The sequence below is a fragment of the Malus domestica genome, chromosome 03 (assembly GCF_042453785.1).
Source record: "Malus domestica chromosome 03, GDT2T_hap1".
Classification (NCBI taxonomy): domain Eukaryota; kingdom Viridiplantae; phylum Streptophyta; class Magnoliopsida; order Rosales; family Rosaceae; genus Malus; species Malus domestica.
This window is the reverse complement of record NC_091663.1, coordinates 27,160,310-27,232,249: the sequence shown is the minus strand read 5'-3', so window position 1 is coordinate 27,232,249 and position 71,940 is coordinate 27,160,310. Positions and strand designations below refer to the sequence as shown.

General features: G+C 38.9%; 5 protein-coding genes, 1 long non-coding RNA gene, 1 other non-coding gene and 1 pseudogene across 9 annotated transcripts; 2 read left to right on the top strand and 6 right to left on the bottom strand.

Moving 5' to 3' along the window:
• LOC114824010 (purple acid phosphatase 18-like) overlaps positions 1-7,980 on the bottom strand; it is an 11,540-nt pseudogene extending 3,560 nt beyond the window's left edge.
• Positions 7,981-36,606: 28,626 nt separating this feature from the next.
• On the top strand, positions 36,607-37,503 carry LOC139194776 (uncharacterized). Its single transcript, XM_070819688.1, has one exon. It carries the CDS (start codon positions 36,607-36,609, stop codon positions 37,501-37,503), a length of 897 nt encoding a protein of 298 aa, XP_070675789.1.
• A 4,129-nt stretch (positions 37,504-41,632) lies between these two features.
• On the top strand, positions 41,633-42,348 carry LOC139194254 (uncharacterized). The gene is made up of 2 exons (XR_011579014.1): positions 41,633-41,890; positions 41,990-42,348. It is a non-coding gene; the product is annotated as an uncharacterized lncRNA (long non-coding RNA).
• A 3,581-nt stretch (positions 42,349-45,929) lies between these two features.
• On the bottom strand, positions 45,930-51,611 carry LOC103415794 (probable phosphoribosylformylglycinamidine synthase, chloroplastic/mitochondrial). 3 transcript variants are annotated; one of them, XM_070818428.1, is made up of 4 exons: positions 51,415-51,600; positions 51,257-51,317; positions 46,919-51,141; positions 45,930-46,191 (listed from the first exon to the last, which is right to left on the bottom strand). In XM_070818428.1, exons 2-3 carry the CDS (start codon positions 51,296-51,298, stop codon positions 46,948-46,950), a joined length of 4,236 nt encoding a protein of 1,411 aa, XP_070674529.1. In that variant the 5' UTR covers positions 51,299-51,317; positions 51,415-51,600; the 3' UTR covers positions 45,930-46,191; positions 46,919-46,947. The 3 variants fall into 3 exon arrangements, with proteins under 3 accessions (XP_070674529.1, XP_028955996.2, XP_070674528.1); XM_029100163.2 differs by having other exon boundaries at positions 45,930-46,186; XM_070818427.1 differs by lacking the exon at positions 45,930-46,191 and having other exon boundaries at positions 46,722-51,141; positions 51,410-51,611.
• A 529-nt stretch (positions 51,612-52,140) lies between these two features.
• LOC114824008 (U11/U12 small nuclear ribonucleoprotein 35 kDa protein) lies at positions 52,141-54,711 on the bottom strand. The gene is made up of 8 exons (XM_029100162.2): positions 54,525-54,711; positions 54,317-54,414; positions 54,110-54,161; positions 53,844-53,914; positions 53,362-53,452; positions 53,202-53,277; positions 53,028-53,106; positions 52,141-52,854 (listed from the first exon to the last, which is right to left on the bottom strand). Exons 1-8 carry the CDS (start codon positions 54,679-54,681, stop codon positions 52,468-52,470), a joined length of 1,011 nt encoding a protein of 336 aa, XP_028955995.1. The 5' UTR covers positions 54,682-54,711; the 3' UTR covers positions 52,141-52,467.
• A 5,958-nt stretch (positions 54,712-60,669) lies between these two features.
• On the bottom strand, positions 60,670-61,437 carry LOC103428875 (cysteine proteinase inhibitor B). Its single transcript, XM_008367012.4, has one exon. The coding sequence runs from the start codon at positions 61,250-61,252 to the stop codon at positions 60,881-60,883; it is 372 nt and encodes a 123-aa protein (XP_008365234.1). The 5' UTR covers positions 61,253-61,437; the 3' UTR covers positions 60,670-60,880.
• A 461-nt stretch (positions 61,438-61,898) lies between these two features.
• LOC114824262 (U6 spliceosomal RNA) lies at positions 61,899-62,001 on the bottom strand. The gene has a single exon (XR_003772401.1). It is a non-coding gene; the product is annotated as a U6 spliceosomal RNA (small nuclear RNA).
• Positions 62,002-66,170: 4,169 nt separating this feature from the next.
• LOC103428945 (TMV resistance protein N-like) lies at positions 66,171-71,666 on the bottom strand. Its single transcript, XM_029100161.2, has 5 exons — positions 71,043-71,666; positions 68,685-69,774; positions 68,230-68,565; positions 66,926-68,137; positions 66,171-66,826 (listed from the first exon to the last, which is right to left on the bottom strand). The coding sequence occupies exons 1-5, from the start codon at positions 71,528-71,530 to the stop codon at positions 66,311-66,313; spliced, it is 3,642 nt and encodes a 1,213-aa protein (XP_028955994.2). The 5' UTR covers positions 71,531-71,666; the 3' UTR covers positions 66,171-66,310.
• Positions 71,667-71,940: the final 274 nt, after the last annotated feature.

Below are 71,940 nucleotides of genomic sequence, written 5' to 3'. Positions count from 1 at the left end.
TTAGGCTTAATTGACTAGAGGCATTAGCAAGCATGACCCTAGGCAAAGGCATCAGAATTGGCTGAATATGGGGATGTAGAGGTTATATGGTGCTGGTTAAAGTAGCCGTAGGAACAAAATGTGCTGTGCAGCTCAGGGCGCAACACAAAATGATTCGGTCATAGGTTCAGTACCTAGTGTTTGAATGAAAAATAACAGAAAAATCGAGTGGACAATGGTCAGTCGAATGATTGATCAGATGGAGATAGGTTGCTTTGGTCAGAATGAGTTTGATTCTTATTGGGACTCGATTTCGCCTACGGTTGAACATGACAGTTTGGAATAAGACCTGTTAATCTTAAACTACCACAAAACTCACAACAACAAACAAAAACTAGCATTACACTCAGCAAACCAACACAATGACCCCTCTCGAGTTCGATAAATTTCCAACCATGCTATGTTAATCTGACACAAACGGGCTCTACACATCGTTTAAATAGCAACAAAATTTCACAAATTTTTTCTTTTTCTGCAATTCAATCAATTAACTAAGCATAAACTAGTAATAATCAAGTTACTAAACAACAACAACAACAACAACAACAACAAAGCCTTTTCCCACTAAGTGGGGTCGACTATATGAATCCTAGAACGCCATTGCGCTCGGTTTTGTGTCATGTCCTCCGTTAGATCCAAGTACTCTAAGTCTTTTCTTAGAGTCTCTTCCAAAGTTTTCCTAGGTCTTCCTCTACCCCTTCGGCCCTGAACCTTTGTCCCGTAGTCACATCTTCGAACCGGAGCGTCAGTAGGCCTTCTTTGCACATGTCCAAATCACCTGAACCGATTTTCTCTCATCTTTCCTTCAATTTCGGCTACTCCTACTTTACCTCGGATATCCTCATTCCCAATCTTATCCTTTCTCGTGTGCCCACACATCCCACGAAGCATCCTCATCTCCGCTACACCCATTTTGTGTACGTGTTGATGCTTCACCGCCCAACATTCTGTGCCATACAACATCGATGGCCTTATTGCCGTCCTATAAAATTTTCCCTTGAGCTTCAGTAGCCTACGACGGTCACACAACACGCCGGATGCACTCTTACACTTCATCCATCTAGCTTGTATTCTATGGTTGAGATCTCCATCTAATTCTCCGTTCTCTTGCAAGATAAATCCTAGGTAGCGAAAACGGTCGCTTTTTGTGATCTTCGCTAGATTGCTCCGGTCATTAGTGTGGATAAGTATATAAATGGATAGAGATAGGAAAGCAAACACAAGATGTACGTGGTTCACCCAGATTGGCTACGTCCACGGAATAGAGGAGTTCTCATTAATTGTGAAGGGTTTACACAAGTACATAGGTTCAAGCTCTCCTTTAGTGAGTACAAGTGAATGATTTAGTACAAATGACATTAGGAAATATTGTGGGAGAATGATCTCGTAATCACGAAACTTCTAAGTATCGGAGTGTGGTATCGTCTTGACTTGCCTTATCTGTCTCATAGGTAGATGTGGCATCTTCTCTGGAAGTACTCTTCCTCCATCTAGGGATGGTATCTTTAACTGGTGGAGATGCACAAGGTAATGTATCAATTTCACTTGAAGCTTACTTGTAGTTTCAGGCTTGGTCAAGCGTGATACAAACCATGTAGTAGGAGTCCCCCAAGTCGCCGAGCTAGGGGATCTGCTGAAAGAGGTGATAGACAAGGTAAGCAATCAGAGCTTCGGCTGATTGTTCACATTCTCCCTATCTTGCAGGCAGCATGAAGGATAAAGAGAAGAAAAATGAGAATAGATGATATGGGATACTTTTGCTTTTGAAGAAGTAACTTTCCACAGGCTTATTCTTGAACTGAGCTGGAGGGTTTTCTGGTTTCCTCCAGAGTATAAGGCCGACTGAAGAATTTGAGGGTCAAAACAAGTCCATCAAATCTAGAGTACGTTTGACCCTGCTGATATGGGATACTTTTGCTTTTGACAGAGTAGTGGATGTATCGGCACGTGTGCTGTCCATCAAATCTAGAGTACGTTTGACCCTGCTGATATGGGATACTTTTGCTTTTGACAGAGTAGTGGATGTATCAGCATGTGTGCTGTTACGCTTGTCTCCACATGCTTCCTTGTATCCTTCTCACTTGGCGTATCTGTTCCTCAGGCAGATGCGGTATCTTCCCTGGAAGCATAAGATGTTGAAGATGAGTACTCGAGAGCAATGCCAGGTAAGTAATCAGGTAAGGGGTTCTAGGCAGTCAGTTCCTGGCTGGAAGCTTGATTCCAAGTGCTGACTGATTGCTCTCTTTCTCCTTATCTTACAGGTAAGAACAAGGCCAAAGGAAAAGACAGGGAAAAAGCATGATATGAGATACTCTTGCTTTTAACCCTGATGATATGAGATATTCTTGCTCTAGTATAGCTTATTTGCAGAGGTATTATCGGGGGGAAAGAAAGCTGAATATTTTGAAAGGCTTCGTTGGGAGTGCCCTCTCAAATATGAGGAAGGGTTGAGCATTTTTGCAGGTTTGCCTGTCCGTTGGGGATGGAGGTCGACATATATAGGAGTCTCCCTAACAACAAGTAGTAATGCTATTCCTTTACCCTGCTTGGTCATAGCACGGTAGTGGGAGCTGTCAGCTTCACATGTTTTAACTCTGTCAGAGCACTTTGAAAAAGTGGTCTATGGTATCTGGAAAGCTGATGTTGCGTGTGAAGATTACAGACAAGCTTTATCCAAGGAGATCCGGCTCATGAAGTTGGGAAAGTGGTGCCTCTTCGGTTTTCGAACAAGCAATCCTATCGAGGATCTGACTCTCGAGATTCGGAGAACGATACCTCTTCGATTTTTGAGAAAGCAATCATGCTGGGGGTCTCGCTCTCGAGATTCGGAGAGCGGTGTCTCTTCGATTTTTGAGAAAGTAATCATGTTGGGAGTCTGGCTCTCGAGATTCCGAGGGCGGTGCCTCTTCGATTTTGGAGCAAGCAATCTTGTTGGGAGTGTTTTCTCGAATATGAGTAAAGGTTGGGCATGTGTTGCTAATCTACCTTGCCACGAAGCACAGAGGTTAACACACAGAGACTTTCCAATTATCCAGCAATGGTACTGTTCCTTTACCCTCTCTTCGATTTTTGAGAAAGTAGTCATGTTGGGAGTCTGGCTCTCGAGATTCGAAGGACGATGCCTCTTCGATTTTGGAGCAAGCAATCTTGTTGGGAGTGTTTTCTCGAATGTGAGTAAAGGTTGGGCATGTTTGCTAGTCTACCTTGCCACGGAGCACAGAGGTTGACACACAAGGACTTTCCAATTATCCAGCAGTGGTACTGTTCCTTTACCCTTGTGGGTAATAATATGGTAGCTAGACCTTCAAAATTTATGTGTCTAAACTTTGTTAATGCTGTTTCTTTGCTATTCTTTTACCCTTCTTGGTTAGAGCAATGTGGTGAGAGCTGCAAGCTTCACGTGTCTCAACTTTGGCAGAGAACTTTGGCAAAGTTATCTGTGGTACCCATGAGCTACTGTTGCGTGTGGGAAGTGGACGATTGAACAGTAAGATTCATGTGCTTTCTACTTCACCAGAAGTCTTCGACTGAATGCCCATAATTTCCGCAAAGCTGAGTGTGCGTGTGACAGGTGCTGACAAGGCTGGAAAAGTAGGTGCCTCTTCGATTTCTGAGATCGGCCCTCGTGGTCTCTAAGCAGCCTAGCTTTTGAGAAAGCAAGCGCCTCTTCGATTTCTGAGATCGGCCTTCGTGGTCTTTGAGCAGCCCAGCTTTTGAGAAAGCAAACGCCTCTTCGATTTCTGAGATCGACCATCGTGGTCTCTGAGCAGCCCAACTTTTGAGAAAGCAAACGCCTCTTCGATTTCTGAGCAGACGCCTCTTCGATTTCTGAAGCTCCGTCGAGTGCAGATTTTTATAGGGGCTGACATTAAGTTCCAAAGCACACTTGAATCTCCACCAGTAGAAGCTCCATTCTTGCACTTCTAAGATCTTGATTTGTCCGACCTCTTATCTCTTCAACACATTTGAAAATGTCTGGCCCCTCCGACCGTCGTTTTGACTTGAACCTTGTTGAAGAGGCAGCCCCGCCTTCTCCAGACAACATATGACGCCCATCCTTCGTCTCCCCTACTGGTCCTCTTACCGTTGGGGATTTCGTGATGAAGAATGATATGACCGCTGAGGTGGTGGCCAGGAACCTTCTCACTCCCAAAGATAACAGACTACTTTCCAAACGGTCTGATGAGTTAGCTGTTAAGGATTCTCTGGCTCTCAGTGTTCAGTGTGTAGGTTCTGTGTCTAATATGGCCCAACGCCTATTTGCTCGAACTCGCCAAGTTGAATCATTAGCGGCTGAAGTGATGAGTCTCAAACAGGAGATTAGAGGGCTCAAGCATGAGAATAAACAGTTGCACCGGCTCGCACATGACTATGCTACAAACATGAAGATGAAGCTTGACCAGATGAAGGAATCTGATGGTCAGGTTTTACTTGATCATAAGAGATTTATGAGTTTGTTCCAAAGGCATTTATTGCCTTCGTCTTCTGGGGCTGTACCGCGTAATGAAGCTCCAAATGATCAACCTCTGATGCCTCCTCCATCTAGGGTTCTGTCCAGTACTGAGGCTCCGAATGATCCCCCTCCGGTGCCTTTTCTTTCTGGGGCTCTACCGACTGCTGAGACTTCTCCTAAGCAACCTTTGTGAAGGCTCCCTCTTGTTTGTTTATTTTGACTCATGTATATGTACATATTTGTAACTTATCGGGGATATCAAAAAATAAGCTTTGCTTCATTTCAACGTATTGTGTTAAATACACCAAAGCCTTATTCGCTAAGTTCTTTGAATTTTCTTTTGTTGAAGCTTGTATGTTGAAGCTTTGTGAGTGGAGCATGTAGGTTGAGGTAGTGTTCCCTTAATTTCCCGAGTGAGGAAAACTTCTCGGTTGGAGACTTGGAAAATTCAAGTCACTGAGTGGGATCGGCTATATGAATCTTAAAACGCCATTGTGCTCGGTCCTGTGCCATGTCCTTCGTTAGATCCAAGTACTCTAAGTCTTTTCTTAGAGTCTCTTCCAGTTTTCCTAGGTCTTCCTCTACCCCTTCGGCCTTGAACATCTGTCCCATAGTCGCATCTTCTAATCGGAGCGTCAGTAGGCCTTCTTTGCACATGTCCAAACATTATAACCGATTTTCTCTCATCTTTCCTTCAATTTCGGCTACTCCTACTTTACCCCGGATATCCTCATTCCTAATCTTATCCTTTCTCGTGTGCCCACATATCCAACGAAGCATCCTCATCTCCGCTACACCCATTTTGTGTACGTGTTGATGCTTCACAGCCCAACATTCTGTGCCATACAGCATCGCCGGCCTTATTGCCGTCCTATAAAATTTTCCCTTGAGCTTCAATGGCATACGACGGTCACACAACACGCCGGATGCACTCTTCCACTTCATCCATCCAGCTTGTATTCTATGGTTGAGATCTCCATCTAATTCTCCGTTCTTTTGCAAGATAGATCCTAGGTAACGAAAACGGTCGCTCTTTGGTATTTCTTGATCTTCGATCCTCACCCCTAACTCGTTTTGGCCTCCATTTGCACTGAACTTGCACTCCATATATTCTGTCTTTGATCGGCTTAGGCGAAGACCTTTAGATTCCAACACTTTTCTCCAAAGGTTTAGCTTTGCATTTACCCCTTCCTGAGTTTCATCTATCAACACTATAACGTCCGCGAAAAGCATACCCCAAGGAATATCATCTTGAATATGTCCTGTTAACTCATCCATTACCAACGCAAAAAGGTAAGGACTTAAGGATGAGCCTTGATGTAATCCTACAGTTATGGGAAAGCTTTCGGTTTGTCCTTCATGAGTTCTTACGGCAGTCTTTGCTCCTTCATACATATCATTTATAGCTTGGATATATGCTACTCGTACTCCTTTCTTCTCTAAAATCCTCCAAAGAATGTCTCTTGGGACCCTATCATACGCTTTTTCCAAATCTATAAAGACCATGTGTAAATCCTTTTTCTCATCTCTATATCTTTCCATCAATCTTCGTAAGAGATAGATTGCCTCCATGGTTGAGCGCCCTGGCATGAACCCGAATTGGTTGTCCAAAACCCGTGTCTCTTGCCTCAATCTATGCTCAATGACTCTCTCCCAGAGCTTCATTGTATGACTCATTAGCTTAATACCCTTATAGTTCATGCAATTTTGTACGTCGCCCTTATTCTTGTAGATAGGCACCAAAGTGCTCGTTCGCCACTCATTTGGCATCTTCTTCGTTTTCAAAATCCTATTGAAAAGGTCAGTGAGCCATGTTATACCTGTCTCTCCCAAAACTTTCCACACTTCGATTGGTATATCGTCTGGGCCTACTGCTTTTCTATGCTTCATCTTCTTCAAAGCTACAACCACTTCTTCCTTCCGGATTCGACGATAAAAAGAGTAGTTTCTACACTCTTTTGAGTTACTCAACTCCCCTAAAGAAGCACTCCTTTCATGTCCTTCATTGAAAAGATTATGAAAATAACCTCTCCATCTGTCTTTAACCGCGTTCTCTGTAGCAAAAACCTTTCCATCCTCATCCTTGATGCACCTCACTTGGTTTAGGTCCCTTGTCTTCTTTTCCCTTGCTCTAGCTAGTTTATAGATATCCAACTCTCCTTCTTTGGTATCTAGTCGTTTATACATATCGTCGTAAGCCGCTAACTTAGCTTCTCTGACAGCTTTCTTCGCCTCTTGCTTCGCTTTTCTATACCTTTCACCATTTTCATCGGTCCTATCCTTGTATAAAGCTTTACAACATTCCTTCTTAGCCTTCACCTTTGTTTGTACCTCCTCATTCCACCACTAAGATTCCTTTTGGTGTGGGGCAAAGCCCTTGGACTCTCCTAATACCTCTTTTGCTACTTTTCGGATACAACTAGCCATGGAATCCCACATTTGGCTAGCTTCCCCCTCTCTATCCCACACACACTGGGTGATTACTTTCTCTTTGAAAATGACTTGTTTTTCTTCTTTTAGATTCCACCGTCTAGTCCTTGGGCACTTCCAAGTCTTGTTCTTTTGTCTCACTCTTTTGATATGTACATCCATCACCAACAAGCGATGTTGATTAGCCAAGCTCTCTCCTGGTATAACTTTGCAATCCTTACAAGTTATACGATCCCCTTTCCTCATTAGAAGAAAATCTATTTATGTTTTTGACGACCCACTCTTGTAGGTGATCACATGTTCTTCTCTCTTCTTAAAGAAAGTGTTGGCTAAGAAGAGATCATATGTCATTGCAAAATCCAAGATAGCTTCCCCATCCTCGTTTCTCTCCCCAAAACCATGGCCACCATGAAAACCTCCATAGTTGACTGTCTCCCTGCCCACGTGTCCATTTAAATCTCCTCCTATAAATAACTTCTCCGTCTGAGCAATTCCTTGCACCAAGTCTCCAAGTTCTTCCCAAAATTTCTCCTTCGAACTCGTATCCAACCCTACTTGAGGTGCGTACGCACTAATCACATTGATAAGTTCTTGTCCTATTACAATCTTGATTGCCATGATTCTATCTCCTACCCTCTTGACATCTACAACATCTTGTGTCAAGGTCTTGTCCACGATGATGCCAACACCGTTTCTCGTTCTATTTGTGCCCGAATACCAAAGTTTAAACCCTGAGTTTTCTAGATCCTTTGCCTTACGACCAACAGAAAAAGTTTCCGGCTTTCGATAGAAAATCTAGTTGGGATCCAATTTTTTATCCCCAGAAACTCTTGACATTCCCAGAAAGTGAAAGAGACGGAGCAGCGAGAAGATGAGAAGGCGAGGATGAACTCACCTGCTGGGGAAGCGAATATGGTTTTCGACTGCATGGGAAATGGAGGGCCTTGCGAGGCGGCGGTCGGACGTATTCTTGGGCGGCGATGACGGTGGCGGAGATTAAGAAGAGGACCGTGATTATCAGCTTTGGGTCCATTGATTCCTGCTTTGCCTGCAATCATTTTTGGTGGGAATTGGTGTTGGATATCCCTTTCGTGTGTCACTGTGTTCTTTTTGGATTGTCGTTGTGGAATGACCAAACTACCCATGTCCCTTTCATTAACTTCTATTTCTAATTTTCTAGGGAAAATTGTTGTTTGTATATTTTATTTTTCACACTTCAAAAAAGCGGCATGGCCGCTACGACGAGGCCGGGCGCCCGATTTGAGCATATAAAATTGGTGAAGCCTTTACGGGACGGTTAGGCCATTTGCAACCGATGACTAGTTAGAGGGTTCGTTTTAGTTATTTGGCTCTCCAAGATCCTTCAAGATATTAATTTTTTAATGAATAGTACATGACCATATTTTCCTCCGTCTTCAATTGAGGGCCAGAATGCTCGTTTTAGCCTTGTCACAAAAAATCGTCTCTGACCGAAGGCTAGAAGGCCATAAGGCCAAACATAATTTATTATTTAAAAACTACAACTTAAAATAAAATGAAACAAATTTTGTGAAATAGAAGTTATAGGAAAAAATGGAATTTTAAAAAAATATGAAACAAATTTTGTAAAATAAAAGTTATAGGAAAAAATAGAAGTTATATGAAAAATTTTGTAAATAAAAAATAATAATAAAACTGTAAAAAAAAAATAGCCGTTGCATTTGAATTATTTCTTAAGAAATGCTGTCGGTTATAACCGACAGGAATACATTTATATTATTTAGTATAAATGTATTACTGTCGGTTCTAACCAACATTAATACATTTATATTAAGTAATAGAATGTATTTTTGTCGGCTATAATCGACAAAAATAACAAAACATTAAAAAAAAAATGGCCAGCCCCGGGCTAACTGGTTGGCTGCATGCAGCCAGCCCTCCAGCCCTCTCCGATTCCGTGGGGCCCTTCCAGATTCCAGAGCCCTCTGGCCTAGCCCTCGGTTGGAGACGGTTTTCGGGCTATTTTCGGCCCTCTAACCCTCTGGACCCTTCGGTTGGAGATGGCATTTGGCAGTCGTCTAGGCGAGTCTAAAAGAATATAAAAGGCTGTTTAGTAAATTACTTATTTATATAACTTTAGCAATCAACCAAAAATTCATGAAATTATTATTTTAACAATTACAAGTGAACGGGTTAAAATCATGAAATTTGGTCTCCTAGCTTACCCATTTCGTTTTATCTATCAATCAATTATAATTAGGGATGGGCAACGGTTATGGCGAATATGTAACCGCGGTTATTTACCTATAACCGTTTATATTCATACCCGCATAACTATTTACTCGTCCGTTAATTGCTTAAGCGGTTATACCCATACTCATAACCATTTATAAACGGTTAACCATACCCATTTAACCGTAACCGTTTAATACATGTTTACCCATTTACCCTTTTTAACCCGTTTGTCTTTTTTTTTTTTTTACCATCACCCATTTTTTCACCCTTCTACATGTTTTTTAATAACTTGAAAATTAAATTTTTTTTGATAATTAAACACCGTTATAGGCACATTTATCATACATTTCATTATTTTAATTTTTTAAATCCTTATATCATTCCAATAATTGAAATAAGGGAACTTTAACGAAAAGCACCCGGTACTGTTCACTTTAACGAAAAACCACATTTTTACACTAAAAAGTCAATCCTGATACTATTCACTCTACCCTTTATTTTGTCCTTATCATTAAAACTCAAAGTTTTCAAACCCTTTTCATTAGTTTTCCTTTGAAATAATTGCCGGCAAAGACACAACGGCGTGCACTCTTACGTGGGTTATTTATATGCTCTGCAAGCACCCTCATATGCAAGAAAAGGTTGCAACGAAAGTTCGAGAAGTAGCAAATTTGAAAGATGATTCAAGCATCGTTGAACTTGCAGATAGTCTTAATGAAGATGCCCTTAATAAAATGCAGTATCTCTTAGCAGCTTTGACTGAGACACAGAGGCTCTACCCTGCAATTCCACTGGTAATTTGACTAACATCTTAACTAAATCTAATGCATGCATACTGCAAGGGAAATGATTTCAGTGCGCTCCTGTTTAGTTTTTCTCACTTAAATTTCTTTTGATTTATTCAATTGAAGGATATAAATACTCCACGGATTATCGTTTATTACTTTTTAATTAATTAAAACACCGCTATATAAACCACACTATAGTCAACAACATTGATCTAAGTTTTGTCCGATAGAAAACATGGTTTGTGTTAATTTTACATATATAAAATAAATGGGTAAACAGTTACCCATTTATAACAGCGGTTAATACCCATAACTACCAATTTAAATTTCACGGGTAAACGGTTATACCCATAACCGTTTATTTATCCAAACGGTTACCCAATAAACGTTTACCCATAACCGTAACCGTGAATTTTAAATGGACGGGTAACCGCGGGTATTTTGCCCATCCCTAATTATAATACCTTAATTTAGGGAATTGTTATTGACACTTCAAAAATCTTATTTTACACTCCTCACAAGTGTATTTTACTTTCTAAATATAAAAAGTTTGGAGTACAATATGAGAATTTTGGAGTGTCAATAACAATTCATATAATTTATATATCCTTCTATTTTGTATTTATGTTTCTAAATATATATATATATATATATATATATATATATTTTAACACACATATTTCACCATTTAGATAATAACACATGATATATCATCCCATATATAGGTCACATCAAAAAATCTCTCCATCAAATGCAAGATGGAGCTTGGATTCGGTATCACATTTATTATCATATATAAGAACATGACCCTCATTAAATTAAAGAGAAACTAAAGAAAAAAGTTTTAAAATTAAAAATTTTAATCAAAAGTATTTTAATAACTTTATTTAATGTTAAGATAGAAAGAACAAATGTCACATTCTACACATCACACGCCACACGCACAGTAACGCGCATGCTTTTACACATACTGACATGCACGCTTTCTTTCTATCTCATCATGCACGCGGCTTTTTTTTTTTCTTTCCCACTGTCAGACTTATGTCTCTCTTTTGTCACCTCTCTCCCTCTCTCTCTCTCACTCCTCTTATCCTTTTCACCCATGCCAACCTCTCTCCATCCTCTAGCCTTTTAACCCGATTCTCTATTCTTTTTTCATTTTGATGTAGGACAATATTTGGATGAATTTTTATGAAGAAAAGTAAAGAAATTGGCAGGAAAGGACTCATGAAAGAAAAACTTCACTCAAATATCAAATATGGCTTTAAAAGAAGAAGAAGAATATTTGGTTGATATTTTTGGGTTGCTTGAGAATGGACCTAGGGAAGACAAGAACACAGATTTAGTGTCTGATCTTCGTTTTGGCTCATGACACGTTTTTGAAAAGAGCACGACGTCTTAATTCAAACACACTGCTTTGCTATGATATATGGTGATTTTAGCCATCCGAGACCGTTTAGGGACCTTCAAAACCGCATTTTAAATTGCAGGCATTAATTACCAAATGCCATCATCAGTTGCAGCTGCCTTTTCTTTTGCTTTCCATGGTTCTGTTTTCACAGATCTCATGATTTCATCAAATTAGTTATGCATTTGTAATGTTACAGTTGAGTAGCATAGACATAAATGTTAATTTAGAACTTAATGGTATTTAAGCAGGGAATAATAATGAATAATGTTTTAAAAGGTGAAGGTAAAGCCAAGACATTTTATGCATAGTTTTGCTTAGGCAATAGTCTCAAGGTATGAGGCAATACCCTCACAGTACCTAAAATTATTATTGTAGTTAATATATATAAAATATAATACTTTGTAAAACAATCAAGCAACCATACCAAGCAAGCAAATATTTGACATATTATTACTTCTCTAATTCACATTACATAGTCATAATAAACTAATAAAAACGTCAGAAACATAAAATTAGCATGAATTTTATAAAAACCTGCCCAAAATGGTGGATGGGCTGTTTAAAAAAAAAAAAAAAAAATTCAAACGCCCACGTCACCTAGCTGCCTAAGGCGATAGCCTAGGCATTTAGGTTAGTCTCCCGCCAGGCAAAGGCGTTTCCTTCATAGCCCTGCCCCCAAAAACTGCCTAGGCAATGCTTAAAACTAGTTTTTTTAAAACACTGATAATGAATAAGAATGCTCAACTGATCCCATGGCATGGTCTCCCTAGACACCTTTTCCGGCAAAGTGCCTAAAAGCTGGGCTGGAAACCAAAATCTTCTCTGAAAAATTGTGCCAAATTGGGCTTGAGTTGCCCCTCGTATAATCATTCTGGATGTGTCTGGCGGGTTAGACATTAGGCTGATTTTGTGAGAGAAGTATCCTTTCAGCTATATTTTTAAAGAAAACTAATGAAAATGATTTTAAAACTTTGAGTTTTAATCAACAGGACAAAAATGTGTTGTAAGTGAATAGTACCATAAGTGACTTTTTAGAGTAAAAATATCATTTTTCGTTAAAATGAACAGTACTGGGAGTGTTTCGTTAAAATTCCCATATTTTTATGTACTCAGTAAGAACAATTGAAGGCACATATATGAACTTCTAGTTTATATAGGCTTACTTCAAGAATTAGCATACAAGTCGTTTTATTTTATTTGGTCATGAACAAGCTCATCGAGGGTACTTGCGGAGGTATGGTGTGTATTTATGTAGCTTTGTTCTAGGTTGTCATAGAAACAGAAAGAAAGAATGAAAGTGGTGAGCCAGTTTGGGTTCCAGACATATTACATAGGACAGTAAAGATGATTCAATTATGCAGAAACATTTTCTTAACTGGTGTTTACAATGCACTAGCAATCAAATGCATTTGCATGTTTATGCTTTTTACTCTGACAACCTTTGTATATTCTGGTTCAGGGTTCTTGTGTGAAAATGGGAGTGTTGTGAAATCACTGTGATCAAAGTGATAGAACCAAGAAATCGCAGAAAACTTCTGTAATGCAAAGCTTGAAAGCTTACATAAACTAGGGAGAATTCTTATTAAATGAAAAACAACTAACATGGCTATTAAATAGCCTTACACTTGAACTGAAAGAAAGAGCAACTGCCCACGATTTTACAGGTCCTATAATCGTGGTAAAGACTACGTCAAAACAGAAAAATACATGTTTGTCCCTCAAGTATAGGGATTATTGGACTCCTACATGATTACAGACATTCAGTTTACTCCTGGAAACTTGCAAACACCCAGCGAATCTCACATCTTCAGAAACACATCAACCTTCAGAATGTGTAGTTGTTAGATACATGAGGCTTCCCACAATCGGTTTATAAACAGTGCTATTAACTTTGACTCATCCTTCATCCTTTGTGAGTTTAAAACCATGAACCACATGATTGAGTACTGAGTTACATTGATCCATGTTGAATCTCTCCAAGACCTCTTGAGCATACTTTCGTTGATTGATAAAGATCCCATTAGAACCTTGTATTACTTCAATACCAAGGAAATATCTCATTTTTCCAAGGTTAATCATGTTGAACTCAACCATCATAGACTTCTTAAATTATTTAAACATTGTTTCATCATTGCCAGTAAAAATGAGATCATCGATATAAAGACACACTATCAAAATTGTTTAAACCTTGTATTACCTTCTTCCGCTGTCTTAATGAATAAGGTATGCTCATAAGGGCACTTGTTGAATCTCTCCTTGATGAAATATGACTTTATACGACTATACCAAGCTCGGGGGGCTTGTTTAAGTCCATATAAAGCCTTTTTGAGTCGATACACCTTTGACTCATGCCCTTTATGTCCATATCCAGGTGGTTGATCAACAAACACCTCTTTATTGATCTTTCCATGCAGAACTGTGGACTTGACATCAAGTTTGTAGATCACCCAATTCTTTTAAGCAGCAAGGGAAATGATAATTCGAATAATGTCTAGACGAGCCACTGGTGCAAATACCTCTGCATAATCGATCCCATATTGTTGACAGTAACCCTTAGCAACTAGTCGTGCCTTGTACTTGTCAATTTCCCCATTCTCATTGAGCTTTGTTTTAAACACCCACTTCACTCTAATGGTTTCCCTCTTGGTGGTAGCTCCATTAATTCCCACATTGTTCTTCTCGATGGATTGTATCTCTTGATCCCTAGGTTGTCTCAATTTTTCAGACTTCACAACAACTTTAAAGGTCATGGGATCTGGATGAATTAATAATGCCAAGTGAGCCATGCTAGCACTCTCCTCATCAGATAGGCCTTGACCTGTTTCATAATCTCTCATCCAAATTGGTGATCTTTGAGTTCGTCCCATACGAGGTGAGATCTCATCACTTTGAATGTCTTCTTCAACCAATGAGCCACCATGATCAGATTCGGACTCAGTCTCTGCCACAACTTCATCAGTTCTAGACTCGGGGTCACTTTCCTCCTTTAGTGTGCTATTTTCTTCATCAGTATCCCACTCGAGATATGCCACTATAGCTTCTTTGTGACTGTCATCCCAACTCCATTATTGATCATTTTCAAACACAACATCTCAGCTTATAATTATTTTCTGTAGAACAGGATCAAACAATTGATAAGTCTTAGATTCGTCACTTACCCCAAGTAATATGCACTTACAACTCTTGGCATCGAGCTTCACCCTTATGTTGTTAGGTACGTGAACATGAGTAATGCAACCAAAAATCCTAAAATGATCCACAGATGGTTTGTGTCCATTCCAAGCCTCCTCAGGTGTCTTGTTTTTCACGGCAAGGGTAGGGTATTGATTCAACACATGCACTATCCAATTTACTGCTTCATACTAGAAAGTTTTGGGAATTTGTTTTGCTAATAACATGCTTTGCACCATGTTCAGGATGGTGCGATTTTTCCTTTCTGTAACACCGTTCTGTTGGGGAGTATAGGCTACAATTAGTTTGCCTATGAATCCCATTCTCAAGGCAGAAATTTGTGAACTCATGCGAGGTGAACTCTCCTCCTCGATGTGTCCTTAGACTTCTTATAAATACCCCATTTTCTTTTTTCTACCTGTGCTTTGTAGGATTTAAATGTACCAAATGCTTTTAACTTCTCTACTAAAAAATAGACCCATGTTTTTTTGTTGAAATCATCTATAAAGGGGATGAGATACCTTGTTCCAAGTAGGGTTAATTGGTCTGCATATGTCAGCATGCACTAACTAAAGTACCTTGGAGGCTCTCCATAAGCTTTCTTTGGGAAATGGATCTCGATGTTGTCTTCCTACCAAGCAATCTTCACACACCATTTAAGAGGCTGTGAACTGATGCAATCCTTCCACCATTTGCTTCTGTTGAAGCACTTTAAGCCCATTCCAACTGAGATGCCCATAACGACAGTGCCAAAATTGTGCTTGATCTGTGGTGAGGGAGGAAAAACACTTTTGTTCTTTTGGTGGATAGTGAACCAACACTGCAAACATTCCATTATGACTCATCTTGGTCTCCATGATTAAACCTTTCTCAGAGTGAAAGATCTTGCACCTTCTATGTTGGCTGAGTACTGTAAGTCCTTTCTCTTGCAACTGACTAATGCTTAACAAATTATTTTTCAAATTTGGCATATAGAAAACACCTGTGATCACATGTATAATGCCATTCACCTCCATTCGCACATTTCCCTTGCCTTGCACAGTCAAACTCGAATTGTTTCCCAACTTCACTGATTCTTTAAAACTGCTATCAAGCTCACAAAACATATCTTTCTTGCCACACATATGATTGTTGCACCCAGAGTCAAGAAACCATATGTTCTCCATTGTTGCCTCCTTGAACTCCACAAGTGCCATCAACATCATCTCTTCATTTGTTTCCACATAGTTTACTTTCTCTTCTTTAGGTTTCGTAGGACACTCCTACTGAAAGTGCCCTAGTTCATGGCAGTTATAGCATTCTAGGGTTGACTTGTCGAACCCTAGCCTACCATGTCCTCTTCCTTTTCCTCGATAAGTTCCTCAACCTCGTTCTCCTTGCTGGACTCCATGAGTAACTTGGAGTGCTTGTTCATCCACCACATGTCACCTTATCCTTTTTTTGTGTACCAAAAGGCTACTCTAGAGTTCGTCTATAGATAGCGTGTCCAGATCATTAGATTCCTCAATCGAACAGACAACTCGTATTTCGAAGTCATGGACATCAAAATTTTCTCGATGATCACCACATCATCCATCTTTTCCCCGTGAGTTCTCATCTTGTTGGCTATGACAAGTGTTCTCCCAAAATAGTCATTGACTATTTCCCCATTCTTCATGTGTAGCGCCTCGATCTCCTTACGAAGAGCATGTAGTTGAGCATGTTTTACATGTGCAGTTCCTTGATATTTCTATTTCAAAGAGTCCCACATATCCTTCGCAGTATCCTTTTTCAGAATGGTCTCTAATATTGATCGATCTATGGCTTGGAACAAAAATTTCTTGGCCTTCAAATCCTTTAACTTCAGTTCATCTAAAGTCTTCTTCTGCGTTTCATTGGAATCTGATCCCCCTGCTGCAGCAGTGATCCCAATCTCTACCAAGTTCCAATACTCTTTGGAACGAAAAAAGTTCTCCATTAGCATACTCCAATGGTTGTAATGTCCATCAAACCTTGGAATGGCTGGTTGCACGAAACTATTCTCAAACACCATGTCTTTGTTTCTTCACTCTAGCACCTAGGTTGTAAGATTTTGATCAAGCCCAACAACGAGGCTCTGATACCAGATGTTAGAACCAAGAAATCACTTTTAACTTCTGTAATGCAAAGCTTGAAAGCTTACATAAACGAGGGAGAATTCTTATTCAATGAAAAACAACTAACATGGCTATCAAATAGGCTTCCACTTGAACTGAAAGAAAGAGCAACTGCCCACGATTTTACAGGTCATATAATCATGGTAAAGACTACGTCAAAATAGAAAAATACATGCTTATCCCTTAAGTATAGGGATTATTGGACTCCTATGTGATTAACAACACTAAAAACTAGGAACCCTAGTAATAAACCCTATCAGTAATGGCTAGAAATCCCAACAACTTCAACACGAAAATAGGTTGCACTGCTGAAGCGAATCCCTCTTGGAGATGGTAATAAATACCGTTCTCCATCTTTTTTTTCCCTTTCCTATCATATTTCGCAATGTTTTATTGAGATCAATGGTATTGGGAAATTGATCAAGTTTTGATGGCATCTGCTAGTGTTTAGACTTTTCCAGGACACAGGTACCAGTTATATTTTTGTTTACCAGGTCAGGTTGAATGCTGATGAGTCGATATTATACCATATATTTTACGTTATGCTTAGTATTAATTTATTGGTTTTTTGTGAGAATTTTGATATTTTGAATTATATTTCCAATGTAGGATATTCGACTTCTTCTAGAGAAAAAAGTGATCAAACAGACAAATTTTGGAGTGATTTCCAATTTAAGAATGTTCGTGAGTCTCTAAGCTTGATAGTGTCAAAGTTTCATATTGTCTTACCAAGCTGTTTGATCGTGGTGAAGAAAAGAAGGCCCAACAAAACAGTAAAATTTCTAGAAATAATTAGAATTTCTAAATTAAAATTTAGAACTTGATGCGTGGCCCTCATTTTTTATTGTATTTTTCTTTCATTTCCTTCCGACAACATCATACAACCTTTAAGATTTTCTTTATTTTTTATTATATTGTTCTTTCTGCTTCACGTGGGCACCAACAACTTTCACTCATCCTTTTATTTTTTATATTCTTTCCTCTCTTCCCACTTTCTCCAAGCATATATATACGGGTGGACAAAGGTAAAGATACCTTGTAGAGACTCGTGATTCTGAGAGAATATTGAAGGTAGAGAGAGAGGGAAATTGTAGAGAGAGAGTAATTGAAGTTGTGTATTTTCCATATATCCAAATGAATGAGTACACATGTATAAATACATTACAATATTGGCTGAGTCACCATAAAAACTAACAAACTCTAACAGATTCTATGAGTTAACAATCCTGTCTTAACAGCTAAGCAAAGATTTAATATGGTGGACCTTTTTTATCCTTAACACACCCCCTTAAGCTAAAGTTAGGTGATCTAATTGCAAGCTTGTAAGTCAAATCTGCAAACCTATCAGCAAGTAAGGATTTGGTGAAGATATCTGCAACCTGATGTAAAGAAGCAACATGGTGCACAATGTCATGTCCAGAGAGAACCTTTTCACGGATGTAGTGACAGTCAATCTTTACATGTTTAGTTCTAGTATGGAAGACAGGATTGAATGCTAGGGCAATAACACTTTTATTATCATAGAAAATAGTAGGAGTTTTTAGCAAAGGAAATGAAATATCTTGCAGGATTTTACACACCCAAGTAATTTCAGCAGTTATGTTTGCTAGGGATCTATATTCGGCTTCTGTAGATGACCTAGCAACTATGTTTTGTTTCTTTGCACTCCAAGATATGAGATTTGGACCAAGAAAAACACAAACCCACTGATGAACCTTCTGTCAACAGGACAACCTGCCCAATTTGCATTAGACCAAGCAGTTAAGTATTGAGATCCCTTAGTAAACCATAACCCAGAATCAATTGAACCCTTTAGGTATCGAAAGATCCTTTTAACTACCTACAGATGAATTGTCCTTGGTGCATGCATGTATTAGCAGACCTGATTAACTGCAAATGCTAAATCAGGTCTGGTCCATGTCAAATATTGGGGAGCACTAACAGTGGATCTGTAGAAAGTAGGATCAGAGAGCAATGTGCCTGAGTTATCAAGCTTTGTAGAACTAACAGGTTTAGAACATGGTTTAACACCAACCATATCAATTTTGGAAAGAATATCCAATGCATACTTGAATTGATTCAGAAATAATCCCTTTGCAGTTCTATGAATTTTCAATGCCCAAAAAATAATGAATGTCCAAATCTTTGACATGAAACATAGTCTGTAGTTGAGAAATAATTGATTGACACACTAAGCTAGAGCTGCCAGTGATTATTATGTCATCAACGTAAACCAAGATAAAAATAATGAAGGAATCTTGTTTGATGAAGATGTTAGTATCAAAGAAGGATGGAGAGAACCCCAAGGATAAGATGGCAGAATAGAAAGCATCGTACCAGGACCTTGGTGCTTGTTTGAGGCCATAGAGAGACCTCTTAAGCTTACAAACATGATTTGGCTGAGTGAAATCTACAAAGCTAAGGGGCTGAACCATAAAGACAGCCTCTTTTAATGAACCATGTAGGAATGCATTACTCACTTCGAGTTGATGAACAAACTAGTTATAGTGATAGCTATAGATAGGAGTATCCTTATAGTTGTAGGCTTTGCAACTAGGCTAAATGTCTCAGAAAAGTCAATGCCTTCTTGTTGGTGAAACCCCTTAGCTATTAACCTCAGAAAAGTCAACAGTAGCTGGAAGTTGATATTTTGTTACAGTAAAAACCTTAGGTTTGTGAATCTCTGATTTTGCCCTTGTATTCATAGGATGAGCATTTACAGGAATAGAGACTTACCGAGCTCATATGTAGATGTAGAGATCTCTGGACTAAGAGTGGTTGCTGAGGGAAGATGTGATGATGAAGTAGCTGAAATACTTGCTGGTGAAGTAACTGGCACGGTTGATGGTGAGATAACTGGAATAGTGACAGTAACCTGGAGCATTTATTGGTGAAGTACTCGTTGATGAATGCACTGTGGGTGAATGATTGAAAAGAAACCATTCTTGAAAGGAAAAATATTCTCATTAAAAGTCGCATGTCTTGAAATATAAACCATGTTAGTCACAGGATTAAGACACCTATAACCACTGTGATTAAGGCTGTAACCCAAAAACACACATTGCTTATTTTTGACATCTAGTTTGTTAGAGGAATAAGGTTGTAACCAGGTGTTTGTACCATACTTGACCAATCCCGAAACTATAGAGCACTGGTCAACGTTATACCGTCAAGGACTCAGAAGAATTTCCCTACAACCAGGAGGCCAATCACAGCACGACACGTGTAGACATCAGAAGCCAAACATAGCGCGACAAGTGTCAACATTATAAGCCAATCACAACACGACACGTGTCAATGTCAGAACAAAGCTAGAAACTTTCTTCTATAAAAGGAGATCATTCTCCCACAATATTTCCTAATGTCATTTGTACTAAATCATTCACTAGTACTCACTAAAGAAGAACTTGAACCTATATACTTGTGTAAACCCTTCACAATTAATGAGAACTCCTATACTCCGTAGACGTAGCCAATTTGGGTGAACACGTACATCATATGTTTGTTTCCTTGTTTCTATCCATTTACATACTTATCCACACTAGTGACCGGAGCAATCTAGCAAAGGTCACAAACTTGACACTTTTTGTTGTACCAAAGTCCTCATTGATTTTGTGCATCAACATTTGGCGCTGTCTGTGGGAACGATACTTATTCCCATTCTCTTCAGCTTTGTCAAGCTGGTTTCCACCATTTGTACACTCTCTTTTGACCAGACATCCCTCTCCAACATGGGGAGCGAAGGAAGCCATGACACACATAATGACACGCTTCTTGTACCTAGTGTGAAGCAACGAAAGAAGGAAGGTAAAAAGCTCGATCTTCAAGCTAAAGTCGATGAGCTGGAGGCTCAGAATAACAAGATAGCAATAAAGAATGAGATCCTCCAAGAACAATATGAGAAGCTCTTCGAGACGTTCCATGAAACTAAGCGTACTCAAACACGCTAGCTTGTTGCCCATGTGGACATCAACCATCATCCGGGTGCCCTCCAACACGGAGGGTCACCTTCCTTCGACATGGGTATCCCTGATGATGAGTGAGCTAATCATCAAAATATTGATCAACATGAGACTTCTCTCAACCAGCTGATTCGACCTAAAGCATGAGAAGTGGAGGAAGACACCTCATTGCAAAAAGGTTGGAAGGATCGAAAGTCGTTTATTGTGATTACCGAGACTTCTTAAAGCAACTTCGAGAGAATCCCCTCCACATAAGCTCAAAGATTAATGACCCAAGGGTTTTTGAAAGACTCAATCCCCTCCCACTACCCAGGCCAGCTACCCATCTAAGGAAAAAACGACAGGTCCCAGAGGAACATGAAGGTACATGAGACTTGGAGGTATTCCGACAGACCGCCCTAGAAGTCAGTACGGTAAGTCCAAGGAAAAATCACACGCTCTTGCTCAAACTTTCCTACTTCCGAGAGATGATGGAGACTTACGGAAGAAAATTCCAGTTGTACATGACTCCACTCAAGACCCCATTGTCCTACGGCTAATTGAGGAAGTAAACAAGTTGAAGGTCGAACGTCAAGCTGAAGTACCTGACTAGAACCAACCCAGGCCTAGCCCTTTCACAAGGAGGATCCTCGACACCATCTTCAAGCGAAGACAAAACAAAATCTTGGTATACAACTCTATACTGGAATGGATGACTCGATTGAACACCTTAACCTCTTTGAGTCCACCATGGCATATCAGATGCACACCGATGAAGAGCGATGTTTTCTTTTCCCTTCCACCCTCTCTAGCGGAGCTCTAAACTGGTATTATCGTTTTCCACCCGAGACAGTAGACTCATTTGAGGAACTAAGGAAACTGTTTGTCTCTCAACACATCTTCCAGACTGATCGCTTACATTCTGCAGATGACTTGTACACTATTCGCCAGAAACCGGACGAGTCACTACGAGAGTATGCCGATCGCTTCAGCCATGAGTATTCTCGCTGCGCTAAGGTAGATGACAAGACCGCCCTCAAAGCCTTCACGGTAGGCCTACGTGATTGTTTCTTCAAGTACATGATCAATGCCAACACTTGGAAGACTTACTTTTAGGTGATGGCACATGTTTACAACCACGCCTCGGCCGAAGTAAGAACATACCAAGGGAACCCTCATATGATTAACCCCTATCAACAAGTGGGAATGGGAAGTCAAGTTCTACCAAGTGAAGAGATCTTGGCCATTCAGACACCCATTGCATCATCTCCTGCCTCATTTAACTACTCGCTAAGTCACCAAATGTATTTGTCTCTTGGTAAGAGGAAGGATTTACTCTCAGCAAGCCCATTACAACAAGAGGGATAAAAGTTCGTATCAAGACAACCAGGGGTGAACGTATCGTCGACTATTATGACCATGGGGCCAAGCCTCACTCTTTCAAAGTGAAGGACTAGGTACTGAAGGAATGCTATTATAAGAAGGCATACATATTACAAATGTTTTGACTCTCAACCGCTTGAGATATTTTGTCACACAAGCCATTCGGCAAACATTTAAAGAAGAGGGAATTCAGACAACTTATTCTGAGTCTTTTGCATTCCTAGCACTGGAACACTTGGTCTACGCTGACCTACCCTTATACTCTAACTCAAAGCTTCAACATGCGTACTTTGACACAAAATATGTGATATTAAGTGTTACAACCAACATGGTTCATATATCGAAAGCATGGATCCTTTCATGCATAGCAAAACATTCATAAGCATCATTCATGTAAATCAACATAAACATCATACATTCCAACACATTCATACATAAACATCATACATTCCAACACATCTATACATAAGCCAACTATGCTTCAAAAGGGTTCAACATAACTTTGTGTCATTCGACACTTGCTACAATGTGCCTCGACACCTTGCCCTTATTCTTACCAACCAGGTGATGAAATGTGAAGAAGGAACTCATCTTCATGCCACCAACCAGGTGATGAAATGTACAACCCGTACTCTCCTTCATGCCACCAACTAGGTGATAAAATGTACAACCCGTACTCTAATATCATTTGGCAACTTGCCACTTATGCCACCAACCAGGTGAAGAAGGAACTCATCTTCGTGCCAATAACCAAGTGATGAAATGTACAACCCGTACTCTTCTTCATGCCACCAACCAGCTGATGAAATGTACAACCTGTACTCTAATATCATTTGGCAACTTGCCACTCATGCCACCAACCAGGTGAAGAATGAACTCATTTTCATGCCACCAACCAGGTGATGAAATGTACAACCCGTACTCTAATATCATTTGACAACTTTCCACTCATGCCACCAACCAGGTGAAGAAGGAACTCATCTTCGTGCCACCAACCAGGTGATGAAATGTGATGAAAGGTGATGAAGGAACTCACCTTCGTACCACCAACCAAGTGATGAAAGCAACTCACCATTTATTCCACTAACCAGAAAACGAGTGATACAACTTATACATGTGAACTCCTAGCATTCACAAATAATCAAAAACCTTCAAGCTTTACAACTCAACTAGGGGAGCACTTATGCCTAACAAGAGTTATAGTCACCAACAAAGTCTTATTGCAAGCCAACAACGGCTTCAGTGTATGGTATACGAAGATTAAGCTCTTCAACTCTCTTACATCTACTTCAGACATTTCTTCTTTGTAACAATGCAAACACTACAACTCGTAGAAAGCTTCACACACTCTTGATCAAAACTGGTCGAAGCAAATTCAATTTATATGGTTCATCCAAACCTTCGACTATTACAAGGTGTAGCTTACATCACAATCTCTTGCTCAACAATGTGGAAGCAAAATTTGTATATTTTGTCTCTCCCACATTTTCAAATTTCTAGTTTTCCCAAAAAAAAAACAAAAAGTTTTACACACTCTTGATCAAGACAGTATGAAGCAAAACCAATTTATGGTGTCAACAAAAGCTTCATCAAAGGAGTTTAACCACAATTCTCAAAAGCTTCACACACTCTTGATCAAGACAGTGTGAAGCAAAACCAATTTATGGTGCCAACAAGAGCTTCACACACTCTTGATCAAGACAGTGTGAAGCAAAACCAATTTATAGTGTCAACAAAAGCTTCATCAAAAGAGTTCAACCACAATTCTCAAAAGCTTCACACACTCTTGATCAAGACAGTGTGAAGCAAAACCAATTTATGGTGCCAACAAGAGCTTTATCAAAGGAGTACAACCATAATTCTCAAAAGCTTCACACACTCTTGATCAAGACAATGTGAAGCAAAACCAATTTATGGTGCCAACAAGAGCTTCATCAATGGAGGGCCAACAAAAGCTTTATCAATGGAGGGCAACTACAATTCTCAAAAGCTTCACACACTCTTAATCAAGACAATGTGAAGCAAAACCAATTTATAGTGCCAACAAAAGCTTCATCAAAGGAGTTCAACCACAATTCTCAAAAGCTTCACACACTTTTGATCAAGACAGTGTGAAGCAAAACTAATTTATGGTGCCAACAAAAGCTTCATCAAATCAAAGGAGTTCAACCACAATTCTTAAAAGCTTCACACACTCTTGATCAAGACAGTGTGAAGCAAAACCAATTTATGGTGCCAACAAAAGCTTCATCAATGGAGGGCAACTACAATTCTCAAAAGCTTCACACACTCTTAATCAAGACAATGTGAAGCAAAACCAATTTATGGTGTCAACAACAGCTTCAACTCCAAAGCTTCACCTACAAAAGCTTCAACTCCAAAAGCTTCACCTACAAAGCTTCAACACCAAAACTTCACCTACAAAGCTTCAACACAAAAGCTTCATCTACAAAGCTTCAACTCCAAAGCTTCACCTACAAAGCTTCAACACAAAAGCTTCACCTACAAAGCTTCAACACAAAAGCTTCACCTACAAAAGCTTCAACACAAAAGCTTCACCTACAAAAGCTTCAACACAAAAGCTTCACCTACAAAGCTTCAACTCCAAAGCTTTACCTACAAAGCTTCAACTCCAAAGCCTCACCTACAAAAGCTTAAACTCCAAAGCTTCACCTACAAAACTTCAACACAAAAGCTTCACCTACAAATATTCAACACAAAAGCCTCACCTACAAAAGCTTCAACTCCAAAGCTTCACCTACAAAAGCTTCAACTCCAAAGCTTCACTACAAAGCTTCACCTACAAATCTTCAACTACAAATGCCAAAAGCTTCACCTACAAATCTTCAACTACAAATGCCAAAAGCTTCACACATTATTGATCTAGATAGTGTGAAGCAAAATCAATTCATAGTACCCAACAAAGCTTCAACCTCAAAGCTTCACCTACAAAGCTTCAACACCAAAGCTTTACCTATAAAGCTTCACCTATAAAGCTTAAATATAGATATATTTTTTCGGAAATTCAAAAATTCAAAAATTCGAAAAGAAAAAAAAAAGGCCTAGGCCTCTTCTTCTTTAGGCCTAACAACTTTCATAACAAATATATATGAAGGAGTTTTGGGCTACCACTTAGAAAGGAAAATGGTGAAGTTTTATTACTTTGGAAACTTGGCTACTAGCAAGACACCTCTTTCGTCAACTCCCTCTGTCGGAGACTTAGGGGACTCCTACCATATGCTACTATACCTCGGTACTTGGAAGGTTTACGACTACTCAATGACTTGGATCTTTCAAGTCTCCAACCGAGAAGTTTTTCTCACTCGGGAAATTAAGAGAGCACTACTTCAACCTACATGCTTCACTCACAAAGCTTCAACATATAAGCTTCAACAAAAGAAAAAATTCAAAGAACTTAGTGAAGAAGGCTTTGATGTATTTAACACAATACATTGAAATGAAGCAAAGCTTATTTATTGATATCTCCAATAAGTTATAAATATGTACATATACATGAATCAAAATAAACAAACAAGAAGGAGCCTTCATAAAGGTTGCTCAGGAGAAGTTTCAGCAGTCGGCAGAGCCCCAGAAAGAGAAAACACCAGAGGATGATCATTCGAAGCCTCAATACTGGGCAGAACCCTAGAAGGAGGAGGCACCGGAGGTTGATCATTTGAAGCTTCATTACGCAGTACAGCCCCAGAAGACGAAGGCAATAAATGCCTTTGGAACAAACCCACAAACCTCTGATGATCAAGTAAAATCTAACCATCAGATTCCTGTAGTTGGTCAAGCTTCCTCTTCATGTTTGTAGCATAGTCATGTGCGAGCCTGTGCAATTGTTTATTCTCATGCTTAAGCCCTCTAATCTCATGTTTGAGACTTATCACTTCAGCCGCCAATGATTCAACTTGGCAGGTTCGAGCAAATAGGCGTTGGGCCATATTAGTCATAGAACCTACACACTGAACACTGAGAGCCAGAGAATCCTTAACAGCCAACTCATCAGATCGTTTGGAAAGTAGTCTATTATCTTTGGGAGTGAGAAGGTTCCTGACCACCACTGCAGCGATCATATCATTCTTCATCATAGAGTCCCCAACGGTAAAATGACCAGTAGGGGATAAGAAGGATGGGCGCCATATGTTGTCTTGAAGAGGCATGGTTGCCTCTTCACCAAAGTTCAAGTCAAAACAACTATCGGATGGGCCATACATTTTCAGAAATGATGAAGAAGAAATAAGGTCTAATAAATCTCTGAAGTACGAAAATAAGGGGAAAATTCCTACAAGCAATAACTCTCTGAACGTACTTCTTGCACATAATTGGTGCCCCTATAAAAGAAAAGGCAGCAGGGCCGTTTGTTCAAAAATCGAAGAGGCACCACTCTCCGGATTTCAAGAAGCAGATTTTCATGAGTAAAATATGTCGACAATCCTCACACGCAACATCAGCTCCTCAGGTACCACATATAACTTTGCCAAAGATCTCTGACAAAGTTTAGACACATAAATTTTGAAGGTCCAGCTACCCTACCATTACCCACAAGGGTAAAGGAACAGCACCACTGCTTAATAGTTGGAAAGTCTCTATGTGTGTCAACCTCTGTACTCCGTGGCAAGGCAGACTGGCGAAAATGCCCAATCTTTACTCATATCGAGAAAACAATCCCAACAGGATTACTTGCTTAAAAATCGAAGTGGCACCGCTCTCCGAATCTCAAAAGCCAGACTCACAACATGATTGTTTTCTCAAAAATCGAAGAAGCACCGTTCTCCGAATCTCGAGAGCCAGACTCCCAACAGGATTACTTGATCAAAAATAAAAAAGGCATTGCTCTCTGAATCTCGAGAGCCAAACTCCCAACACGATCGTTTTCTCAAACATCGAAGAGGCACCGTTCTTCGAATCTCGAGAGACAGATCCCCGACAAGATTGCTTGTTCAAAAATCGAAGAGGCATCGCTCTCCGAACTTCAAGAGCCAAATTTCCTTGGATAAAACTTATCTGCAATCTTCACACGCAATATCAGCTTTCCAGATACAATAGACCATTTTTTCAAAGTGCTATGACAAAGTTAAAACACGTGAATCTTGCAGCTCCCACTACATTGTTATGACCGAGAAAGGTAAAAGAACAGCATTACTACTCGTTGTTGGGACAATTCCTATATATGTCGACCTTCATCCTCCACAGCCAGGCAGACCTGCAAATAAAAAAAATGCTCAACTTTTCTTCACATCCGAGAGGGCACTCTCAGCAGAGTCTCTTGAAATACTCAGCTTCTTTTCCCCCCGATAATACCTCTGCAAACAAGCCACACCAGAGCAAGAGTATCTCATATCATCAGGGTTAAAAGCAAGAGTATCCCATATCATGCTTTTTCCCTGTCGTTTCCTTTGCCCTTGCTCTTACCTACATGACAAGGAAAAAGAACGCAATCAGTCGGAACCTGAAATCAAACTTCCGATCTGGAACTGATTGCCTGGAATCTTTGCATGGTTGTTTGCCTAACATTGCTCTCGAGTACTCATCCTCAACTGTTGTCAAGGTCACGAATTCTTTCGGCAAATACCTCAGAACATTTGATGCAATATTGGCTATTTACACTGAAGCTACCAAGCATGGATGAGTCGTTGAGAAGTAGTGCTCTGAAGGACCATTCAAATGCAAAGGTTACGCACCACTTCTGCGATGCAAAAGATTGAAGCAGAAGGTTCAACGATGAGCTGGAACAGATCACTATAGCACGACGCCCTCCTTGCAGAACCACATAATCTAGACGGAAGAGTCTAAGTCAAATCCAAACTCGACATCGTTGCCCTACCTGAATAACTCGATAAGCTTCAACAACCTTTCGCTGACGCCGTTGCCAAATAGCAAAGCCTCGCCATGCCACATCCATTACTTTGTCAACAACAAAAGTATCTCATATCATCAGGATCGAACGTACTCTAGATTTGATGGACTTGTTTTGACCCTCAAATTCTTGAGTCGGCCTTATACTCTGGAAGAAACCAGAAAACCCTCCAGCTCAGTTCAAGAATAAGCCTGTGGAAAGTTACTTCTTCAAAAGTAAAAGTATCTCATAGCATATCTTATCTTTTTTTCTTCTCTTTATCCTTCTTGCTGCCTGCAAGATAGGGAGAATGAGAACAATCAGTCGAAACTCGAAATCAAACTTTTGATCTGGGACTGATTGCTTGGAACTCTGATTACTTACCTTGTATGTTACCTCTTTCGGCAAATCTCCTAGCTCGGTGACTTGGGGGACTCCTACTACATGGTTTGTATTGCGTTTAACCAAGCCTGAAACTACAAGTAAGCTTCAAGTGAAATTGATACATTACCTTGTGCATCTCTACCAGTTAAAGATACCACCCCTGGATGGAAGAAAAATACTTCCAGAGAAGATGTCACATCTACCTATGAGATAGATAAGGCAAGTGAAAACAATACCACACTTCGGTACTTAGAAGTTTCATGATTACTCAGCTGCTTGGATCTTGCAAGTCCCCAACTCCGGAGCTTCCCTCACTCCAGAACTTAGGGGAGCACTATTTGTACTGTTTGTACCATACTTAGGGCCTCTGTATTTAGATCTCGTATAAATACTCAGGGGACTCAAATGTAATTATGTAACAAAGGAAGGGGCAAATATGTAATAAGTGAGGAGCCATTATTCTATAAAAGGGACTCCTCACCCTCACAATTGGAGAGGCCATTTCTTAAGCTTCCTCACATCCCTTAAGCTCTAAGCTTTCTCAAAGCTCTCACTCTCATATTCAGAGCTCTCTTTCCCTCACAATACTCTCAGACAAATACAATATCAGTGTGGACGTAGCCCAAATATTAGGGTGAACCAGGATGCATCTTGTGTTATTTACGTTTCTTGCAGATTCACGGTTAGATTTACGTTGTTCCAAGACCTCCGGTTTTGTGCATCAATATGTACCATACTTGACCAATCCCGAAACTATCAAGCACTGGTCAACGTTATACCGTCAAGGACCCAGAAGAGTTTTCCTCCAACCAGGATGCCAATCACAGCACGACACGTGTCGACATCATAAGCTAATCATAGTGCGACACGTGTCAACATCATAAGCCAATCACAACACGACACGTGTCAATGTAAGAACAAAGCTAGAAACTCTCTTCTATAAAAGGAGATCAGTCTCTTATAATATTTCCTAATGTCATTTGTACTAAATCATTCACTAGTACTCACAAAATGAGAGCTTGAACCTATGTACTTGTGTAGACCCTTCACAATTAATGAGAACTCCTCTACTTCGTAGACGTAACCAATCTGGGTGAACCATGTATATCTTGTGTTTGTTTCCCTGTCTCTATCCATTTACATACTTATCCACACTAGTGACCAAAGCAATCTAGCGAAGGTCACAAACTTGACACTTTCTGTTGTACCAAAGTCCTCGCTGATTTTGTGCATCAACACCAGGGATAACAAGAACCCAAAAGGCTTGAGAGTATGATACCTAAGAGTGGCATTGAAGAGCAATTCCTAAGGACTAAAGTTGGAATTCTGTGGTGGCAATCTTTTGATCAGGTAAACAGAAGTTTGAAAGGCCTCTACCCAGAATCGAGGAGGCAAACCACTTTGAGAAAGTAAGGTTCTACCCATTTCAACAACATGCCTATGCTTCCTCTTTGCACACCCATTCTGCTCAGGGGTATGAGGATAACTCAATTAATGAGTAATACCTTGATTATTAAGAAATTCCGAAACATTTTACTTAAAAACTTACCCTTTGAATCGAATCTAAGACATTGAATCTTGCATTCAAATAAAGTTTGGACTTTGGAAACAAAAGTCTTGAACACTTAATACACATTAGATTTATAGAACATAGGATAAAGCCAACTGTATTTGGCATAATCATTTACCAAAATAAGGTAGAATCTGTATCCAGTACATGAAAGTGGGAGTGAAAGACCCCATACATCAGCATTAAGTAAATGAAATGGCCTAGTGGATGTACACGACAAAGATGAAAATGGAAGTCTAGAGGCCTTCCCCAATTGGCAATCAGAACAGATAGAAGATTTACTAACAGAACCAATAACAAGTAATTGATTCTTATTGATAACAGTATGTAAAATAGGTCTAGAAGGGTGTCATAGTCGTTTATGCCATGTATGAATATCAGCTTTAGCAATAGGAGAAATAGCAATCCCAGAGATGCCATTGGATGCCTTCCAGTAGAAAGGGTATAAGCCACCTTCACAGGGGCCTTGGAAAAGTATCTAATTTGGCAATAGAAGCAAAAGTCTCATATTAGTCCACACCATAGGTTTGAGTATAACCCTTAACAACTAATTTGGCTTTGTACCGGTCAATAGAACCATCTGTTTTATGCTTAATAGTGAACACCCATCTACATCCAATATCTTTCTTCTTGTTTGGCAACGGAACCAAATCTCAAGTGGAATTCCTTTCCAAAGCTTCCATCTCAACATTCATAGCATTAACCCACTTAGAGTCAGACAAAGCATCCTGCAATTTTGTTGGAACCAATATATTAGATAGCTGACATATGTAAGATGCATATAGTTTGGACAAACGATGAGCAGACACATAGTTGTTGATAAGATACTTGGCTTTAGCATGCATATCAGGCTTATATTGTACTTTAGGTTTTCCACGATTAACTCGTGAAGACAACTAATAAGTAGAAGAATCATCAAAATTTATCTCATATATGTGTCACTATCATGTACCAAACCATTAGAAGAATCATCACTGGACGAACCATCAACAGGCTGTTCGTTAGTCATACCAGCAATAGGCAACTGGTCATCAAAAGGCAATTCGTCAGACATACCAACAATAGGCAACTTGTTGGGCACATCTGACGGGTCGTTAATAGAAATAGTCATGGGAATGACAGTTGACCGATCGCCATCTAAAGCCGACTAGTCAGTATCACGCATCATAACAGGTTATGTCCCCAACTTTTCCTGTAACACACCATCCATACCATCTCTTCGAATTTTCACTTCACTCTTTCTCTCCCCCTGAAGTGGAGAGTTGGAAGAGGGTTTCATAAAATACGAAACTTCCTCGTGAAGGTGACATCCATAGTAATATAAGTTTTCTGAATCAGAGGATTATAACACTTATAGCCTTTTTTATTGTTAGCATATTCAATAAATACATATCGGATAGCACATGCATTAAGTTTACTCTGCTGATAAGTGTAGACATGCACATACGCCACTCACCCAAACACCTTCGGAGGAAGTTTGGATACAGAAACATGAGAAACATGTTTTTGTAGCACATCAAACGGTGTTTGAAAATCAAGAACCTTACTTGGAACACGATTTATCAAGTACACAGTAGCCAAAACAGCATATGCCCCCACAAATGATTAGGAACATATTTATCCAACATTAAGGAGCGAGAAACCTTCATTATTTTACGATTCTTCTATTTAAACACACTATTTTGTTGAGGTGTATACTTAGTAGTCGTCTGGTGAATAATACCATGATCAAGAAAAAAAATACCAAAGTGTGATTCACATATTCTCCTCTGTTATCAGACCTGAAGACCTTAACTTTGGTCTAAAACTGAGTAGACACCATTGCACAAAATTCTTGAAGAAGTAAAGGGACATCACTCTTATTCTTCATTAAGAACACTCAAGTTAATCAAGTACAATTATCCATAAAAGTAACAAACCAATGAAATCCATTAGAAGTAACCTTTGCCGAACCCCACACATCATAATGTATCAAATCAAATGGTAAAGTAGCTTTAGAATTACTTATTGGAAAGGAAGCATGATGACTCTTAGCCATGACACGTGTTTCACACTTGAAATCTAAATCACTACAAGTACAAAACTAAGAAAGAAATAAATGCTTCATATAACTGAATGATGGATATCCCAAACGTCAATGTCACAACCAAATTTGATGTTTGTCATCCACTTTAGCACTTAGAACTTCATGATTATTTGAACTTGAAGCAACAGTATCTTGCATAGTGAAGATGTACAAACGTCCAATTCTTTTACCATGACCAATTATCTTCTGAGTTTGAATGTATTGAAAATAACAATATGTGGGGTGGAAGTGAGCTGAACAATATAAGGTATCAAGTAGTTTTCCCTTCAACAAAAGATTGCACTTAACATCATGAACAAATAAAGCATGGACCAGTGATAAAGTCGGGGTGAGAGAGATAATGCCTTCACCCTTCACTCCATGTGCACTAGTAATATACAGATAACGAACATAGTCATGTAACTCATCAAACACTCTAGGGTCACCAGTCACATGATCAGTGGCCCCAATATCAATTATCTATATATTTGTTCCACTAAGATGCATAACAACATTATGATTATATTGAACCATTTAGCTAAAACACAAACAATAAAGACACAAAAGATATGCAGCGGAATTAAGACAATTTACCAGGACACTGTAGCATAATCACTGTTCTGGCACTGCATCAATGCATTGTTCATGACACTATAGCAAGGCACAATTTTTTTTTTTTTTTTTTTTTTTTGCACTATACGAAGAAAAAGTGGGCACAAAATTAAGGTACAAAAGTCACCAAGAGTTCTTTTTGCACGATACAAAGAAAAAGTGGGCACAAAATTAAAGTACACAAGTCATCAAGAACGAACTGCTCTAATGCTAAGTTGAATTAAACATGATAAAATACCAAATATATATAGATGACAATATTTGAGAATTTCTTGTATATTTATTAATCTCCAAAGTGAAGTATATATGAGAGTTACAACTAGTATTACATATGCACTTCGTTAATATGGAACAACAGACTAGTATTTACTCTTTAACTAATATATAACTTTCAACACTGCCGGTGTTGTGATATTATGATTCTTGAACACATGTAAATCGATAAATCTGACTTGATGAATTCGCACATGAGGTCTACTTTTCGGTACACATTGTGCTTTAGGCCAACCAATCATGCACGTTTTTAAAATCGAAATATAGATGACAGAGCTTTCTTGGTTTTACAGAACATTTGTTTATTCAAAAGCAATAAAACCGACACTGGGATTTATTCATGTAAAAAAACCAGCGTGGCAACCTCCCCCATCCCACACGGTGTATATAGTGCCTCAGCTCCTGGACCAATCACACAGAGTGCTTTAGCTCCAAAACTTGGAAGTTTGCGTTTCCCCATATCCGTCCCATGCCCAAATACCTATACATATCTAAATTATCGCCAAACGGGTGACTTACTGGCAGGGAATGGATTTAACAGGTAAAATTGCACATGATGAGAACATGGCGATCTCCTTTGGGAAATTGGTGGATTTTTCGGCTTCTAATTGGATGTCACGGTATAAATTACTATGAAATCTTGATATTTATACGAGGATGTGAAGGTAAAAGAGTCGCACATCGGTGAAAAGAGTAAGGGCTTATAAAAAGATGGATACTTTCTATATTGCCAATTGCTTTTATGGTGGAATCTCAACTTTCTTCATGATATCAAAGCGAGTTTGTCCCATGTGTGAAGCTCAACTGCCACATGTGCTCCACATTACTTTGATTTGTGTTGCCCACATGATAAGCTTGAAAATTCGCCACACTGCCGCACGCGCTCACATTACCCTATTTTTGTTGTCTACGTACTAGACTTAAAAATTCGTCATAAGTGACATGTAAAGGGGCGTGTTGAGAGTCTTTTCCACATCGAGGAAATGAGGGACCTTGCTTGCATGTGCTTATAATAGTTGGAATACTCTCTATATTGTCAATTGATTTTAATGTGAAACCTCAATTTTTTCATGGTATGTATACTTCACGTCACCCTATTTGTATTTCCATGTGTTTGGTTTGAAAATTCACTACATGCGACGTGAGGTTGTGAAGGTAAAAGAGTCGCACATCAGTGAAAAGTGAAACCTTGCAAGGGCTTATAAGAGGATGAACTACTCATATTGCCAATTGGTTTTATGGTGAAACCTCAACTATCTTCAATTTATGCGTGTGATTTTACTGAACTCTATAAAATGATTTGAGAAAAAAAAATTGAAAATCAAGGTAGGAGAATTGAGATATTATCACATTAATATGGTTTGAATTTGCATATGAATAACTCTATAGATTTCACAACACATCGTTGTTTTTTTTCTTGGGGTTCTAATGTTGATCATCACTAGCTACTAGCTTAGCTAAAATATCACGGCAAGAATCAAATTATACGTACTCTTATTGGCACTGTCTTTTTTTTGAATCCCTATCGTACTCAAGCTCATACAATCAAAGATTAAGCATTACGCGCCGCAATCCTAACAGTACAGTCTCAAAAATAGGAGCCATCTTCCGTAATAGGAAGTTCGCCTCCCTTAACACATGCTTCCAGGATATTCCAGTGCGTGGCCTAGCCAGTTGATGAATGTCCCCAATAACAGCATCTTATTGGCACTTTTTACTGTTTTACAGAAATTTGTTTATTCAAAAGCAACAAAAACCCACAATATCCCTCACCGAGAACCAGCAAGGTGGCAATTACAAAGCGTGTCATCTAAGACTCCTAGGGTTTTGACCGAGATCGAACGAAAGAAAGCAGAGGAAAAGTTTGCAGCTATTACATTAATTTTCAGGATAGGTGAGTTTCGAACTATTAATTGCAAAGTGTCAGATGAGTCCAGGGGATGCGTTTGTGGTAGGTCAACTTCGACCAAAAAGTTCAGGATTTGTGGCTGGATCTAGATGTGGTTCTTTAACCTGTGACAAATCCCTTTTTTAATGCGGGCACCACTCTTTCCTTTGACTTGCCTTTTGTTGACGTAGGTATATGGATAGAAACTCAACACCATATCCATTAGGATATTGGATCACATAAAAAAATTGATCATATTTTTCTCAATTAACAATCTTCCATAAGATTGAATAGTTCAAATGAATTGGATTAAAAAGATCTAGGCCTAGAAACGAGTTCCCATGACACGATCCAAGTTTAATTACCAAACCTAGAGTAGCGTTTCCCAAACCTTGGTCATTCCTTTCCCTAACCAAATAAATGTTGGATTTGATTTTTCATGACATTTTATTTAATTATTGGATTAAAAAGTTTAATGTTTATAAGGCAAACTTCAATGGGTGAACCAAGCTTGAACCAAAATCAAGTTATCTCGTAAAAAGATACAAGATGGTTGCGAGCGTTATGAGTACCATAGCTCCAACTCGGTTTGTTTTGTTGCCTTTTTTTATAAGTGGATTTGCCCATTATATCCCTGAAAAATGACATTTCATTATTTTCCAATTTATTACCAAACATAGAAAAAAAAATTCTCATTGTTATAAATAGGCAAAATTTATAGAGAGATAACCTTTACTCGGGACAGGAACGAAGCAGTTGCAGAGTATTATACCAACACAAGCTGTTGCAGAGGAAGTAATGTATATTATTGCTATTAGATATATTTTTCTTTTTCTTTCTTCTTCTTATTCACTCTTCTTTGCACAATTGAAGTAGAGCTACTTCAATTGTGCAAAGAAGAGTGAATAAGAAGAAGAAAGAAAAAGAGAAATATATCTAATAGCAATAATATACATTACTTCCTCTGCAACAGCTTGTGTTGGTATAATACTCTGCAACTGCTTCGTTCCTGTCCCGAGTAAAGGTTATCTCTCTATAAATTTTGCCTATTTATAACACGTTATCAGCACGACTCTCTAATCATTTCTCATTTCCCTTCACCGAAAGAAAAAAAGAATGTTTCCTCTAAGGTTTTTACTGTTCTTCTTCTTCCTCTCCCTCAATTGCTGGGTATACCCTCGCGAAGAACTGTTTGCATCATGTTTACTTCTAGTTCTCCAACTAACAGTCACTTATATCTTTGATTTCTTGTTTGGTGTAGATATTGACTACTAACCCACTGATTATTTATGCAATCCAAGATTGTGCGGTTCTATCGCCTATCTTGGACTGCAGATCTAATTTTACTGCAAATTCTAAGTTGAGCGGTATAATCGCCCGCTCTATCCTGCATATTTAAATTTTCCCGTTATTTAATTTTATCGCAATTTTAGGTGGTATGAAATAATCACCCACCCTGCTTTACATATTTAATTTTATCGCAATTTTAGGTGGTGTGAAATAATCACCCACCCTGCTTTACATATTTAAATTTTATCGCAATTTAAATTTTATAGCAATTTTAGGTGGTGCGGTATAATCGTCCACCTTGCTCTACATATTTAATTTTTCCTGTTGTTTAAAGTAGTGCGGAATAATCGTTCATCCTATACTTATTTCGATGAGAATGGTGCGGTACAATTGTCTTTCTCATTAATTGTGTAAATCTCGAGCCTGAAGTTTCGAGTACTTATCATTTTGGCCTGAAGATCAAAAATTTGTAAGAACCAGAAGTTCTAACAATATATTTCTCCAGTACACATATTACTGCAAGTTCTTACACACCTCATTTTTCTTTCAAAAAAGAAAATGGCAAACTTGGCAAAGCTTGATTTTGCTGCCCTGGACATTACTGGAAAGAATTACCTTACATGGGTACTGGATACCAAGATCCATCTGGAAGCAGCAAATCTTGGAGATACCATCAAGGAAGAAAGCAGCTCATCCTCTCAAGATCGGGCAAGGGCCATGATTTTTATTCGTCGCCATCTTGATGAGGCACTAAAGAGCGAGTACTTAACGGTTAAAGATCTGTTAGCCCTTTGGAATGCCTTGAAAAGCAGATACAATCACCAGACAACGGTGATTCTTCCAAAAGCTCGCTATGACTGGACTCACCTAAGGATCCAGGATTTCAAATCAGTGGCTGAGTACAATTCGGCGTTGTTCAGAATTACCTCCCAGATGAAACTCTGTGGGGATACTATCACTGAGGAGATGTTATTGGAAAAGACTTTCAGCACATTCCACGCCTCTAACATGGTACTGCAACAACAGTATAGAGCGCGAGGCTTCACTGAATACAACCAGCTGATATCTGTGCTCCTGGTAGCTGAACAGAACAATGAGCTTCTCATGAAAAACCATAATTCCCAACCTACTGGATCAGCACCGTTCCCAGAAGTGAATGTTGCTTCCCTTGAAAGGAATACCATATCCTCCCGTGGTAATAATTACAAACGAGGACGTGGCCACAAGCAAGGTCGGTGGAAAGGGAAAAGCAAGAACCATGGTGTCCAGTTTCACAACCAGGTTCCAAGGTATAATCCAGGCCCGAGCTTTAAAAATACCAATCGCCAGAAAGGAAAAGCTCATGTGAACACTCCTAGAAATCATGAAGGAGGTTGCCATAGGTGTGGTGGCAACGGACATTGGGCGCGTACTTGTCGCACCCCAAAGTATCTGGTGGAACTATATCAAGCCTCCTTCAAGGAGAAGGGTGTCGAGATCAATTTCCTTGACCAGGCTAAACCAATGGAAACCCCTGATCTAGTGACCAATTTATCAGGACAGTTAAACACAACCCACCTGGATGCTACAGACTTTATTAATGAAAGAGGGAATGAAGTTTATGGGTCCGATTGAATTATTTATGTTTAATGTACTCATGTTGTTTGTACCTGTGGTTTAATGCTCGCATTTTCAATTCAATAAAAGTAGTATTCCAGTATGAATAAACTGCTTTTTCTTTACTCAGAGATCATGGATAAAAATTATGGTTATTCTCAAAACAAGATCAATGGCGGAGACTTTTGTCTTGCAGATAGCGCAACCACGCATTCAATACTTCGAGATCGAAAGTATTTCTCGAATTTGGTACTTGCAAAAGTAAAGGTAACAACAATATCAGGACCATCAGATGTAATTGAAGGCTCAGGAAAAGCCCAGATTATGTTACCAAATGGAACAATATTGTCTATAAAGAATGCATTATATGCTACTCGGTCCATTCGAAATTTGTTGAGTTTTAAAGACATACGTCTAAATGGATACCACCTTGAAACGAAAAGTGTAGAAAATGTGGAATATTTATGCATTACCTCCAATGATACCCAGAAGCGTATATTGGAGAAGTTGCATGGTTTATCGAGTGGATTGTATTGTACATACATAAAGACAGTTGAGGCATATACTGTCATGAACCAGAAGTTCATTGATTCAAAGGTTTACATGCTTTGGCATGACCGTTTAGGTCATCCAGGATCTACCATGATGCGTAGAATCATTACCAACTCTAATGGACATCCATTACTGAGCAGACACATTAATGTCTCGAATGATAATCCTTGCAAGGCTTGTTCCCAAGGGAAGTTGGTAATTAGACCATCACAACTAAAGGTTGATGATGAATCCCCATCATTTTTGCAAAGAATTCAAGGGGATATTTGTGGACCTATTCAACCACCTTGTGGACCATTTCGATATTTTATGGTTTTGGTTGATGCATCTACCCGATGGTCACATGTTTGCCTATTGTCTACTCGAAATGTAGCTTTTGCGAGACTTCTTACTCAGATAATTAAGTTGCGAGCACAGTTCCTAGATCATCCCATTAAGTCCATTCGACTTGATAACGCTGGTGAATTTACATCTCAAATCTTTGATGATTACTGTATGGCACTGGGCATTAATGTTGAACATCCTGTTCCTCATGTCCATACTCAAAATGGTTTAGCCATGGCATTTATCAAGCGGCTTCAATTAATAGCCCGCACTCTGCTCATGAAAACGAAATTGCCAGTTTTTACATGGGGACATGCCATATTACATGCTACATCATTGGTTAGATTGAGACCCATAGCCAACCACCAATACTCATCAATACAACTCGTGTTTGGACATCAGCCAAATATTTCACATTTACGAGTTTTTGGTTGTGCTGTTTATGTGCCTATTGCACCACCACAACGAACTAAAATGGGACCTCAGCGCAGATTGGGAATTTATGTGGGTTTTGATTCACCATCTATCATTAGATATTTGGAACCTTTGACTGGTGATGTGTTTACAGCTCGTTTTGCTGATTGTCATTTTGATGAGACAGTTTTCCCGTCGTTAGGGGGAGAAAAGACCGTTCCAGAAGAACGACAAGAGCTAACATGGGTTGTTCCCACCTTATCTCATTTTGATCTAAGAAGCACTCAATGTGAAAACAAAGTGAAAAGAATCGTTCATCTTCAAGGTATTGCTAATCAAATGCCAGATGCATTTAATGATGCTTCGAAAGTGACACAGTCATATATACCGGCTGCAAACGCACCTACAAGAATTGATGTCCCTGTTGGACAAAATAAAGTGGCAGCGAATGATTCATCCAGTGCACGCCTGAAGCGTGGTAGACCCCCAGGTTCAAAAGATTCAGCCCCTCGAAAGAGAAAGATGAGGGCCCAATTGAACCCAAATGATATCATTCAAGAAAAGGAATTGAATGATAAATCCACAATTCGTGACTCTGTACTTCCAGAAAAAGAAAATGCCCTTGATGAGACACATGTCCCTGAAGAGACAGAAGTACATGAAAGCAAAGAAATATCCATAAATTATGCATGTACTAATGAATTGTGGGATCGAAATGAAATAATCATCGATGACATGTTTGCATTTGCAATAGCCACTGAAATTATATTAAGTGATGATATTGAGCCCCGCTCTGTTGATGAATGCAAACAGAGACAAGATTGGCCTAAGTGGAAAGATGCAATCCAGGCAGAATTAGAATCCTTGGAAAGACGAAGTGTTTTTGGACCAGTAGTCCAAACCCCGCCTGGTGTGAACACCGTAGGTTATAAATGGGTATTCACAAGGAAACGCAACGAGAAAAACGAGATTGCAAGATATAAAGCACGACTCGTTGCACAAGGTTTTTCACAAAGACCTGGAGTTGATTATAAAGAGACATACTCTCCTGTAATGGACGCAATTACGTTCCGTTACTTAATAAGTTTGGTGATTTCAGAAAAACTTGACATGCGACTTATGGATGTCATCACCGCGTACCTATATGGAGAATTAGATACTGACATATTTATGAAAGTCCCAGAAGGACTTAAGTTGCCTAAAGCAAATAACAAACCACGGGGTATGTTCTCAATCAAATTAAGGCGATCACTATATGGGCTGAAACAATCTGGGCGAATGTGGTATAATCGTCTTAGTGAGTATTTGATTAAAGAAGGCTATGCCAACAATGTCATCTGCCCTTGTGTGTTCATTAAGAAATCAAATACTGGATTTGCTATAGTGGCAGTATATGTCGATGATATGAACCTAGTTGGAACCCCTGAAGAGCTCAACAAAACTGCTGAATATCTGAAAAGCGAATTTGAGATGAAAGACCTTGGGAAAACCAAATATTGTCTCGGCCTGCAGATCGAGCATTGTGTTAGTGGAATTTTGGTCCATCAATCAGCTTACATTGAAAAAATACTGAAGCGATTTGGCATGGACAAGGCTTATCCACTTAGCACCCCAATGGTCGTTCGTTCTTTGGACATTAAGAAAGATCCATTTCGTCCAAAAGAAGATGATGAACTGGTCCTTGGTCCAGAAGTACCATATTTGAGCGCAATAGGTGCTTTATTGTATTTAGCACAATGTACTAGACCAAATATAACTTTTTAAGTTAACTTGTTAGCCAGGTACAGCTCTGCTCCAACAATTCGTCATTGGAAGGGAGTCAAAGATGTTCTACGATACCTTCGTGGGACAACAGATATGGGTCTCTTCTACTCAGACAAGCCCACAAATGAACAAATCCTTGTTGGATACGCAGATGCTGGTTTTCTCTCCGATCCGCATAAAGCCCGCTCACAAAATGGATATGTGTTCACTAATGGAGATACTGCAATTTCATGGCGATCAACAAAGCAAACGCTAGTTGCAACATCTTCCAATCATTCGGAAATAATTGCTTTACATGAAGCAAGTCGTGAATGTTCTTGGTTAAGATCAATGATCCATCACATCCGGAATTCATATGGTCTACCTTCAAAGACAGACACTCCAACTGTCATCCATGAAGATAATGCAGCCTGTGTCGCCCAGATGAAGGAAGGATTTATCAAAGGTGATAAGACTAAACACATATCTCCAAGATTTTTCAGCGCGCATGAGCTTCAGAAGGCTAAAGTTATTGAAGTCAGACAAATCCGTTCCAATGAAAATTTAGCAGACTTGTTCACCAAATCTCTACCAAAGTGCACATTTCAGAAGTTGGTACAGGGAATCGGATTACGTCGGCTTACAGATTTGAAGAATGCGGAATCAGGGGGAGCATCCATGATACATGCATGTTGTACTCTTTTTCCTTCGCTTAGGATTTTTCCCACCGGGTTTTTCCTATCAAGGTTTTAACGAGGCAACCTAAGCATGCTCAACACCATCCAGGTAAAGTTGTACTCTTTTTCCTTCGCTATGGTTTTTTCCCACAGGGTTTTTCCAAGCAAGGTTTTAATGAGGCAACTGATGTTGATATGTGGGCATCCAAGGGGGAGTGTTGTAAATAATGGGTATGTTTGCCCGCATGTGTATAGTAATGTGTACAGTAAAGTATCACATGTGTATACTTTACTGTACACATTACTATACACATGCGGGCAAACATACCCATTATTTACAACACTCATTAATTTATTTCCGCATACCAAATCTAGCATTTAGAGTCTAATGGATTATAAAAGGGTTTCAATTTTTTCAAAAAGTAAAGTAGAATCAGATTCTGTGATACGCACCGTCATTAAGAAAATTAGTACCGCAAAACTTTCCTAGCCTCTTAACTTCTCCCTCAGCATCTCCATCGCTCCTCCATCTTTCCCAAAATCTTTCCCCTGCTTTTTTCGTTCGATCTCGGCCAAAACCCTACTTCTTCGCGCGCCGCCGCCATGGCTGTCCAGTAATTACCAACCTGCCATCTCTCTCGCTCGTCGGATACTTGTCGACTTCCACACTCGACTGATTAGTAATTGAATTGAAGGTGAGGTGGGTTTTTTACTCTACTTCTATGTTTGTTTCAATGTAAAGCATCAATTTTTCTGGAAATTAATTTTTTGTTTTTTTGTTTTTTTGTTTTTAGTTTCTTCAAGGTCGAGGTTATGGCAGGTGTTTGGGAAACAACCGCCGCCACCGAGTTCTTACAATTATGTCAACTGGTTATATACTTTCTGTTTGTCTTCAAAACCTAACAAATCAAGGGAAGGAGGGCGAAGCATCATATGAAGGAGACGACCATAGTCATCCATCATCTGATAATCACAACCTTTACCTTTTGTTAAAAATCATCAAAATTGTATGTTAAAAAAATGCAATTGAAAAAAAAAACATTTTTATTTCTTGGAGAAGCAATGTTAAAGGAGGATGGAGCATCATATGAAGGAGATGACGGTAGTCATCCATCAATTCTTGATGAATACATATGATTGGTTGCGTGACAAAGTTCGAATCCATGACTAATCTAACAAAATCTATCGTTTGACAAAAAAAAAATCGAAGGTTTGGATTTTCAGGGTTGTATTGTTTTTAATTTGGAGGGTATTAAAGTATATTGAAGTGTGATTTTAGTTATATTTGAAAGTTTTTATAAAAACTAACATTTATAAAATTAGAGTCTTAATTTTGATTATTTATGATAAATACTTTTATTTAACTGTGACTTGGTAAATACAAGAACACAATGGTAGTGACAATTGTGGTTGTAGTCATAGTGGGGGGTGGCGGCATCGATGATAATGGTAGGTGTAGCAGTAATGGTGGCGGGTATGGTTGTGGCGGTGGTTGTAGTGGTAATTGACACACCCCGATCAGGGATGTCTACTTGGACTCCGAATCAAGTTGTGCTAGCTGACACCATGCTGGTGACGGAGCCATAAAGTGTAATAATGTGGAAAATGTGAGTAAATTTAAACTTATAAGTGCCTAAATGTATGAGTGCGCTTGTGAGCGAGAATGAATCCAATTCACACGTGATGTCAGAGCGTAAGAAAAGTAAAGGTAGGATAAGAATTATACCGCCGAGGGTAATCATCTATACCAAGTTTGCCAAGAATCCTCGTCGACACGAAAACTCAGCTACTAAAACCTGGAGGGATGAAAAATAAGGGTGTGTGGGCCTAAAAATAAAGCTTTGTAAAAACCTTTTCGAAAACATAATAACCCCTCGCCGTAAAACAAGTATAGTTTCCAAAATATACATACTACGTATAGTATGTAAATACTTATAGTAGCCTACAATATCTCAAGAATTCAATACGTCACAAAAGTCGTAAATAGGCATATAACTTCCAGTAATCGCAATATCTCGCAAAAATAAACATATCACATCGAGTGCTCATCAATATATGCTGACACACGAGTTCATGCAGAGGTATTCTGACATGAACAGAACTTTGTGTAATAATAATTTACGCTCCAATACTATATTCACGTGAAGACTGGAGCTATGCGCATCACATACAAATCCTAATTGCTTATAGCAATCTAGGACAGGACTGGCACCTACAATGGATCCAAAGTGAGCGTATGGTGCGATGTGAACATACACGTGAAAGTCTGGTCCTGGCCTGGTTCAACTGAGCTCGCCGGAGAACGTAACATAAGGCGTTGGGGCTTGCTTGCCCTGCGTTGCACAGAGAACACATAGATAGAGTTTGAAATGAGAGGTGAGGGTGAGAGATGAGAGAGATAAAGGGGATAGGATACCTAAAACATGAAAAACATCCTTTTTTTTTGCACAAAGTATGGATTATGGTTGCAAATAGCACTCATAACTTTGTTGAACAAACTTCATTGCATTATAAAATGACGTCTAAAAATATGATCAAGGAATAAACTATTAGGGATAAAATAATCTTTCAAGAGATCTTTACCTCGTCTTTCCATCTTTCTATCCAAGTTTGCAGCACGTCTGGGTTTGGATATTTGACCCACAACTTCCATGACACGACGGGAATGTGAGGCTCTTTGCCTTCTATGTTCATCATCCTCATCATCTTCCATTGCGAAAGCCTTATCTCTACTTTCCTCGAGATTGAACACTTATTCATGTTGTGCCAACAATCTTTTCTGTTGATCATCAATTTCATACAATCTCCTTGAAGAAGACATTGTAAGAACTTAAGATTTAAAAATGATGAAGAAGGATTCTGAGCTAAAAAAGAAGGATTGAGTTTGGTGTATAAATGAGGATGGATGTAGGGTTTATATGGACAAAAAAAAGAAAGGATGAGGTTCTAGACAATGCCACGTGGCATTACGTGATTGGTTGAAAATTTTATTGAAATCTTGGCTAAATTATTGTAAACAGATAGTAACACGTAACTCGTTGGGATTGGTTGAAAATCTTATCGAAAATTTATTTACAAAATAGTACGTTCGGATAATGACATGTGGCATGACAAGATTGGTTGAAAATCTTATCAAAATCTAGGCTAAATTATTGTAAACAAATAGTGACACGTGGTGCGTCGGGATTGGTTGAAAATCTTATTGAAAATCTATCCACAAAATAGTACCTTCGGATAATGACACATAGCGTGACAAGATTGATTAAAAATCCTATCTGAAATTAAAACTAAATTTATTATTTATTATTTCATAAAAAAATTAATAATATTTTAAATGGGCTAGGTGCCAGCACATTTTGTAGTGGTGGAGATGCATTTGTGCCAGCGCATTTTTAGGGGTGGAGTTGCTCTAAAGGTGAGGGAATCTGAGAGAGTATGGGAGAATAAGTGACACGGGGACAAAGGGGATAGGAGACCCACTTGGGTGCGTCCCACCATGCAGAAAATCCTACACGAAAAATATTAAAATAATAAAGCGTAATTTATCTAGAATAATGAATTTACCAAAATGCCCTTGAACATCGTAAGTTCGTAAAATTTTAACCGTAACTCTGGTTTCGATTCCGCTTGCGACTACGTGTTCGTACCGTCGAGTACTTCGAGAATACTATAAAATAATAACTCATACACGTCACGAAAAGACGATCAACGAAAGTCAACAATCTCATCTCTAGGGCATTTTCGTCAATTCACTCTCTTAAAATTAATAAAATCGTAAAATTAAGGACGGTTTGTCATAGTAATGTAGTAATGGTGGCGGGTATGGTTGTAGCGGTGGTTGTAGTAGTGGTGGTGGCACGATTGTGGCGTAGTGATGATGGCAACAATGGTGGTGATAGTGGCAATGATAGTGTAGAAGGAGCATTTGTAATAGTAGGTGGTGGTGGTCGCTCTCCAAAGATAAATTGTGTCAAGACAGATGCATACTGTAATTGTTTTAAATTAATGATTGAATTAAAAAATATTCATTAAAGGCTTAACTCCACTTTTTATTAAGACAGCTTTAAAATCAACATACATGCTGCTTTTAAAAGTTGTTTAAAGTTCATTGGTTTTAAAATAAGCCGAATATTGATTTTATTAACATTTTTTTACTATTTAATTTTAAAATGGATTAATTTTTTGTGAAAACAAGCAATACCAAACTAGGACTTACTAGGTTAAATCATCAAATGTTAGGAAAGAAGAATCGATGGAGATGGAGATCAAACTCGCACTAGAATGCATATTTTCTTCCACTGCAGTAAGACGTCATTTACAGAATTATTGTATTTTTAAACCTTGTTACAAAATTAAATTTCAATTTGAATTAGCAATTAAATTTTCTATCCAAGAATTTTTTTTAAGAAAAAATTTACTACTATTAGGCGATTCGGGAGAGTTCGGAATTATCACAATAATTTAAAAGATACAAGAGTTTTAACTCAAAACGCATGAATAGAAACCTAACATCCTATCCACTAAAAGACCACATGCTTCTATCCAAGATAATATTTGAGAAAGGAGACGCTCCTGAATTACAACTATTTAAAGTTTAAACCATAATCTGTACTTTGTCCTAGCCTAGTGCACGGGTGTCGTATCGATGTTGAATATATATCATGAACATGTTGCAACGTTTTGTCAGCGACAATGCAGCGACAATGACACATAATATCAATACCATATCGACAATTCGTTCTTTAACCCACTGCAATTTATTTTGAACTAATCAGCATCAACGCAGATTAAGAGTTAAGATAGGTCAAGGGTTCAATCCCTTCCTGTGTACCGAAAATAAATACTGTTAAACTCATAAACTTAACAGATGCCGCATACAAAAGTGCAAGCATATTCGTAGATGAAGTTCGAAATAAGTTCAGGTTTTGACTCCGGTCGTCCTGCTGTCGCGGCTATTGCAACAGATTCCGATCAGTCATCATCGTCGTCATCTGTTCTGCCAAAACGAGAAGGAAAACAAAATTCATGTCAGCAACAAAATCTTAAATCACCCCACAGCATGCATGATTCAAATCCTTTCAACAGACAGCTAAAGCTCCCGTTAACATTATAGAAAAAAATTCATTCAACAACCAAATCGGATTAACAGTCCTTATGGTGACCGGGTAATTTTTTCCGAAGATTCCCCTCGTAGGTTTAAATCCCAAGTTTTTTTACCAAAGGGTGTATCTTCCGAATGTCTTATCACCATGAGGACCATTAATCCAATTTTGCCTAATTCAAATGATAACCCCAGATCCATCGAACATAGGTCAACAAATAATGAAATAGCAAGGCAAATCAAGGTCATCAACCGAATATAGGTCAACATTTAAAAGCTTATCCACGTATGATATTCATCAGATTCGCATTTTAATTGTCCAACTTATTTTATATACATACAACAGCAAACAAGCCTTATCCCACTAAGTGGGGTCGACTGTATGGAATCCTAGAACACCACTGTGTTCGGTTTTGCATGAGAAGAAAAAAAAGAAACCAACTCATTATACCTCATATTTGTCGATTTCAATAATCCAAAAAGCATATTAGAGAGACATGAAAATCTAAATGCCTATTTCCACTGCCCTCATGTAAGCATACCCTAAAGAAAAACACAACTCTCATGTAACTGGCAAAAAAATAAAATAAAGCAGAACTCTAAAGAAGACTGAAATAGTGACCATTCTTGTACGTAAAGGAAGACTGTTTTTCAACAACACCACTCTCTAGCATTCTGGAACATTCGCAACCAGGGACTAGGGCCTTTCTTTTCCACATCCCATTGCTTGGGATACCAGGGGAATTGCCACATCAAGAAGCAACGCTCTGGATGAGGCATCATGGCTAGATGCCTCCCATCTGGAGAACAAATTGCTGCAACCCCCAAGGGAGAGCCATTGACGTTGAAAGGGTAAACTTCTGTCTCATTACCATCATCATCGCAATACCTTACTGGTGCCAACTTTGAGTGAAGCAAACGATCAAGAACACCGTCGTTGGGGAAATATGCTCTCCCCTCACCATGTGCAGCCCACACACCCAATGTACTGCCCTCCATTCCTTTAAACATTATAGCTGGCGAGTCCTTTATTGCCACACTGGTGAATCGGCATTCAAACCGTCCAGACTCGTTGTGAATGAACCTGGGCTGCGAAGGGTCCCCACCACCACCTAGCACACCACCAACTTGAGGACCCGGGACCCACCCCAAAAGGGCCATAAGCTGACACCCGTTGCAAACTCCAAGACTAAAAGTGTCTGGCCGCTTGTAAAACTCTTGAAATTGATTTAGAAGGGGCTGATTAAATCGAATTGATGCAGACCAACCTTTTGCAGAATCAAGCACATCAGCGTAGCTAAAACCTCCAACAAACGCAATTCCACGGAATTCTTGCAATGAAATAGTTCCATTAAGAAGGTCTGACATTGTAACATCCCATGGTTCAAATCCAGAAGCATAAAATGCTGCCGACATTTCTCTATCCCCATTGCTGCCTTCTTCTCGAATTATAGCCACTTTTGGTTTGCAAGCGACGGTCATATACTTTTCATCTGTGAAAGGAGTGAAAGACAAATCCCATGAAGGCTCATGCCTATATTTCAACCCTTCTTTTTCTAGATCTACACAAGAAGCCAACCTTTGTAGTCTTTCCAGCTGAAAACTAGTGTCCTCCCACAAGTCCCTTAGGAAAGAAGTACTCTCATTCAAATGTGTAACCCCATCAACCTTTAACTCTACTGAGGGTGTGGCACTAACTTGACCAATAATCTCAGCCAAAATACTGTTACTGCTCAGTTTTTCCAACACCAAATCTAAGTTATTCCGGCTTACCTCAATAACCAGACCAAGTTCTTCAGCAAAAAGCATTTGGAATAGGCTCTTCCCATGTGAAGTCAAGTCCAAAGTAATGCCACAATTCCCAGAAAATTCCATTTCAAGGGCACAGACCAGTAGCCCACCATCACTAATATCATGACCAGCAGAGATCAATTCATCAGAAAGAAGGTCCTGAACTCCCTCAAAAACTTGTTTTAGATAAGGAACATCCTCAATGTCAGGGCAATCATTGCCGATTTGGTCAAAAACCTGAGCAAGAGCAGACCCACCTAACCTCCGCTGTCCCTTTGCCAAATCAATGTGAAGCAGCACGCCATCATCCTTGAGCTTTAAATCTGGGGTTACTGTTTTTGTTATGTCAGGACAAGTGCAATAAACACTCATTACAAGATTGCCAGGTGCCTTAACAACCTCGCCTGCAACATGGGCTGCCATGGAAAGACTGTCCTTCCCACCATCAATTGCAATACCAAGTTCGATCATTGCCTCTGAAAGAGCTGTAGCAGCATCATACATAGCTGCTCCTTCCCCATTAAGCTTGGCTGCATACATCCAATTCCCGCTGGCTTTAACATCAGATAGAGAAGTGACCTTTGCCCAAACAAGATTTGTGAGTGCTTCTCCAACAGCCAATCTCGCCATTGCTTTTGGATCCAACAAACCTTTGATTGGCTGTTCCCCAATGGCACATGCACCTCCAGTCAGGTCAGTAAAAGTCTGCGCTATTACTGCAACATCAGATAGAGGAATTTGCAAGGGCCCAACAGTTTGCTGCTGTGCTACAAGACCTGTAACACACCTGTCTACTTTGGATGTCAAGAAGCGCTTTGAACAAACAGATGGAAGTCTCAACACCCTCTTAAGTGAATCCATCACTGTTATTCCAGGAGCAATATCAAGTGGTTCTCGTGCATCAGTCGTCCTGTGGAATTCAAAACTTTTCTGTGGCATATCACCAAGTACTTTCTCAAGCTCTAAATCGACAGCAGGAGGAGGGGGAGGGATTCCACTAGATTCACATTTTTTAATAGCTAAGCTATCAATTAAAACAGCACGTCCCTCACCATTTATTGTTCCAATAACAGCCATAGAAACTCTTTCTCTTTCACATATTGATTGCAAGAGGTGGCGGCTTTCAGGCTTCACCAAGATTGCATCTTGCTCCTGGTATTCTGCACCCCATATCTCCAAGACAGACATTGTGTGATCACCAACTACAATTGCCCGGATATCAATCTGGCCGCCCTTGGGGTATATAATTTCCTTAACAACATTGCAGTTTCCACCTGCCCCCTGATCATGAATGCTAATGATAGGGTTATTCTCCCCCATCTCAATACAGGCACGGACCACACGATAAAGTTTCTGTGCCATCTCTGCATCTCCACGCTGTACAGCATTAAAATCAAGCTCCGCATCATTCTGGCCACTAACCATGCTCGATGCTGCCCCACCCCCCATTCCAATACGATAAGCAGGGCCTCCAACTTTAACAACCAGCATACCAATGTCAGGCTCACCTTTTGTTATATGGGTGTGATCAATCTGCCCAATGCCTCCACTAAACATGATTGGCTTCAACCATTCTCGCCTGTCTCCACTTGGAAGTCTCATTCCAAATGTTCTGGTGTAGCCCTGAATCAAGGGCTCACCAAATTTGTTCCCGTAGTCTGATGCACCATTGCTAGCATCTATAAGGATCTGCAGAGGTGGAGCCAAATTTGATGGATAAGCAAAAGACGGATCTTCCCAAGGTGCATAAGAGCCCTCCATATTGAGATTCCCAACACAATAACCAGCTGTAGATGCTACAACAAAAGACCCTCTTCCAGTCGCATGGGTATCCCTGATTCGACCTCCGGCGCCTGTCTCTGCACCAGGGTAAGGCGCTACAGCACATGGGAAATTATGGGTCTCAGCAGTAAATAAAATATCAAGGTCCCGAGTAGCTATGCTCAATGGACATGTTGAACCTGGCTGAGTCGGTCGCATTTGCTTCACAAGAAACCCCTTGATTGCACTTGAGTTATCCTTGAAGCCAATTACAGAATTGTTTGGGTTTGCCTGCAACGTGCTCTTCACAATCTGCATCAGAGTTCTATCCATAGGCTGTCCATCTATAATAATTTTGCCAGTAAAAAACCAGTGCCTACTATGCTCACTGTTGGATTGTGCAATATCAAACAGCTCAACTGTTGTTGGATTCCTTTGGATTTCGTCCTTGAATAGCCTAGTGTAGTACTGGAGATCCTGCTCATCAAATGCTAAACCCATTTCTTGATTTATCTCCTCCAATGCCTTCCGACCCCTCTCCATGACATGTACATGACGAACTTCATCCGGAACTACACTCGTTTCAAAAGAAACTAGATTCTGGGCATACACACACTCAGTCATTCGATCATGAACCAGTGCAGCAAACTCATTAATCTGATGATCATGAAGTGATCCCTTACTAAACAGCAAGTACCTCCTTGACCGTTCCAAACGAGTCACCTCTGTCAACCCACATGCTCGACAAATCGATACGGCATTAGAAGACCAGGCTGTTGTAAATGACAACCTAGGACCAACCTCAATAATAACTGTACTAAGCCCTTCCTGCTTTTTCTTTTCAAGAAAGCTCTCAGTCCCCAAATTCTCGGGCTCATAAGTCTCCTGAAGAAGCCACTTCAAAACCAAAACCTTGTCGCTAGAAAGCGGCGAGTCAAGGCCAATGTTGAAGCACTGCTCAGTTTTCAAACCAACAATTTGATTCGTAATCTTTGTCTGAACCGTCTTGAGAAGCTCAGCTGTTGCACTCTCCTGAATGAGCGGGATGCGAAAAAAGTGAATAACTTCAGCTGCAGGCTTCTCAACCAAGCTTGACTGCTCATCATCTACCAAGCTGCTCACACCACCTGAAACCACAGCTCTGGGCTTTTCTTGAGCACGACACCTCAAAGAAACACCTCTCCTATTACCAAAACTGGGAGCTGAACTTCGCCCGTGAAGCGAGCCCCAAAGCACCTGGCTTCTTCCTTTAACCGACTTCCTCTGCAAAAAAAGGCTCTGCCTATTCGTGCCCTGCCAAATAAAACCAAACAACATACAGATTTCGATTTCGATCGACATTTTCTACCAAAATGCTACAATCCTTCATAGCAATAAAAACAAACAAATGGTAACGAAGAATACTTACTTGTAAGAACTCGGCGGCGGCTGTTTCCCGAACACCGGTCATACCCTCGACCTTGAAGAAACTAAAAACAAACAAAAAAATCCAAAACTTAATTTCCAGAAAAAATTGATGCTTTACATTGAAACAGACACAGAAGCAGAGTAAAAAACCCACCTCACCTTCAATTCAATTCGATTACTAATCAGTCGGGTGTGGAAGTCGACAAGTATCCGACGAGCGAGAGAAAGGGCTGTTAATTACTGGCCAAGACCAAACGAAAAAAAGCAGGAGAAGTTTTTGGGAGAGGGAGGCGCGCGATGGAGATGCTGAAGCAGGGTAGTGTCTCAATTCTGAGGGTTTAGAGTAATTATGTATCAATTCTTAGGCATTTAGATCTATCCATGTATTCTTTTTTTTTTTCTTTTTTTGTCATAATTGATAATTTTTATAAAAATTAACATTTATGAAATTAGAAATTAAAGTTTAATAAACGTCCTTCAATTTTAGCAAAACTTCGTTGAGATGATCTTTCAATTCTATTTACGGTTCAAATTATGAACCGGCCCTAAATGGAAAAGGATTCTCATAAATTGGTTTATTTCGGTATTTAAATTGTTTGACCTTCTTCAAACCAAACCGATCAAATCGATTCATATGGATGAAAACATTTACCCTGCTCGTGAAATGTTAAAGGTAATTCTTTCTCGTAAACTTTAACGAAAATTTTCCGGTACTCTTCACTTTAACGAAAAATCACATTTTTACACTAAAAAGTCAATCATGGTACAGTTCACTTTACCTTTTATTTTGTCCTTATCGTTAAAACTCAAAATTTTCAAACTATTTTCATTAGTTTTTCTTTAAAAGTATATACCAATTTCTACTTTGTGTGTTTCAATCCAAAATAATCGGGGACTTGAATTTTCATACATTCCATGAGCTCTTGTTCTAAATTTGAATGCACACAGTTGTACATAGCATGATCCCTACATTTCTAAATGTGAATGAGCAAAAAGGGAAACATATTGACACCATCAACCGACGATGGTGGAAGAAGTTGAGAGGGAATTTGTGAAGAGAAAGTCAAGCAAATTAGACATTCTTTTTGCTTGTGTTTACGACTAGCTCATGAGAATATTGTGACTTTCGAGTTCCCGACGGGTCTTACGAAATCATGAGTGACTGCTCTCCTTGGTCTTTCCATTACCCCTTGCTGCCTCCACCTGAAAATCTTAATAGCGATCACGGCTGGTGGACCTCTCACGGTGACGGGACTTGTGCCGCTTGTGAGCACGCTCATCCTTATCCCTCGAGCTCCTTTTGTGACAATGCTCATCCCTATCCCTAGAGATCCTCCTGTGAAAGCGCTCGTCCCTATCCCTAGAGCTCCTGTGAGAGCGTTCTGCTCTGTCAACCGAGCTCCTGTTGTGATAGTGTTCTTCTGTCTCAGTTGATCTCCTTACAGAACTGTCTTCTGGGTCAATAGATCTTTTGTAAAACCTTTCTTCGTTCTCCACAGGACTATTCTTGCACATGTTCGCTTCCCTGTCCATGGACCTTTTATGGGTACTTTCTTCTCTATCCATGGAGCTCCCTTTCCTTCTAGGTGGGGACGGGACCTACAAACACAAACGAGAAACAAAGACTCTGTGATAGAAGTTCCATGAGGAAAGATCTGATAATGCTCAAAAGCTAAATGATCTAAACTGCTTTGAGCAACTGCTACTAGCTATAGGCTGCAGGAATCAGGGAGGAAAATACATGGCCAATGGGACCAAAAGAAGAAAAATACCTGATAGGGTGACATGTATCTTCCTTCTAGTGGAGGTGGGATCCCAAGTCTCTCCAGCTCGTCATACGGGATTGGACGCCTGGTTACCAAGATAAATAAAAGGTAAAGAGTCGGTACATCTAATTCACTGCTAGTTTACGAAATATATTACATAATTAAGAAAGTTATGCATACAGGGGAGCTCGAAATGGTTTTTCTCTTCCTCCAAAACGAAGCTGTCCAGATTCCTTCTTACCACAGAAACCACCTCCTGGTAAAACAATAAAATCACATGAACTTGACCTCTATAGGCATATGCAAACTGAAGGTAGAAGAATACGAAAACTTCACTGACCTAATCTTCTTGGAATCCACCCTGGCATCAACTGCTGTCTGTTGTAATCAACAATAACTTTAGAATCATCAATCAGGGAATGGTGAGCTTCCTGCAAACAAGCAACTAATCTAAGCTCATCATAGACATGTTATGACACATGCAGATCATATTTTCACATTGTCCCCTATTTTCTTTTCCTTAAACTTCTGGCTTGCCTCTTCATACCATTACGAAATATGTTATCCAACCACATAAAATTGATATGCATGTCTTTTCTCACAACACTAGCAAGCACAGCCAATAAATTTAATTTCGTGAGAGAAGGATGTGTATATGAGATCAATCACCAATACCATTATGCTTGAAGCGAAATCCATCAACAGTACCAGAGTGTCAAATTAGAATTCCCCGCCACATAAATATGCAAATACATATATGAAAATATATGAAGAGATTCCATATTGTATAGACTACAGAGAGTGCTTAAAAAGTTGCAGCACCTTATACGCACGCTGCATCTCCTTTTCGGTTTCATATTCAACAAAAGCATATCCACGCGAGGCACCAGTTACTGGAAAATTTGCACCAATCAAATTACAAAGATGGACTCTCATAGAATTGTGTAAAAAAAAAAAAAAAAAAAAAAAAAAAAATTGAACACATAAAACTTTGCAAACCAATATGCATAATATTCAAGAGCATTGTAGTTGTGATGTTTTGACATTCTATACGGAGCTCGAATTCAAAGCAAAATTAAGAAGCTCACCAATGTGCCTGACCAAGCGCAAGTTTTTGACCCGACCATACTTGCTCATAGCCTGAAAACCCAAATTCAAAATTCGATTTTAGACCAAGAATTTCCACTGAATTGGATTTCTACCGATCACAGTCGAACAACTTTCTCTCTATTTCTTTCTTTGCTCAATTTTCTGAGCAACCAAACAGAATGTCAGAGAGAGAGAAAGAGATGAACCTTGCGAAGAGTGCGTTCGGTGGTGAGATGAGAAAGGTGACCGACGAAGAGAGTGCAAAAAGGGTCGCCGAGGAGCTTGGGATCGCCCAGGGGGTCATCTGCAAAAGCAAAAGAGTTACAGGGACAAAGTATAAGTAAAAAGAAGCAAAGGGTGGGGAGATTAGAGAAAAAGGAAAAAAGAAGGAGAAGAGAGAGAATGTTTGGTTACAGAGGCCGGCGGAGGAGCAGAGGAAGGCTCGGTAGACGGCGTTGTCGTGCGGAAGTGTGTCAGTACCGTCTATGCTTCCCGCCTGAATCGGATGATACGCCTCCGCATAAAACACCGCGTTTAAGTTCCCGTTCACGTTTCGTCCGCCCCCGCTCATCGTCGCATAATCTCTCTCTGTCTTCAGAAGCAATGCAAATTCATGGACAAACAGGTGAGCTTTATAGAGTCTGGGCCCATTTTGTTTCCGGCCCACATTTTTGTTTGCAACGCATTGACTCAAACGGGCCAAGAAAATCTGATGATCAGCCCATGTTTTCTCGGTTTTGAACCGACGGAGCATATGGACTCAAAAAGTTTGTGGGTTTTCAAATGTACGGACAACATAGAGAATCGAATTCATTACAATTGAAACCCTCATTTCGGGTTCGAACTCCCATTAATATATTTTGTGCATCCAAATTCTCTCTCAAGATTTGGGCAGTCTCCAAGAAAAAGATATTTCAGGGACTTGAGTTGATCGATATTGCATGGCAGACATTTAAGATTCAAGCATCCTTCAAGGCTCAAACTACAAAGCTTCGTAAGATTATTTATCAACGATGGTAGTTCTTCAATTGCAGTCACATCCAAACAAAGCGACTGAAGTTCTTCCATAACTTCTAAAATCTCTGAAAATTTCTCAAGATTTGAGCAGCCAGCAAGAGTAAAATCTTCCAGGGACTTGAGTTGACAAATACTGCATGGCAGACTTTTAAGCTTCAAGCAGCCTTTAAGGCTCAAACCCCAAAGCCTCGTAAGATTATTTATCGACGATGGCAATTCTTCAATTGCAGTCTCATCCAACCAAAGTGACTGAAGTTCTTCCATAACTTCTAAAATCTCTGTAAACTTCTCAAGATTTTTGGAGCCATCAAGATTAAAATCTTTCAAGGACTTGAGTTGGCAGATGCTGCTTGGAAGACTTTTAAGCTTCAAGTAGCCTTAAAGGCTCAAATAACTAAGCCTCGTAAGAGTATTTATCGATGATGGCAGTTCTTCAATTGCAATCTCATCCAAACGAAGCGACCGGAGTTCTTCCATAACTTCTAAAATCTTTGGAAACTTCTCAAAATTTAAGCAGCCAACAAGATTCAGGGACTCGAGTTGACAGATACTGCATGGCAGACTTTTAAGCTTCGAGCAGCCTTGAAGGTTCAAATTTCAAAGCCCTGTAAGATTATTTATCGACGATGGCAGTTCTTCAATTGCAGTCTTATCCAAATGAAGCCACCAAAGTTTTTCGATAACTTCTAGAATCTCTGGAAACTTCTTAAGATTTAAGCAGCCAGAAAGAGTAAAATCTTCTAGGGACTTGAGTTGACAGATACTGAATGGCAGACTTTTAAGCTTCAAGCAGCCTTCAAGGCTCAAACTACGAAGCCCCGTAAGATTATTTATCGACGATGGCAGTTTTTCAATTGCAATCTCATCCAAACAAAGCCAATCGAGTTCTCCCATAACTTCTAAAATCTTTGGAAACTTCTCAAGATTTTTGGAGCCAGAAAGAGAAAACCATCTAAGGGACTTGAGTTGCAGATGTTGCATGGCAGACTTTTAAGCTTCAAGCAACTTTTTAGGTTGAAACTACGAAGCCCCGTAAGATTAATTATCGACGATGGCAGTTCTTCAATTGCAGTCCCATCCAAACAAAGCGAATTGAGTACTCCCATAATTTCTAAAATCTCTGGAAACTTCTCAAGATTTTTGGAGCTAGAAAGAGAAAACCATACAAGGAACTTGACTTGGCAGATGCTGCATGGCAGACTTTTAAGCTTCAAGCAGCCTTTTAGGCTGAAAGTACAAAGCCCCATAAGATTATTTATCGACGATGGCAGTTCTTCAATTGCAGTAATCCAAACAAAGTAAATTGAGTTCTCCCATAACTTCTAAAATCTCTGGAAATATGCAGAGTTACACTTGCCATTTGAAATTTTCATTAAATGGCCATTAAAAATATTTTTTTTTTTTTTAAAAAGTAAGGTAGACCATGCTTTTGCTTTTCTATATTTTTATATTGTCACTAACAGCAGTTTAAAAAAAATTGTTTTACCAAATTTACATTTGATGATCCAAATTTTTTAATAAACTGCTTTTTTTAAAGGGAGTTTTAACGAAAAACCCATGATACTATTCACTTTAACGAAAATTGTCTCTTACTATTTGGCTGTAATGGTACTATTCTATCTTTGTTTGTCTGCGAGAAATCTCAAGTTCAATTTCAAATTTAATATTTGATTAATTTTCCCTCTAAAACGTCTTAATTTATATTTTAAAACTGAATTTGTCTTGCTTTGCCTCTAAAACAACCAAACTCGAGTCATTTCACCCTATTTTAGTTATGAACATTGAATGAAAAGGCAATCGAGACATTTCATATCATGCTGATAGTAATGTTTGGTGAGGTAAGAAATTTTCAAACTGCCCTAAACCTCTAAAATTGTTAAATCTTTGCCAACATGGACACAAAAGTAAGGCAAATTCAGTTTCAAAAGATAAAGTGAGATTAAATCGATTTTCGGGTGTCGAACCTTAAAACCGTTGCCTATTTAATTATAATTAACTCATTGTATGATTTAGTCATGAACCAAAAAAAAATTACACCTTGTAACTCAATTAGTTAAAAAGTAATCACTCCACCGTGTGAGAAAATTGTGGCCTGCTTGTTTGAACCATCATTGAAACAGCGAATTAATTCATGTAAAACATTTACATGGTAGGTCTTTTACTAGAATGGCATCGTCTAAAGAAACTGGATGCATTGCAAAAACTGCTTTCTTAGTTCACATACTCTGCAAACAAGCCTCGACGAAAGAAATAAAACTAGCATGTCGAAGAAACTCAATAAACTTAGCTCACAGTCATTACAACAATAACAACAAAGCCTTAGCGCACAGTCATTGATCAACAAAATTTCAATGCTCTAGTAACCTAATTTTCTGCAATAGGATTACATCAAACAGCCCACGAACACCAAGATTTAGGGTTCATAAAACTCTAGATTGAATTGTATCCAAATCCATCAAACTCAACATCCACTACACCAGTTTACTTCAACTCGCACCACAAAAATATCAAATGACCAGTGGTAAAAAAAAATTGTCAAAATCTTGAAATACCGGATATGCCAAGCGAAAGATTTGCATTAGCACACAGGCAACTGATAGCGATATTACCACTTGTAAAACAAGGGTTAAACCATAGAAAATTCTTGCAAGAGAACAAGTGTTTGTAGTATAGAATGGCTCAAGCAAGGTCGATCTCCTCAGGGACTGATATAAACAATTTACGAGTTTTTGTGTATTTAACTTATTTAACTCTAAGAACTACACTAATTTGACGAAACTAAATACTACTGGATGTGATTTAAACAAATATCTAAAATGGGAATTGGCTTATAGGAATAGTGATCCAACTAAACAAAACAAGTAAATATATAAACTCAAGATAATACAATTAATTTAAGAAAATTAGATTGACAAGGTGCTAGAGTTCAACCTTTTACCAACAACACTCCTACGTAGCTCTTCCAATTGCTTAATTAATCGAAAACATATATGCTTTGAAGGTTGGGTTTTCCTTGTGTATGTTTTACTTGTGACATTCAAGTTAAAACGCATACCACGACATGCAATTTATCCATGACATTTGGATTAAATATAAACATGAATGATTCATTAATCTTGATGAAAATCCTTTTGTTAAACCATATGTAATCCCTAAGAGTATGATATTTACCTTAGGAGAAATTACAATCCTCAATCACAAGAAGTATAACCAATTTTAACGTGACATTCGTTCAAAATTGCATCAAATGACTTTTCTAAGCATCCTAATGGTGATCAATCATCAAGACACATAGATAGTTTAATTTAGAGATTGAAAATATCAAAGCAAGCATGTAACAATACTTAAGCAATTGAAAGAGAAATCTACGTAATCATGTTGCAGCTCATGGCCTCACTATAGCAAAAGGAAGCTAGTTATACATAATTATTTGAAAACATAAGAAATTATCCATGAAGAATCAAAGAAAGAGACAACCCTTTTTTTTTTTTTACAAGGAAGCTATCTCCTGAGCTCTCCGATCCTCTTGGAGCTGCGGCATCCCTTCTGCTCTCTGCTATGTTGCTCCTGCAACTCTGTCCATTCCTCTTCTTCTTCTCTGCTCTCCCTTCTTTTCCTCTCTGCCGTGTGCCTTATGTCTTTCCCACTGCCAGTCTGTGTGTTTTCTTTTCTTGCCTTTAATAAAAGGCAGCTCTTTTCCAAGTCACTAAGGCCACAAGTGGAAGACAAGCCTCATCCCACTTCCTAGTCCTCCACTTTATCCTCACTCCCCCACTTTGCTTTCTGATTTCTTTTTCAAACACCACCCGTGGAGACAAGCTCCACTTCCAATTCTTTTGTTTGTTTTTATTATTTCCTTTTCTCCTTTTTGCTTGAAATTGATCCTAAAACAAATTTAACTGCACATTAACACAAGGTAAGGTAAAATGCAACCATTTTAACACAAAAACATCACAAAGACTTTAAAAATGGATGGTATAAATGCATGAAATATATGAGTGATCAGCAACCAACATATATGTTCTATCGAAAGCCTAAAAAGAAAAAGCCTTGTCGACAAACTGTTTATGCAGCAGCGCTAGCACCCTTTCCCTTCTTCCTCTGGAACTTCTTCATGTAAAACTCAAGTTCCTTACCCTCTAAGATGTACCTGACGAAAAGTATGCAAGACAAAATAAGATGATGCAAACACAGAAATACAACTGAAGAGAATAGTAACACGAGTTAGACTCACCCATCACATCTACCACATTGGCCTGGACGGGAAGATATGCAAGCCAGCAATCTCCCACCTCCAAACTGCTCTTCAACCTGAGAGCTCTCCATTTGACATTGCCTCCTCGCACACGGATTTGAACCACATTATTGTTAGAGCAAGTCCACCGGGGGTGGGATAGGCCGGCACCCAGTGGAAAAAATAGGCTGAGACTCGGCCAATCCACTACAGCCCGTGGAATCGACTGACACCCCGCCCAAGCCAGTCCACAGGCCAGCCTAAAATCGACAGACCTTGGGACCGGCTCAAGTGACGCCTAGCTGACGCCAGCAGCCACAGCAGCACCGTGGAGTCCTCCTCCCCGCTGTCTCCTTCCCATCCCGTGATCTTCTTCGATGCCTTCGCACAGGCCGACAGCGTTGCCGCCCTCCAGCACGCCCTGGAAACTTGTCGCCGCCCTCCAGCACGCCCTCCAGCACACTCTCCAGCACGTCCCATGATCTTCTTCCCGCTTCCCGCCGCGAAAGATCCTTCCTTTTTTCTTTCCGGTCAAAGTTTGTTCCTTTTTTATGTAAGCCCAACTTTATAATAATTATTTTTATTATTTTATAATAAAAAATAATAATATTTTAATAAAATTGACTAGGCTATTTTTTGTTAGGAGTGGAGATGCATTGGCCTATTACTGTTCATTGGAGTCTATTACTATTCACTGAAGTGGATAAATGGGCTGGGTGCTGGCACAAAGTCCTTAGGGGTGGACTTGCTCTTAGCACATTGTGAGGCTAAGTCTACCGTCTATCTTTAATGTAAATAATATCGTTAGTTAAAAAATAAATAAATAAATAAAATAAGGTGGGTTATATGAAATTTAAATGACATTGTACGAAAAAAAAATATTTTCCTGAGCAGAGATTTGCATTTCTATAATTAGAAAATATATGCGGTGGTTTGATTTGAGGATGATTTTAAGAGGAAAAAAATATATTAAAACGTGGTTGATAGGAAAATACCAATTCATGTTTGGTTATAATATAATTTTTAAGATGATGAGTATGTCTTAAAATTTCTTTGATTAAAATAAGATAAAGATATAAAAATAAGGAGGAAATCTGACAAATATTGTCCATATGTCTTAAATATGAAAAAACATTTATATTTCGTCCACAATGTCTTTTTTTCCACAGTGTTTGACGTTTCATTTTCAATAATTGAATTTAAGAAGGTGAAGGTCAATCCATGGTCTGTGGTCGGAGCCTGGAGGGTGAGATAAATACTTGTTGACCTTGAGATAAAACAGAACACAAAAACTAAGCGGTTCACGGATTCACAGCAGACACCATTTATTGATACAACTGCATGAACACATTTCTTTACACAACCCAGATCCCCAACACGAATAACAAAACAAAACCCAGAAACAAAAAAGAAAAATCAGATGGTTCGAGATTAGTAATTCGGTACAAACAAACACAGATTCGAGATCAGACACCCCAAAACCCCAATTTTAAACATTTTGGATCCGAACTCGAATCAATCATTTGGGACCGTGAGGGGCAAAGTTGAGCAATTGCTTGGAACGGAGCCACGGCTTCACCACCACCTCGGAATCGAACAACCTGTGAACCCCATTCCTCACCGCCGACACCTTGAGGTAGTACTTGATCCCGGAAACCACCTGGCTCTGCGCTTCCACCACCTCCAAGAACTGAAGCTCTCCGCCGCCGTCCATCTTCTGGGTACCCCTCTGCCTGTTATACTCCTCTACCGAAAACCTCCCCAACTCTTGAACCTCCTTGTTCGTCTTCACGTTCTCGATCTCCTTCCTTCCTCCGACCATGCCGCCGTACCCATTCGACGCGACGAAGAGGAGGCAGATCAGGAGGGCAAAAATCGGAACTTTCATCATGATTTTGTATTGTTTGTTGGAAATCAGGAAATTGATTCGACTTTGTTAGTGGTTTTTCTGGGTTTTCAAAATTTGCTGCGGATGAGGATTGAAATTGATGGGTTTTGGCAGAATCTGGTGGGTCTTGTAGTTGTAGGACTTATCTTTCTGGGGGTAGATCGTGGAGGAAATAGAGGGCGTTTGGACACGCAAATTAAGAAGGTGGGATTGTAACACAAACGGTGTGCCGCGTCTTAGTTTGCTGGGAAAACGACACGTCGCAAACCACCTACGTGTACGCACACCGACAGACCGACTGGCATTGATCCGACGAAGGATAGAGGGTGTTATTTTATTTTAATTTTTTTTTAATTATAAATAAGAAAGGGTTAGAGGTTTTGATGGGTGCTCATTTTTCTCCCTTCAATTTCTGCTTTTTGGAGAAGCCAAAATTCATGTCGTATGGTTTTCTGTTTTGTAGTTGCTTCACCGGATGATCAAGTGTTGCCTAATTGAATTTTCTGAAATTTTGTTAAGAATCACATTAGAAAATGTAGAATTATGCTAAATCCAGTCACCTTGTGTGAGCTATTTTAATTTTAAAAATATCGGTAGCACAAATTCAATAAGCAAAAATCTCATACAGTGAACAAATTCTTATTCACAAAAAAATTTGGACAATTTTTCGTTTTATACGTGTCATTCTTGTGGAGCGGCCATGCTAATTTTTTTTAATCATCCAATTTTATCGGATGTCCTTCATAGAGGACAAACACACTTACTTTTTCATTTATAAATTATTTTACAAAGTTGTTACAATTGGGAAAGAGAAATTTGAACTCGAGTGTAGAGTGAGCAAACAAACTATTATATGAGTCATTAATTTATATATAAAGCCAACGCAAAAGGTGAATAGTATTTTTGGTGTCACCAAGCTTCAACAAAAATATTTGGACAAAAATGCCTCCAAGACAAAAAAACTTCAAAGGCAATCCAAAAATAATGCATCAAATAATTCAGCGGTATTTTCGTCATTTTAACAGTGTTTTTTTTAATAATTAATTTTTTGAATTTTTTTTAATTAGTACCTCACAATAGGCTAGCAATAACGTGATTCAATCCGTTGTTCATTCAATATTATTTTCTCTATTTTTAAACACGTTCAAAACAACTTAACAGGCGTGAAATGCTGGTTATAAAAAAGGTCTTTCGCGCGCGAATAATAATGTGATTAAATTAGTTGTCAAATGATTGTTTTTTTTTAACAAACGATATTATCTACACTAAGGGGGAGGGAGTGGGTTTAGTCTCACAATGGGTTAGCAATAAAGTGATTCAATAATTTGTTTATTAAATATTATTTTCTCTATTCTTAATATAGATTTTATAGAGACCAATTTTATATATGGATTCAACTGCTTTAATTGGTCTATGAGGGGTTTCTTCTAGCATAATCTAATATTATTCATTTACTTCGTCAATTTACGCATATAAATACATTTAAAACGTGCAAGTCGCGCGTAGCATGCTGTGATTCAAAAAATGTCTTCTGCACGCACGTGAGCGTGTGTATGAAGGCTTGTTCTATATAAATTGAAGTGGAAATTTCTGTCAGGAATTCTATTATTAACATGTGCTTTATACAGGGCCATTCAAACAGGAGAACAGGTTCAACTAGTATCAATGCTGAGAGTTCCCGCTCACATACTGTATTTACATGTGTTGTTGAATCTCAATGCAAGGTAATAACTGATTTTAGGACCTATGTGCAGGACCAATGAACAGAATACTAGCAAGTTTGAATTCTGCATCCAACACTTAATCCAAAATTTGAGCTTACATGCTTGAAACAAAGCTGTGCTGAGCCTAGCTTTACCTGGCTAGAGTGCTGCATCATAAAGTTACACAAGCTTGATGGAGTGATTTGTAATACAGTGGTATCAGTTTAACTAAATGGCTAAGAATAATATCATGTTTTAATTCTTTATCCAAAGCTTAATACTGAACTGAGCGTGTCATTGAAATTTCATCTCCTCAGATTCAGAGTTTTGTTATTTTCGAGATTTTGCTCTTTTCTTTTATACTTTTGTGCTGATTGCAGCTTATTATTTGATGCAGGAACCTGATAAACATTCTTGCTGAAATTTCTCAAACGGGAAAGCAAAGGCATATTCCCTATAGAGATTCAAAATTAGCAATGGTCTGTGCTATTTCTCCAACACAAAGGTAGTACTGCAACCCCTTTCTTCCTTGAAAGTAGCATTTAGCATTTTTTTTAAGGAAAACTAATGAAAAAGGCTTGAAAACTTTGAGTTTTAATGATAAGGACAAAATAAAGGGTAAAGTGAATAGTATCAGGATTGACTTTTTAGTGTAAAAATGTGGTTTTTCGTTAAAGTGAACAGTACCGGGAGCTTTTCGTTAAAGTTCCCTTTTTTTTAATCTGTCTTTGTGAATTGGAAGTCACTGATCTAATCTTGCAGCTGTAAGAGTGAGACTTTCAGTACATTGAGATTTGCACAGCGGGCTAAGGCTATCAAGAACAAGACAGTTGTTAATGAAGTAATGCAGGAAGACGTGAATCAGTTGCGCGAGGTGATACGACAGCTTAGGGTATGTTCTCTCTCACTGTGGTTTGGAATATTGTGATTCATCCATTTCCAAATTAAACATGTGAATCATCCCTATGAGCTTGTTAATTTGACAGGATGAACTACGGCGGATTAAGGCACACGCTACTTCAAATGGGGGTCACAGTGCAGCATGGTTTCGTCAAAGTTTAAATATGCTAAAGGCTAGCCTTAAACCTACGATGACATTACCCCATGTCGATGATGACAGTGATGAGGAGATGGAAATTGATGAGGAAGCTGTTGAGAGGCTTTGTGCTGAAGTAAATAACCAGACAGTTGTCAGTGAAGCTAACAACAGAGCTGACGTGAACAGTGTAGAAACAATGAAATCACATTCACAACTTGTGGCTGTTGAAATTGGAAGCTCCGAAGGTCCTCAAAACCATGCATCTGGAAGTGGTTGTATCAAAGAACAAGGGGTTGGTACAGATGTTAATATGGAAGAAGGAATCTCTGAACAAGAAGGGGACATGATTGTTGAATGTGGTACCAGCACCCCAGTTATTCCCAGTGCTAGTGCATCGGATATTCACAATCTTATAGAACTAGTTCCAAAGCTCTTATTTCTTGTTCATCCATGTCATTTATACTTGGTGAAAAGCCCTGGTATTTGATTACAGTCTCCTGCAAGCTCCCAATTCCAGATACATTAAACGTTGGAGTCACGGTAGGCTCTCCAAGTATGTTTTATAATGTTTCAATAAGCTCGGCATCATCCCTGTGCACTACAAGTCCATAATAATCAGCGGCTCTAGTTAGAGTGCAGCAGCATCTGGTCACCTCTTCCATGACGACGCCAGAAATGTGCTTGTATTGATCAAAAGCTTCCCTATAAAAGGTCTGGTGAGTGTACGAACATCAGATGGATTTACTCCATAAGAAACTGGAAGCACTTTCTGCTTGTTTCTGTCCACACGTTCCAGATTTCGACCAATTCTCTTGAGCACCATCGGGAATTAGCATAGTTTTTGGAAAAACTACAATCGAAATCCTTGATTGTTGGATAGCTTTGAAGATATCCAAAAGGTCATTGCCCTTACTATACGCTTCAAGATCGTTGAAGGTGTTGATTGCATTCTGATACAAAGCTTTGAGAGATGGCCAACAAAACTCTTGCGAGTGTCTTCACCTCTAAAACTGAGGTAAACACTGCTGAATTGGGGCAATTCACTGCAAATCTCTTGCACAATTTCCTCAATAAACTTTGCATCATCCCTGTGGAATTTGAAAAACAGTATTACACAATTTCCTTGATAATATATTCTAGTAAAACACGTAAGTAAAGAAAAATCCCGCCACTGACTGAAAAATCGAAATCTACTTTTATCAATTGAGTAGACTTAAAGAAAAACACAAAAAGCGATATAAACAGACAGAACACACCTGAAATATTGATTGGCAACTCTTACCTGTGATTTGCCAAGAACATGAAGTTCCGCTCCATAGTTTTCATGATGATATTTGGGGCTGCGCCATGCTTCGGTTTTGCACCTCCTCACGATCGGCTTATATAGAAATGAAACTCTCCAATTTTCTAATGCGACGCAGCTGTGTTCGCCAAAATCATACCTACTCCTACTCCTCCATATTTCACCACCAGTCCCTTCTGCGCGTTAGGATTAATCACATGGTCACAGATCACATTATTTCCAGCAAAAAAATTGAGAGTTGTCAGTGTCTCATGTAAGCTCTCAAAAATGTTTCTTCAAAGCTTTAATATTTCCGGCGGGCAATACCATCCGATACCTCCAGCAGTTTGCAGTCACTTAAGTCAAGAATTTCAGGCCAAAGACAATAAATTTTCACAGCAAAAGTAGGTACCTTTTATTTTCGGAATCAAAAGCGTTCCTGCTTTTCTTTGAAGCTTATATGAGGGCAAAGTAGAGAAGAGTAGATATTACAAGCTTGTATTAAACCAATCAGGGCAAAGCATTAAACGATTAAGTCTATAGGAAGATGTTCCAACTTCAACAAATACAATTGTTTTCCCTTTCATCAAGCAACCTGCACAAAGTATAAATCCACATTGAGTTACTGCCTCACCAATAGAGGATGAAGACAATCATCAATTGCAAGCTGCAAATCAAAGTGAAATTTTCTTTTGGGTCAAGAAACCAAAATAAAAATTGGTTTGCTAGGAATGAACACAGAGACGACAGAAGATGACAGAGATAGCGACACTCACTAGAAGATTTTTCAACCACACAATAACTTTTCCTGACATTGTTAATGTGAGCCAAGAGAAAACCATTCTGCAGGGTTGCATCACCACCATTCCGGGCCATCAACAATTCCCAGTGAAGGCATTTCACCACGGTCATTTTCAGATTAGTAGTGTTTTGAATTCGTTTTAGGATGTTGCACCTCTTGCTTACAAGAAGCATTCCTTCACTTGACCATCCAGCATTCATTATAGCAGCAACACTGGCTGCTCATCTAAGCATAGTTAGCAACTGCTGTCTGTCTCATGATTGGCATAAATGAAATGAAGTCCGACCCTTCCAATAGAAGGGTATCGTACTGCAGCCCTGAAATCGCTCGCATAGGCTCCATTTTCTTTTACTACAATTTTGAATGTAGCCTCAGTGTAACAATGTTTACTGGGCAGCTTTCCAGTTTCAATCAAGGTACATTTAGACCATGGAACATATCCCAGAAAGATGTGATCTGAGTCAAGGAATCTGACTCTGGATCCCCAATCAACCATATAGAAATTGTAATTGAAATCACCATGATCTCCTTTGAAGGTGCAAAAACATCGAACAGAGAGATCAGATGCACAATAATGAGCACCCCTGAACTTACTAACAGCGCATATAGCAAACCCCAATACCTTATTATGGTAATAATTCAGCGGTAGCTGCAGAGTTACCGAAGACCCCATGCACTGATGGCTGAACCAATCTGGAATTTCACTTCCAGGAAGAGACATATTGAAGGAAAGAAGCTGGAGCTGATTACCCTGCAACAGTACAAACAACGGTTGACTTAATTTGTGTTCAACTTGTGTACATAAGAGAGAGAGAGAGAGAGAGAGAGAGAGAGAGAGAGAGAGAGAGACCTGATGATGAGAGAGAGTTTCCATAATATCCCTAAATGGATTTCTTTGTACCAGCTGTAGGCAATTGGAAAATGTGAAGTAAAGATTCATATTATGAGGCTTTGGTATTGAAACTGTTTCCAAAGCATTGCAATCATGCGGGTTTGGGGTTGAAACTGTTTCCAAAGCAGTGCAATCATGCGCATCTACGTCCTTTATACTCAATGAAAGCTGTGGTATTGATTTCAGTCTCCTGCAAGCTTCTACATTGAGATGTCTTAAACAATGAAGTCGATCTAGAGTTGCAGGTAAGCTCTCAAAATTGTTTCTGCAAAGTATTAGTGTGACCAATTGGGAGAGAACAGAAATAACATCCGGTAGTCTCAACAGTTTGCAGTCACTTAAATCAAGCTGTCTCAAAATTTTATAATATTCACCAACCCAGATTGATGGTTGTGAAAATAGAAATGGTGCCTTCATTTTCTTCCATCCAGGAAATAATAATCTTGGAGGCAAAAGCCTACTTGACATAGAGAATGGTTGACGTAAACCACTTCCCTTAACATCAATGTCCCTCAAGGATCCTACATTTCCTAAGCCCTCAGGCAAGTGACAAAGCCTTGAGCACCCAGAGACAGTGAGACGGGTAAGGTATGCCAAATTACAGATACTGTCTGGAAGACAGACGATGCTTTTGCAATTTTTCAAATTTAGTATCACAAGCCCCTGAAGCCGTTCAATTGATGGGAAAATCCGTGTGATAGATGTTCCATCCAAATGAAGCTCTCTTAATCCTTCCATATCTTCTTCAATTTCTGGGAACTCCTTAAGTCTTGGACAACCAGATAGAGTAAGATATCTAAGGGACTTGAGTTGACAAATGCTGCTTGGAAGACTCTTAAGTTCTCTGCAACGCTTTAGGTTCAAAGTAACAAGCCCCGTAAGAATTCTGATCGATGAGGGAAGTTCTTCAATTGCAGTCTGATCTAGATAAAGCTCTGATAGCTCCTGCATACTTCCTGAAATCTCTGGAAACTTAACAAGATTTGAGCAGCCAGAAAGAACAAGGGTTTTAAGAGATTTCATGTGAATTCTGCTTGATGGGTGGACTTCAGTTAAACTTGTACAACCTTCGAGATTTAGAATCTCAAGATTTTTTGCTTCAGTGATGTCGGGGGTTTTGTTAAGGTATTGAGAATGTCTTAAATCGATGACTTCCAACATTTCCAGATGCTGTAACGACAACCAGTAAAACATCTAATAAATAATAAGGCATCTGACAACATAACCATTCAAAAGAAACATATGAAAAATGAATATCGTACCTCGGTTCCTTCCCAAAGTTGTTCAATCTGGCTATAAGGCATTTCAAGATCAATAAGATTCTTGGGGTGGAAATTGGATGGCAAGGACTTTAGGGGGCACCCATGCCAGAGTAGACACCTCAACTCATGAGAGAGAAATTTTAAATCCCCACTCATGTGTTGTTTACAGTCATCATTTGGATGGGATAGATGCTCCCATGATGCGTATACCACAGATCGGCTACAATGGATCTTGAGAAGCCTTAATTTTTTCATTCTAACAAAAGCTTCAGTTTCGAAGTATACCTCTTCTGAGTTGGCCAAGTCGAGGGTTATGCCTTCAACTGCTTCTGTAGCCTACATAACCAAACAGTGGAAATTCAGTGAGTGAAAATATCCAGAATTTGATTTTTGTCGTACTTCAGCTTTCTACTCAATTACATGCTTAAAAGAAAGAGGTAATGAATATGTCTTACTGTATTTTGAGTTAATGCACGATGAACATCTTCATAAATCCATAACCTGCTTCGTCTTCCATACTCTTTATTAGATTCTTGGCGGACTATTTCCCACCCCATTTCTTGCAGTAAATCATGCATCTCAAGCGTATCGTAATCTGAGATGGTGATGAGAGTTCTGTTAACTAGTACTCCTAATCCACTATGGGGATAAAAGCCACAGCTATCAAGAATTTTAGTTACATAGTCTTTCTCCATCCCTTTAAAGAAACATGCAATATCTAGAAATATGTCCTTCTCTGAATCGTCTAGCCCATCAAAGCTCTTTCTAAGAACATCCTGAATTCCCATGAGCTGAGTTTTCTTTGTTTTCTTCAACACATCTTCCCACTCCCGTACACTTCTGTTATCAAGCAAAGCTCCCAAGATTTTAAGTGCTAAAGGCACACCATGAGCATGTTGTAGGGCAAGCCTCGAGAGACGATCATAATCTGTTGTGGATTGGTTTGTTCTGAAGGCATACTGCCTGAAGAGTTCAAGAGCTTCTGGCTCGCTTAAGTTCTTGGGCTTATATACAGCATCAACTCCACTTAGTAATTGCATATCTCTAGTGGTTATAATGATTCTACTTCCACCACCAAATGAATGCTGCTTTCCAAGTAAGTCTTCGATTTGGGATAATTTGTCAACATCATCAAGAACAATGAAAACCTTTTTCCTTCGTAGCCTTTCCATTATCATTTTGGAACCTCGATCCAACGTGCCTAAACTCCGCATCTTTTCCTTCAAGATTCTAGAAAGTAGCACTTCCTGCATATGTACTGCACCCTTATTCGAGAAGCCTTCCTTGACATTTTCGAGAAAGCAGCAAGCTTCAAATTGACAAGCGATTTCATCATAAACAGCGCGAGCGATGGTGGTTTTGCCTATACCTCCCATACCCCATATTCCAACAGCGAAAACATCATTCACCCCAGGACGTAATAGTAAATTCATTTCATCTATGTGGTAATCCATTCCAACCAAGCCATTATCTTTGCTTGATGAGACGTGGATCAATTTGTTAAAGATATCATCTACAATATCTTCAATAAGCTTGGCATCATCCCTGAGAAGTTTTAGAATTAGCATTGCGAAAGCGTAAAAGCAAAAGCTACATTTTTTAACCAGCCCAAAATAGTAAACGAAAACTGAATAATTAGAAGGGCAATACTTGTTGCATGCACCACCATGTTCACTTACTTGTGGTTAACATATTTTAACTTAATCGCACAAATTTCATAATCTGAATTTTTCATTATCTTGATCATATGCATGCAAAAACTAATCAAACTGGTGAACATTTAGCCATCTATATGTAAGGGTGACTAATTATCTCCAGTTAATCTTTAAATAATGATTAAAAAAATATTCTTTGATTGAAACCTTATTGATTTTTAATTTTTTTATCGAGGTCCCTGAAATCAATGTGATAATTTATTTATATGTACGTTACTATATTTTTAAAATTAAAAATTAGAAATTTTAGTTGTTTATATAAATGAGATTTTAAATAAAAAACCATAATTTGTGGGATTAAAAATATTAAAATATAAATATACTATTGTGTGTGTGTGTAGATAAACATGGGTACATTCATCAAAATTAACCAAAAAAATTATTGTATCAAAACATGGGTACATTCTTCAAAATCACAAAAAAAAAAAAAAAGATATTAGGCTTAATAACATTAGTAAATTTCTTCTATTAAACTTGACATGGATACATTTTAAAATCCAAGAAAAAAGAATGTACCCATATAAGTTTAAAAATGGTTTAAAAAAATTGAATAGATTTTATATAAAAAAAGGTACATTTTATATATAACAAATTGGTATATTTAAGAATGAGTACATTTTAAGATTAAAAAAAGTTTTACATGAATGGGTACATATAATTAGCATGGGTCCATTTAGCAAAAAAATTAAAAAAATATATATATGGGTACATATACAAATAAACTATAAAATATGGGTACAAATTAAAATTGAAAAAAAAAATTGGTACAAATTAAAAAAGAATTATAAATTAAAAATGGGTACAAACTAAAACTAAAAATATATGATAAAAAAATTGGTCATAAATATAAATATACTAATTGTAACATTTTTAACATTAAATAAACGTATTTAGAAATAAAAAAATATTTTATTATTGAAATCATTAATGATATTATTAATATGCAAGGACTTGATCAAAAATTGAAAAAGAATAGGATTAGTAAAAGGAAAGATGAGAACCGAATTTCTCCTTAAAAAAAATAAACAGTTTTTAGTTATGATAATTGTACAAGGAAAATACGTTAATAGCAAGTGCGTGTGAACAAATTAAACATACTTATAATTTTGCGAATCCCAACCGGACAAATCGGTGGCTCTAGCAAGAGCGGACCTCCAGCTCTGCACCTCCTTCACGTCAACGTTAGAATGGTGTTCATGTTTAGCAAAAGCTTCTGCAAAACTTCCCTCGAGTTTACGGATATCGGATGGATTGACTTGGTAGAATACAGGCACCACTATCTGCTTGTGTGTATCCATGCATTCCATTATCTGGACGAGTTCTTTCAAGCACCACGTCGAGGAAGCGTAGTTTTCGGAAAAAACTACGATCGATAGCCTCGAGTTGCTAAGAGCTGTAAGGAGCTCCGAAAGGTCGTTGCCTTTTCGAAGCTCTTCGGCGTCGATGAAGGTGTTGATTGCTTTCTGATCCAGAGCTTTGTAGAGATGGCCGACGAAGATCTTACGTGTGTCTTCGCCTCTAAAATTGAGAAAGACATCGTATTTCCAACGACCTTCGGATGAAGAAGAAGGAGAAAAAGCAGCCATTAACAAGCACGGGATCGATCGCAGAAAAAACTCTGTAAGCGATGATCGACGCTAGAACTGAAGTACTCGGATGGATGCTCAGGATTATAAGTCAACGACCCCCTCCCTCCATTGTCTTCACTGCAAAAAAAAATAAGAAAACTGATTGGATGAGATGAAATAACTGTCCAGAGATGCTCAGATTTGACTTTGTGGAATGGGCTAAAATGCATATCAACAATATTTGACTACTTAAAAATGTGTAGGAACTCCTACTCAAAATTTTTTAAAATTGTTTGTTGTCAATTTATAGAATTTTGTGTTTATAATCAAAACCGTTCATATTATAAATCACTATATAAAGATCGTCTTTGCAAAAAAAAAAAAAAAAATCAATTAAAACTAAGATCGTTTAGTCATCAAACTATTTA

Coding starts and splice junctions, on each gene's coding strand:
- LOC139194776 (XM_070819688.1), top strand. CDS start 36,607: ATGATTTTTATTCGTCGCCATCTTGATGAGGCACTAAAGAGCGAGTAC.
- LOC103415794 (XM_070818427.1), bottom strand. CDS start 51,298: ATGACCGGTGTTCGGGAAACAGCCGCCGCCGAGTTCTTACAA. Junction 51,142..51,256: donor CCGCCGCCGAGTTCTTACAA/GTAAGTATTCTT, acceptor TTTATTTGGCAG/GGCACGAATAGGCAGAGCCT.
- LOC114824008 (XM_029100162.2), bottom strand. CDS start 54,681: ATGAGCGGGGGCGGACGAAACGTGAACGGGAACTTAAACGCGGTGTTT. Junction 53,278..53,361: donor GTGGATTCCAAGAAGATTAG/GTCAGTGAAGTT, acceptor TTGTTTTACCAG/GAGGTGGTTTCTGTGGTAAG. Junction 52,855..53,027: donor GATACATGTCACCCTATCAG/GTATTTTTCTTC, acceptor TTGTGTTTGTAG/GTCCCGTCCCCACCTAGAAG.
- LOC103428875 (XM_008367012.4), bottom strand. CDS start 61,252: ATGATGAAAGTTCCGATTTTTGCCCTCCTGATCTGCCTCCTCTTCGTC.
- LOC103428945 (XM_029100161.2), bottom strand. CDS start 71,530: ATGGCTGCTTTTTCTCCTTCTTCTTCATCCGAAGGTCGTTGGAAATAC. Junction 69,775..71,042: donor TGGGATTCGCAAAATTATAA/GTATGTTTAATT, acceptor AAAACTTCTCAG/GGATGATGCCAAGCTTATTG. Junction 68,138..68,229: donor AACTTTGGGAAGGAACCGAG/GTACGATATTCA, acceptor TTGTCGTTACAG/CATCTGGAAATGTTGGAAGT.